General features: G+C 41.2%; 1 long non-coding RNA gene across 1 annotated transcript; it reads right to left on the bottom strand.

Moving 5' to 3' along the window:
• Nucleotides 1–1,450: 1,450 nt before the first annotated feature.
• Nucleotides 1,451–27,073, bottom strand: LOC120517277. Its single transcript, XR_005631012.1, has 5 exons — nucleotides 26,985–27,073; nucleotides 24,112–24,171; nucleotides 7,197–7,283; nucleotides 2,919–2,953; nucleotides 1,451–1,506 (listed from the first exon to the last, which is right to left on the bottom strand). It is a non-coding gene; the product is annotated as an uncharacterized LOC120517277 (long non-coding RNA).
• Between the last annotated feature and the right edge of the window lie 33,875 nt (nucleotides 27,074–60,948).

Genomic DNA, 60,948 nt, shown 5'->3' with positions numbered 1-60,948 from the left:
CCCTTCACTCCCTTGATGGAGTTGGTTTCTCACCTCGGCTCAGATTTAAAACACAGCAATAAATTCTACTTTGTTGCTTATTTCTTTATATATTTATTCGATTAAGTTTTCATTTTTTATTTCAGTGACACGCACACAACATTAAATAAATTGTGAAATAAGATCTGTCACTTTCACCTGTCAAAGTTGAGAGGGCATCCTCTAGCAAGTACCATGTTTTGATTAGTGAATCGTCAGTGTGGTAGGCCTTTGGCCATCATGGGCCACGTTTAGAGCAGAGGAGGATGAATTCAGATCCACTGCTTTACACAGGCCTATGGCCACCGGATTCTTAATCAAGAGAACACTCAAGTGGTCAAAGCTGACTGTGCCCGTCCATGGCAGACATGAGTGCAGCAAAAGGTTTCCCAGAATGACTGCGTGAAGCGAATTCTAGAAGCTCTAAATTCACCATCACAGGTCTGCAGGGTCAGAAGCTAACAGGTTCTTCCATGAAGACGTCAGAGCAGGCTGTCTGTGTGACTTTGTTCTCATCTGCTGGTCACCACTTTTACCACAATGGATACTTAGATCAAAATAGTCAGCCACTGATATGATTAACACTCTGGGAGGAAGGCCAAAACCTTTTCAAAGTGTTTGATATTTAAATGATTTAATTTAGAATTCCAAGCTGACAAAATTCAAATCTTCAGAGAAATGACAATTACAATTTAAGACATCATTTATTAAAGAAGCATCTCCTTTATCTGCCTGAAGACAAGAAGAGGACCAACGTGATGAAACCTGAGGTTTAACAAATCATAACACAACTTAATCCTAAACTGACAAACCAAATATCCAAAGCTAACAGTCAGAACTCAGACATAAATCAAAAATCAAAATGGTCAGAAGAGCACTTAACCTTAGAGGAAGGAAAGTATAAAGTGAAGCTGAAAGTCCTCACTGCGTATGAGCTGTGGCCTCATGGGAGTCTTTAAGAGACCTCTCAGGTAACTGCTGACTCAGTCAGGGCAACACATGAGAGCCTAAATGATCAAAATGGAGAAAGGACAAAGACAAAGAGACACGACTGACAAAATCGTAAGCTGAGAGCAGGTGAGGCAACTGAGATCAACGACTAAAACAAGAAAAGAGTAAAACACAATCCACACAGGGCTAAATAAAAAGAGCCAATCGACACGCTCACACTCTGCCCTCAGTACGGCGTATTCTTGTAGACATGTTGTTTAAGGTCTCTACACTTTATATTCCATTTTATTTCATATTAAATTTTAATATTACAGAGATAACAGAAATGAAAAAACTTTGACAAATTCCTCACAAACTCTGAACAAAATGCCAACGCTCGCCTGACCGTCTCTTCACACAGCTCTGGTGCCACGGTTGAACGATGTCCGCATATTCTGTTTCAAAGTTTGTTGCTGTCATTATTTTATTCTTTCTTTTTTTATTCCTTTGCTTTGTTTTAAAATCTAAAGCTGCATATTGTGTGTCATTCTCTTGAGTCTGAAAAAAAAGACATGAAATATTAAAATGTCTGCTGCTGCACAATCTTCGTTTCATTGTAAATCATTTATTATTACTCTTCTGTTACTCTAGACAGTCGTTGTAAATTACAGTGCGTTCCGTCAGTGTGAAGTGAGAAGTGTGGTAGCACAGGGTCCTGGTTTAACCCCAGTTACTGCCAGTGTGTCCTCCAGCATCATTAACTGGGGTCTCCAAATTGTGTCTCTTCATTCTGTGATGGAGTCGCTCTCCTTGAGGGTCTGCTAGGAAAGAATCGAGCAACTCTGTGACTGTAAAATGAATAAAGTGGTGCGAGAGGCATCACGCTGGCACTGGCACCCCAGCCAGAGTCATTACCCGGCAGAGACTCAAGTATAATGGAATGATGGGGGTGGGCAGTTTGTTCTGGACGTTGTCTTACCCAGCACAATAGATGGTAGCCACCCTGGGTTACGGCACCACTAGCGATTCCTGCCTGACACATTGGAAACTGTAATTCTATTGCACAGCCCTGTTGGGCTCAGTGGGTGCTGCCAGGGGGCACTGAGGGACTAGCAAGCCTTAGTCGGGCTCCAACTCCACTCAGAAATGCTTCCAAGACACCAGATGTGCTCCCAGGTATTTCATCAAATGAGCCTGCCCACCTCAACACAAGAAGCCAGAGCCAGGAGGAGGAACACGAAGCTTGCTGGAGGAGCAGAGGAGGTGACAAAGACACCAAGAGAGGAGAACCAGAGTGTGGTTGTGGTATGGGAAACACTTACTTGTAAAACGACTACACACGATTAAACCCAGTGTTCATAGTGAACTTGTGCCCGAGCCTTTGTGTTGGGAGTTTGGGCAGCTGCAGCACCCTCAGGGGAATCACAGCAGGCAGAAAAATGTAAAGCAGGGGTCAGAGCGGGTATTGTGGGTGCCTCCCGCTCTGAGAGTCAGGGGTTCAAATCTCAGTTCAGTCACCACGTGTCTCTGTTTTGTGTGTGGTGTGTAGTGGTCTTCCTCCAATAGACAGGCATTATGTTCAAGGTTGGTCCTGTCTGGTGCCCACTGACCCTGGCATATATGTGAGCTTACAATATGGATGGACATATGTATGAAATTTGAACAGAAAACAAAATGAAGGACAAGCTGATTAGTGGAAACAAGTAAACCACTTTAAAAATGGAGAGTCTTTAGAGGAGATTAGTTCAGTGTTCAGGTTGTCATGTCACGTTCAGGGTAAACTAGACAGGAGACCCTCAGCTCATTCACCACCATCAGTCACCATCTTTACAGTACATGAAACTGAGGCCACACGTTTAAAGGGGCCAAGTGTTACTTTTGACTGACTCCATCTTACATCAGGCTGGCATGCATGTGGGGAGACAAGTCACAGCTAAAGTAGGGAGGGAGACAATTTAAAGTCCATTTACCTGCTGGTCCTGTGGGACTGGGGAGAAAATGAGATCTGCAAAGAAATAATAAAAAATAAAGTTAAGGAATGACGAGAAGGACAAGTAGCTTTACTTCTGTTTCCTTTACCTTCTGCTTTGTTTGAACACGAATCACACCGTCTGTCTGTCTGTCTGTAACCTCTTGAAATGATGCATGAACAGCAGAAGACCTTCCCATGGTGGGTGACGGATGACAATATTGTACTAACTGGGATGCTGGCAGCCATGAAATGTCATTGAGTCATCAATCAAATTGGTGTACGTTCTGAGGTGTCCGCTTTTACTTGTTTCTTCTGAGGCCGGGGTCCCCACTCATTCATTCCTGTCTGCAGACTCCTCTGCCCACAGACCTCAAATCTCATTTCACCAACATGTCACCTGAACCCTTTTTTTTCTATAACCCCCCCAAAAATTTCTGTTCTACCCCCAAAATTTTTTTTTTGGAATAAAATTTAAAAATCAAAAAACCCGTTACGGTAAGTTTTTAAAGGGGGGCCCCAGAAAAGGGGGGGTCCCGGGGCCCCCTCCTTTTAAGGGCGGGGGTCTTTTGAAAAGTGCACTGATGAAATGGGATTTAAATTTTTTGGTGCCCCATCTTTTGGGGGGCCATTTTAAAAGCCTGCCGCCCCCTTTTTGGGGGGGGAGAGGGCCACTGCCTCAACCACCCAAACTTGGGGGGGGTGGGAAAGGGGGGCAACTTTTCCCAAAAGCCCCCTCTTAAAAGGGAATCCCAGGAAATTGTTTCACACCCTGTTCCACCCTTCAAAAAGGGCCCAAATTCCCAAGGTCGCGGGGAAAAGGGACCCCCCTCTTTCACTGGAAACAGAGTGTGATCAAGAGCAACAGCAGGGGGGGAGCTTAAACACCCCAAGAAGGTCCAAAAACACCCCAGGGAAAAACCCAAAAAAAAGGGGCAAAAAATCCAGGGGGAAAATCACACCCACCTTTTGAAATTGGCAGGATCCCTTTTGGGGAAACCCCCGGGAGCGATAAACTCATGACCGCCCGGGGGAAAAATTTTCCCTTTACTTTTTTATTCAATATAAATGTTTGGTCAAAAGGGATAAAAGTAAAAAAAGAACAACCGAAAAACATTTTTTCCTTTTACCTTTAAAAACAAGTTAAATTTTGTTTTAGGTAAATGTTGAAAAAAAAAAACCCCCCCAAAAAAATTTGTTTCCTTAAAACGAAAATAAAAAGGAATCATTTTAAAATTGTGTTTTTTGTGTTGGCCCCGGGTTTCCCCCTTTAAAAAAGGCGGGGTTTTAAATTTAAAACCAAAAGTGCTTAAAACAGACAAAGGATTCATTTTTTTGTTTTCCTGTTTTTTTTTGTTTAAAAAACCAAAACCCTTTTTTTCCCGGGGGTTTTTTTAAAACCTTTTTCAAATCATCCAAAAGGCTTTTCCCCCTTTCCCCTTTTTTGTTTAAAACCCCTTATTTTATTTAAATTTTCAAAACCCAACCGAAAATTAAAATTTTTAGAAATAAGTTTTAAAAAAAAAAATCTTTAAAAAAAACTTTTTAAAACCCCCAAATTTCAGGCCCCTTTTTTTTTGGGGTTTTTAAGGTTTCATTTTTAAACCCAAAGATTCTTATTTAGTTGGGCCAAATTCCCAAAGGGGGGCCCCCCCGGGAAAAACCCGCCAGAAAAACCCAGGGACCGGGGAAATGGGCCATTTCTATTTTAAAAATTTTAAAAACCATTACCCGAAACCCCCACCCCCAGGCCCGGGCAACCCGCCCAAAAGGGGAAGGGGAAAACCCCCCCCCCTCCACCCTCCCCAAACCCCCAAAAAATTTTAAACCCAATTTTATCAAAAGTTTTTTGGGGTTGGGGAAACCCCCAAAAAGGGGGCATGCCCCCGGGGGCCCGGGGGGAACCTTTTCAATACCAAAATAACAGCCCCCCCGGGGGCCCCCTAATAATGATAAACCCCTTTTTAAAGCTTTGGATATCGTTTTTTTCTAAAAAAAGCGGGCCCTGTTTTTTTTTAAATCTGGGCGAAAAAAAAAGGGTAAAAAAACGCGGTGGTCCCCTTTGGAGAAAAGATTTCTTTAAAATTCACAAGGTTTTTTAAAAAAAAAAAGGGGAATGGGTTTCTTTTTTTGGGCTAGGCCCGTTTTGGGGGGAATCAAAGCCCTCAAAAATTTTACCAATTTAAGGAAAATTCCCGGGTCAAAAAGGTATGAAACCCCCTTAAAGGGGGGGGGTTTTTTCCTTTTTTCCCGGGGAGTTTAAAACCCCGGGGAAAAAAAAGGACCGGGGGCATGAAAAACCGCGCCGCCAATTTTAATTAAGGGAACTTTCCCCCGGACCCTCCCCTTTGACCAAAACCTTTTTTTCCCCCCCAAGGTGAATTTTTTTTCCTTTTTTTTCCCACAGTGTTTTTTAAAAAATTAAAATTTTCAAACCCCCAAAAAAGACTTACCAAATTTTTTTTCCCCTTTTTTCTGCTAAAAAGAAAAGAAAAAATTTTAACCCAAACGTTGAAAAAAAATCTCGCATTAAAAGGGGGGGCGAAAGGAAATCCCCTCTTTGGGAAAAAAAAATTTTATGGATGGCGCACAAGAACCCTTCCAGAATGGTGGCCCCCCTGTTCTTATTTTTGTTGGGTTCTTTTTTTGGTTTTATTTTATGGGTTTTTCATTGGGAGGGGGGACCCGCCCCCTTTTGGGGGAAAGGGCCGCTCCCCAGGGGGATACCTTAAAACCCAAATTGACCCAAACGGGGGGTCCCAAAGTTCTCCCCTTATTTTCGGGGAAAAAACCCAACAGGGCAAAACCCAGGGGCAAGGGGGCCTATAAATGGGCGTCAACTGGGGGTTTCCTCCACTAGTTCACCCCCCCAGGCCATGCACTTTCCCAAAAAAAAGGATTGAAAAAGGACCCCTGGTTTTTCCCTAGCCCTTCCTTTATTTCTTTATTTGTTTCCGGGGAAAAATGTTTTGCAAATTTTTTAACCTTTTTTTCGGGGGGGAAAAGTTAAAAAAAAAATAAACAGTAGTGGGTTGACCCCAAAATTAACCCATAAAGGTGCAAAAACCCCCAAAACTTTTTCCCCCCAAACCAGAAGGAAAAAAAAAATTTTTCCGATTCCGCCCAGCCCCCCCTGTTTGCCCCAAAGGGGAATTTTCCCTTTTTACCCCCTTTTCCCATATTTTCCTTGGGTTTAATAAAAAAAAGAATTTTAAAAGGGTTAAAATCATCCCGGGGCCTTTGTTTTTCCCTTGTGCTTTTTTAATTTTCTTTTTAACATTTTAGAAGTAGTAGTTGGGAACAACAAAAAAATTTATTGCCAAATTTTATACAGTTCCCCAAAAAGTTTTAAAAAAAAAGGGAAAAAAAAGCAAAAAAATTTTTTTTTGACTCCATTAAAAAGAATAAAAGGGGGGAGGCCGGGGGGCAAAAAAAAAAACAAAAAAAGGGGGGGTGGAGGAAAAATAAAAGAGGGCAGGATTTAAAAAACCCCCCCGGGCCCCCCCCCGGGTGATGATAATGTCCCCAAAAAGGGGGGGTGGCTTGGCAGGTGGAAAATGAAATTTAATTAGGACAGGCGGTTATAAAAGGGGAAGTTAATTTGCCCCTTTTTTATCCCCGGGCCGGTTGTTTCTTTCCCTTAAAAGGGTTTTTTTTTTAAATCCCGGCCCCTTACCTTTTTTTGATGGTAAATTGTAAAATTTTGCCTTTTCAAACTCCCCCTTTTTTTTTTCCCCCGTTTTTAAAAAAAAAATCCGAGTTTTGCCTTTTTGGCCCACTTACCATTTTTAAAAAAAGAAAAAAGGAAAAATAAAATGAAGGGGATTTTTAAAAAAGTAATTGAAAAAAGAAAAGTTTAAAAAAATATGTAAAGGGGTTTAATGAAATAAAATTTAATAAATTTTAAAAAAAATATTAATACTTTTTGGGGGATTAAAAACACCATACAATTTTCAAAGATAAATGGAACCCAAGAAAAATTTGCCATTTTCCCCCTTTTTTAACTCCTTTTTTTAAAAAGTTTCAGGGTAGGACATGTTCTTTAACTCATCCAGCAGGAACTCAGTTAGTTTCTGTTCACATTAAAGGATTGTGTCCTGATGTTTTAAATCACTCAGGCCTACAGATCAGCTCTGTTAACATGGAGCTGGTAATTTGGTATATAAATTGATTGCCATTTGTGACATCAAGTCTCCTGCCTGATGATGTTTCTCTTACACAGTTTGAGAAAGTCCATCCAGCCTCAGCTCTTTTGCTGTTTTCTGACGGCTCCACTTACCTTTGATTTTTAACTACAAAGCAACCAGCACCACGAGGCCCAAAGTCCCAGCTAGTGCAATGGTGGAGTATTTATACAACGTCACATCTGAAAAAGAGGAGACACAGAGTTTAAAACATCATGTCAAGAGAGGATGACACTGACAATAAAAATGAACTTCACCTCACAGCTCTAAAGTGTGTATTGGGCAGATGACTTGTTTAGGGTGATGTGAAAAATCAGGTCAGGTCAGGTGACACACTCTTGGTCACAAGATAAGATGGACACGTCAACTGAAATGGTCATTTGGCCAGTTGGGCTCACAGGTATTTACAGGACTCCTTTATAATGGTGACTGATTTCATGGGTCCAGGCCCACCATCATCTCTGACTGTTATTCAGTTTCAGAGGCTTCTTTCTGCATTAAGTGGCATAGTCCTCCTCCACCAGCCCATCCTGCACTTCATGTTCTCACCCAGTTAGCAAAGACAAAGAATCTGGGAAAAGAAGTGGAGTGCAAGCCTCATGTGAAAGGCACTATATAACAGATAGATAGATAGATAGATAGATAGATAGATAGATAGATAGATAGATAGAGTGAAAGGCACTAGATAGATAGATAGATAGATAGATAGATAGATAGATAGATAGATAGATAGATAGATAGATAGATAGATAGATAGATAGATAGATAGATAGATAGATATTTTTAATTTTAAATAATCTTTATTGTGAAATAAGAACATCAACATAACAACTATAAAGTCAAATGAATAACAAATGTCAGAATAAACAAAGAGCCATACATCAGACCCCATAACTCCCCTTTACACTCCTCCTACCTCAAGCATTAAAGTATAAGCACGTGGTATTGATGCCCACCATTGCTTTCTCTTTTCTCTTGCCCACCACAGTGAAATCAGAAATTAAATTTCAGCTCCCTTCATCAACTGAGCACAGCCCCCTTTCACCCCCCCATTCTATTCATCTGTTTATAATATCATATTCCATTCTTATTCTTGAATAAACATTCAATTTAAAAATCAAACAAATATCCGTAGTTCAGATCCACGCTGCTTATTATTTCTACTTTTAAAATGGCCAGCTTTGCTTCACCTAACAGAAAGTTGAACAGTTGTATCCTGCATCGAGTTTTCTTATTATATTTACTTCCAAAATGAACAGGACTTCATTAAAAGTTCCAGTCAATTCTGTACAAAGCTTAAAAATCTGAAGAATCCAGTCGATAACAATACAAAACAAATGAAAACTGTTTCTTTCTGACCACCAAGAATCAGTTTCAGCTTCTTTAATAATTTTTAAAAAGGACTTGGTGGCAATGATCCCATGCCCGATTCTCCACTGTAAGTCTGCAGTTCTTTTGTTGCTCGGTGGCTTGTAGAACTCCCTCCACGCAGGCCCCCTGTGCCCCTCCACTGCCAGCTTCTCCCTCCATGGAGTGTCCAGCACAGACACCAATGCAGTGAAGTGAATCACCTTGAGGCAGTACTCATAGAGCTCTTCTTGGACAGAGAAGCAAAGCCCACCACTGTTCCTTTGGTGAAGTGAACAACTGAATGTTCTGGTAGTAATGAGAGGTCCACTGGGGGCAAACATCCAACTTATTAACAGTGGAGCCGATGGATCATTTAGCAAGTGGTAATCTTTAGCTATGGAGGACAGAAACTGCTGAATCATCCTGACTGACTTTACTTCTGAGAAGAGAAGCCAAGACATCAGCATCAATGAATGATTTGGTAGTGGCATCATAAATCTGTGCCAGTTTCAGTACTTGATGCTTAATAAGAATTGAAACAAAACTGTCACTGTGCAAGAGGGGGCATGAAAAGACAGAATTATAAATTAAAGGCTCATTTTGAAGCCACCCAGTTGTATTAAAGTTCCTCCTAAACACCACGTGCCATGTTAAAAGGACACCTCTGTAAAATTTTGGTAACACAGAAAGGTCCAGTTTTGTAGATTTATAACCAAAAGTGCTTCATCAAACCTAACCCGCCACACGATGAAGGAAACTCAGCGCTAACTCCCTCCAACTCAGGGAATATGAAACGCAGAAAAGCTTCTGTAAGACTTGGAGCCTGAGGGCACTTTTGAGGAGATATCTAGAAGTCCCTGACCGCCTTCTTCCAACGGTAAAACAGCAGACTCTGCTTTAGCCAATGCAAGCCATCCCAGAAGAAATCAAGCAATATTCTTTGGATCTTCTTTAAAAGCCCCAGAGGGGGGTCACCACACATGAGTTTGTGCCACAGCATTGAGGCCACTAAATTATTGATGACGATCACCCGCCTCTGTATGACAGTTTAAGTACAATCCACTTCCACCTGTTCAGACGAGAGGTCACTTTCTCAAGAGTCCCTCCCAATTACTCGCGTCCACCCCTCACTGCCCATGACCACTCCAAGATACCTGAAGCACTTCCTGTTCCACTTTAGGCCTCCAGGTAAGTCTGGTAGTGGACATCCAGACCAGGAGCCCAGTAAGAAGGCGTTACTCTTAGTCCAATTGATTTTTGCAGATGATATGTTCTCAAATAGTTGTTGACAATAAATTAAAACTTCAATGTCACCCTTCGATTTGACGAAGACAATAATATCATCAGCGTAGGCCAAGCATTTGAAATTAACATTTGGGCAGGATGGAAATGTCACCCCCTGTAGTCTCTGCCTCAGCTGAAAAGAAACGGCTGATGGCCAATGCGTAGAGCATGCCGGACAAGGCAGCCCTGCCAATTCCCTCCTGACTGGAAACGGGCGCTCAGAGTGCCATTAACTTTACAATCCCAAAACGTTGGTGTACAGCAGTGCAATCATATGAACAAAATTATCACCAAACCCAAAACATTTCAATGTTTTAAACAAAACCGGTGATCTACTCGATCAAAAGCTTTCTCCTGGTCAATGGATAATATTCCTAAATCCATCCCAGAAAGATTAGAGGCTGAAATGATATCCCAATGCAAAAATATTATCATAAATAGTCCTGTCAGGCACACAGTACGTCTGGCAGGGACTGACGAGCAGGTCCATCACAGTCCTCAGGCGGCTGGCCAGGGCCCTCGAGAAGATCTTATAGTCCGTGCACAGCAGGCTCACGGTGCCAGTTCTTTATTTGGCAAAGGTCTCCTTTCTTAGGCAGCAGAGTGACGACTGCTCTTCTGCAGCTCAATGGTAATTCTCCATCCTGTAAGCTTTGTAAGAACACCTCGACACCTCGGTACCCAGCAGGTACCAGAAATGTTTATAGAACTCAGCTGGGATGCCATCGAGTCCTGGTGCCTTTCCAGTATTCAAACCAGCCAGTGCATCTGATAGCTCCTGAAAGGTGATGTCTGCCTCCAGCTTCAGCTTGACCGTGTCTGTAAGTTTGGGTAATCCGTTCAAATAGTCCAACATGGCCGAATCATCAATTACACCATCCTTAAATAAATCAGAGTAAAAAGACACAGCAAAGTTCCTGATCTCCTCCGTGGTGTGCAGCTCATGACCTTCAGCGTCCTGCAGCATGTGGATCACCTTACTCTCGGCCTCTTTCTTTTCAGTAGGCGCGTCCAAGTGATTTAAGGTTTGAAAACCGAGCACTAAGGCACCTTGGGCACGAAGCTCCAGGAGTTCAGCAAGGGATTGTTTTTAGACTTTAAAACAGCAAGCGTATCTTCACTAAAGATGCTGTGCAGATTTGTGATGTCCTCCTCCAAGCTCTTCATTTCGTGAAGACACCGCCTGGTCACATGCTGAGTGTACTGCTGGCAAAAGACTTTAATCTGCACCTTCACATCCCACCATTGCCGAAGAGATGGGAATCTGGACTTGGTTTGAGTCCACTGCAGCCAGAAAAACTCAAAACACTTGAGGAAATGAGAATCCTCTAACAGGGAGACATTAAAGTGCCAAAGAGATTGAGAGGAAGGTTTTTTAGGGACAGAGACATTCATTCCCACCAGAGAGTGATCGAGAATCCGACTGGGCAGATATAAGCCTTAGTGACCGTATTCAGCAGGTGCCTCAGACAGTAGAAACGGTCCAAACGCCATCGAAATGCACCCACCGCCCCTTTACCCAGGTGTACTGTCTATCTGACGGAAATTTACTTCTCCAGACGTCCACCAGGTCGAGTGGTCTAATAAGGAGCGTAAAACACGGACAGACGCTGGGTGAGGCTCAGCACCATTACGGTCCAGTAAGTTATTCTCTGTACAATTAAAATCTCCTCCGACCAACAGGATCTCCCCATTAACAAAGGTCTCCAGCACCTTCCTCAGAGCTTTAAAGAAACAAAGTCTCTCACCTCCATTTGTTGGAGCGTAAGTGTTAATAAACACCAGATCTTGGCTCTTATCCTTCACCTGAACTACGAAGAGACGCCCAGCCACCACCTCACTAATGTTAGTGATTTGTAAATTTGACGTGTTAGAGATCAGTATGGCCACCCCAGCACTGACGTGTGAGCCATGACTCAGGACAGCCTGACCCCCTGACCCACTCACGTAACCAGTCTGGCTGATTTCTAACATCAGAGTGAGTTTTCTGTAAGAAAGTGACCTGAAGAGCCTTTTGGTTTAAAAAGTCGCCCTACAGCCATTCACATTTAAACTCCCAATGTGTAAAGACTGCATTGATGATTCACAAATGGGAGTGAACAGTACTGCACAAGTCAACCAAAAATAAAGAAGTTTCAAGAACATATCCATTATTTCTGAAAAATGGACTTTCGCACCCTGCTAATCACATTTTTAAGGCGGGTAGTTTCCTCAGTCAGGCGCCGTCAGCATACGCCGGTGTTTCTGCGATCACGTCTGTAGCCATAGCTTCATTCACAGCGGGGCTGACGGGCGCGACACTCTCTGTGTCGACCATCGCCGTCTTATCCCCACTGCTGCTGACCCCCACTGTCTCCAGCTTATCTTTACTCAGTTCTCCGTCCACAGACTCGTACTGGGCACTTTGAACTGACTCATTTACAACAGGATCACTGGGCTCAGCCAACGCATTCCCTTCGGTAGTCAGCAGGCTCGCCTCAGGAGCGACTGCTAACACTACAGTGGGGTGCAAATCACTCACAACCTGTGCTCCGGTTACGAGCTCAGCTACCTCTGCAGTCTCCTCATCCTCCATACTGTCCACCTCCTCACCACTTTCATACACTCCGCCTCATCACCACTGAATCAGGGGAGCGCGCCCACCGGTAAAACGGTCTCATTTTTACATTGAGAGGCCTTGTGTCCGGCCCTCCCACAGTTAAAACACTTCATCGAGTCCGAAGTAACAAAAACCACAGAATCACAGCCATCAACCTGGAATCTTAGAGCAACATTTATGTCCTCATTCATGTTGTTCAACACCATAAAAACCTGCCTCCTAAATGAAACAACGTGTTTCAATTCCTCTCATTTTACAGCCCAACAGAATCATCACTATATCTGATAAAACCTGGCCATAGCGGCGGAGTTCCTGCACCAAAACATCATTCTTCAAGTACGGTGGGACATTTGAAATAATAATCTTTATTGTAGGCGCTGACAGAAGTAAAACAGGAACCAAAGCGCCATTAATAATAATCCCTTCTTCTACAAGTTTATCAACCAGAGATTCCTCGTTAAGGAAAACCACTACGGCTTTATTCATTCTGGAGGCTGAACGGACATTCTTATAGCCAACAACTGGCCACAACACACTCTTCAGCTGAAATGTGCGGCTCGACCAGTACTTTAGCCCCATGTCGGCGGGAAAGATTTTCATAAAACTTAGGCATTAGACCAGGCGAAGACTTTGGACTGCCATGGCTACACGCCAAAGCCGCATCCTATTCGATAAAACCCCTGATATAGAAAAATAAGAAAAAGGAGTTAGAAATAAAGAAAAAACTTACAGAAGACAGAAAACACGTCCAACTTCCAACGCCACGACTCAGCCACGCCCACCCCAGACCACACTAATCGAAAGACACACCGACAGCAAGACAGTAGCGATAGATAGATAGATAGATAGATAGATAGATAGATAGATAGATAGATAGATAGATAGATAGATAGATAGATAGATAGATAAGGCACTATATGATAGATCAGGGGTCGGCAACCTATGGCACGCTGTACACACTTGGCACGCCAAGCAATTTCAAATGGCACGCAGACTCTTCACGTTTCCTGTATAAAGTTGATTATAAATTGATTAGCGGGGTTTCCTCGCTCATTTCGGCACTTGGGCGTAGCAGGGTACCAGCCACAGACTTGTTGTAACAGCAGTCTAAGTAGGTCAGGGAACAGTCTATTTGCGAAATCTCAGAAACTAACGACAGTAACGTCCACTAGCGAGATCAAAATTCTATTACATAAAAATTGTATGGCATTTGTTTTAAAACCTGTTGTGTGTATATCTGGATTTCGTTGTATACAAGCACATATATAATTTTTCAGGTGATATTTTAACGATACCCACTATAGAACAACGTTGGTTTTTGCATTTTATAAATGTTTTCTAATATGAACATTGGTTACGACTTTCCGTCATGTGCTGCAAATATGCAGATCTACAGTAGATCTACAAAGGCCGGATGCCGGTAGTTGAATAATATATATGGTTCATATTGATTAATCTAAATATATCCATTGTATAAAAAAACTGAGATGGTCATATTTTTATTAGTTCCTAGATCTACTTAGAAAAAACGTCAATATAATTAAGGCCCACGCTTCTAAACAAGCTGTGTACAGCGATCGGCATTGTAGTGTCATTATGACTAGTTATAGCTGACAGTTTACTGACGGTTTTCCTCTCATATGCACGTATGTAGATCTGTTGGACAAAAGAATATGGATTTGTTGGACAAAAAGATCGTGCTGTGTGTACTTTCTGTTGTGAAAGCGCTATGCGTCGCACATCTAGTGTACAAAGACACTTTCAAACAAAACACCAGTCTAAGTTTAAAACCTCAGAAGAGAAAAGTGAAGCTATCAAAAAAGCTATTTCTGGTTTCAAAACAAACTAGTATTTTGAGCAAAGCAGTTGGAATGAAGATTAAAGCTACTGAATGTAGTTATAAAATAGCTGAATGTTTTGCTTTGAAAGGGAAACTGTTTACAGACGGAGAATACATCAAAGAAACTTTTTTAAGCAGTGCTGAAATTTTATTCGGTGATTTACCAAATAAGGAGATTATATTTACTCGATTAGAGAAATACCAATTTCTGCAAGATCAGTTGAGAGGCGATAACTGATTTAGCTGAAAATGTAACAACTAAACAAATATCTGGATTAAAACAATCTCAAGTATTTAGTGTTGTGCTTGACGAAAGCACTGATTTAAACGATTTGTCTCGCTTAGCCTTGGTTGCAAGGTATCTTGAAAATAATCACATTTATGAAGAGTTGTGTTGCTTATTGCCACTTCATGACACAACAAAGCAGAAGACATTTTGACTGCATTTATTAGTTATTTTGCTAAACATGACATAGACTTAAACAAGTTATTCTGTGTGACAACCGATGGTGCTGCTGCAATGGTTGGCAAGAAGAAAGGATTTGCAAAACTTCTTGAAAATTATGTTGGCCGAACTTTTGAATTTTCATTGTATTATACACCAGGAGAGCCTATGTGCAAAGACCTCATCTCTGAATTTGGTCTCTGTGATGACAACTGTTGTTGAAATAGTCAACTTTATAATTTCTCATTCTTCACTGGTTCACAGGCAGTTCAAGTTTCTTTTACAAGAAATTGAGTGTGAATATGGAGATCTTCTGCTACACAGCAATGTTCGCTGGCTTAGTCGAGGCAAAGTTTTAAATAGATTTGTCAGTTGTCTTGAGCTATTAAGGTGTTTCTTAATGAAAAAGAAACATTTTCCTGAACTGAACGATGAAAACTGGGTGTTAAAGTTGATGTTTCTGACTGACATAAGTACACATTTAAATTAACTTAATCTGAAATTACAAGGACAGGGACAAACAGTACTTGATCTTTTCAGCTATTGGAAAGCATTTACAATGAAACTAGACATTTTTACCTGTGATATCAACATCAAAGCATTCAGGTACTTCCCTGAATGTGAAGAATCTCTCAAATCAATTTGAAGTAAATGTAGATGAGCTTCAAGAGTACATTGAAGCACTCAAAGCAGAATTTGATAAACGAAGTAAAGACTTCCACATTCATGGATCCTTATTTTCGTATCTCATTAAGCCTGATATAATTGATTTGGAAACTACCCAGTTGGAACTATTTAGTTGGATGGATATTGATGACTTTGAAATGCAACAGATTGACTTCAGATCTTCAGAATTATGGACATCAAAATTTGTTGAACTACGGAAGTCTCTGGAAAATGAAAATCTAGAAAAGTCTGCAGCTATTCTCAGCTGTTGGAGATCCCTTCCGAATTATTACATCTGTTTGAAGAAAATTGCTTTTGCTCTTCTTTCAGCTTTTGATCAACCTATTCCTGTGAGCAAATTTTCTCTCACATGAAAGCAGTGCTAAATCCACAGCGTAGTCGCCTAATGCCTGAACATTCAGAAAATTATGTCAAACTCAAAGTGACAAAGTATGTTGTCGATATTGAGCAACTGGCCAAGACCATGCAAGGGCAAGGCTCCCATTAATAATAAAAAAGTTTTTTTAAAAATCTTTCAAGAAACTCTATTTCTTTTAATGTTGTTTACAACTTTACATATTATTGAATATCACTATATATTAATTAATTAAAATATAAAAATAAAATATATGGTAAAATAAGAATATTGACCTCGACTTGTATAAAATGATATGTGATGTTGGCACTTTGAATAATTTGAAACCTTAAGTTGGCACACAGTTAGCAAAAGGTTGCCGACCCCTGTGATAGATAGATAGATAGATAGATAGATAGATAGATAGATAGATAGATAGATAGATGTGTAAGGCACTATATAATTAAAAGATAGATAGATAGAGATAGATATTTTTATTTTTAAAAACAACTTTATTAAATTCAGTATGAAATTCATTAAAAACACAAAATCCAACCACAGAAAAAAACAAAACATAATAAAATCACATTTTAAACTTCTAAATGCCCCCAGTCCATCCCTTATTCATTTCATAAATACCCACCCAAACTTTTGCCCCTTCATTCATCCCTTCCATCCCACAATTCCACTCATTTATTACAATACTCTATAGATTTATGCTCATACATATTCTATTAATAATAAAATTAGAATTAGAATGCAAAGTGAACTTCATCATTGTCATAATTACACAATACATTATTTACACACCACTTATCCTTAAACTGTGAAAGATTTCTAGTAGATTTATAAAAATTCAGATCTACTTCTATTCTACTTTTACAAGTCATTTTAAATAATACTGTGGGGTCTGTGCTGCCTGCTCCCTTAACCTTATTTTTCCGGGTTTTCCATATTCCCAGTTTCGCCTGTCCTAAAATAAAGTTAACCAGGTTAATATTTGTATTTGTTTTTTTTTGAGCTCTTTACCCCAAACACAAACACCATCCTATTATAACAGACCCCCAGACCCTCAATCAGCTGCTTTATCATTTTAAAAAATCCCCCAATCTCTCACAAAACATAAAACAGTGACATACAGTCTCCCTCAACCCACAGAAAGGGCAGGTATCTGAAACCCCCGGACAAATAACTGATAGAAAGGAGTTCACAGCTACTATACCATGCAATATCCTCCACTGTAAATCCCCTACCCTACTGGTCAATGGTGGTCTATATAGCGCTCTCCAGGCTGGCAGGGTTCCTTCAGGAATGACAATCTTCTTCCTCCAGGGTGTGTCGGCCTTCAGTGCTTTCAGTTGATCCTGGTTCTTTACTTTTACGCAGATCCTGTAGGGCTGTTTTCCTTTGATGGTGTTTAAGGGCAAGTCTCTCAGATCTTTTGTCACAAGTAGTCTGTTGGTGTCATTATTGTCCCAATCTCCTACTGGAGACACCACAAGTGTAGTGAAAGTGGATCTTGGGTGGCTTCAGCTGGTCTTTAAAGGTGTCCTGCAGGAGTGTCCTTACTTCACTTCCTAGAGATGCTTTCACTTGCATTAAGAAATTCCCCACAAGCCGCACTGAGTGCACTTCTGTCTCTGCTGCTACGGTTTCTGGACTTTTCCAATTAAAATCCTCTCAGTTGATTAAATGTTTCAATTGTGTAATGTTATTCCTACAGAGACTATGAATAAAACTTGCAGACTGTCCTATTGTGGTGCAGATATTTGGATTAAACACAATGGGTTCTTCTAGAATCCAAAACAATGAAAGGTCATCACAGTCTCTTTGAATTGATAAAATTGCCAAGCTTTACAAAGACTCCTGTAAAAGTCTGGTACTTGTAAGGTCTCAGGTTTCTCAAGACGACACCATATTAAGCTTTTGCCCAATCCCATTTGTCCCACTTGGTTAAAAAAGAGCAGTGCTAGATTCATCCAGGGCTCGGGCGTTGTGGAGTATAACAGTTTTTGCACGGTCTGAAGGCGGAAGGCAATAATTCTGCTTTCAATGTCCATAATGCCTTGCCCACCTTCATCAAGTGGCAAGTATAATACGCCCTCCTCAACCAGTGAAGACCATCCCAAAAAAAGTTAACAACATTCTCTTGAATCTTCTGAATTACATGTGGTGGAGGCTCCAGACAGATACACCGATGCCACAGACTCAGAGTCACCATATTGTTAATTACTAACATCCGACCTCTGTACACATTTGGGAAAGTATCCATTTCCATCTGGCCAACCGAGCTACCACTTCCAAGAGTCCATCCCAGTTCTTCTGCACATAGTGATCATCTCCTAGATGTACTCCCAGGTAGAGAATCCCTTCAGTGCTCCATTGCAGCTCTCCTTGTAAACTCGGTGTCTTATATCCAGCCCAGTCTCCAACTAACAATGCACTGCTTTTACTCCAGTTTATTTTAGCATTGGAAATCAGTTCATATTTCCTTTGACAGTTCGTGACATTATCAAAGTCTTCTTGATTTGTGATAAAACAACAATGTCGCTCTGTAGGCCGTGACCTTTATAGGATTCCCAGTACAGTGAGGAATGGAAGACCAGTCAGCACTTTTCTCAGGTTGACTAAGAATGGCTCTAAGGCGAGGGCGTACAGCATCCCTGATAGCGAACAGCCTTGTCGGACTCCTCTTTGGACGCTGAAAGGCGCACATAAACCACCATTGACCTTAACTATACCAGAAATGTCACAATACAACAGCCGAATGTACTTTATAAATTGTTCCCCAAATCCAAAGGCCTTGAGAGTGTTCCATAGATATGAGTGTCCGACTCTGTCAAAGGCTTTTTCTTGGTCAATTGAAATAAATCCTGTTCTAAAATTGAACAGTTTTGCTGCAGCAATAATATCTCTGACTAAAAAATGTTATTAAAAATGGATCTCTCAGGGATACAATAGCTCTGGTCTGGATGCACCAGTTTCACTAACACTGTGCGCATTCTGTTAGCCAAGGCTTTTGACAGGATTTTATAATCTGCGCAAAGTAAAGACACAGGCCTCCAGTTCTTAATATGGCACAAGTCACCTTTTTTAGGTAGGAGTGTGATCACGGCCCTTCTGCAGCTCTGAGGTAGCACACCCGATTTAACACTGTGTTTGAACACTTCTAACAAATCCTGACCGATAACATCCCAAAATCCTTTATAAAATTCAGTTGGAATGCCATCTATCCCAGGGACTTTTCCATTATGAAGTTCAATCACTGCTGCTGAAATTTCTGCCATAGTGAGCTCTTTATTCAGCTCGGTGGCATCTGTTACAGGAAGCTGTGGTAAGTCCTCAATAAAGGACTGTAAGTTTTTGTCACTACTACATCCTTCAGCAGAAAACAGCTTTTCATAAAACACTCGGACCTCTGTGTCTTTTCACCATTAGCTTTAGTCACACAGTGTAGAATTTTACTTTGAGAATTCTTTTTTTCCAGACCAAAAAATATTGTGTTGGTGCATCCATTTGTGTTAACTGCTGGAAGCGAGCCCTCACTAGAGCCCCCTGAGCTTTTGTGTCTAGTAAATGTGAGAGCCCCCTCTTTGTTGCTTTGAGACTCTCTTTAAGTGTTTCATCGAGCCATTCCCTAATAGCTGTTCAATCTGAGATATTCTGCCCTCCAGTTGTGTCATTTCTGACTGTAACGATCGTGTGACATTTCTGGTATATTGCTGACACAAGGATGAATGTGGTTCTTCCCATTTCCCACCATGCTGTAAGCTGGTGAACTCCTTCCTCGAACCCCTCCAACCTCTCCAGAAATAATTGAAAATGTCTTTAAATCGCTGATCCTGTAGTAGGAGTACATTAAAATGCCAGTATGCCATGGGCCTGTAAGTGCTCGATAGAACTGTACAAACCACTAGGCTGTGGTCTGAGAAACCAGTGGGGACAATGGAGCAGTCCTTAACCCCTTAACGCACCCGCATGGTCCCGGGACATAACAGCATTTTAAAAACGTTACAGTAATGTGTGCATGCCCATCTGCCATGCATCTCGACATACTACCCATCAAATGAAACTTCAAAGTCTCATCTTTCCGATGATATAAAACCATTTTGACACACAACAACCACAGCACTGACACTAAAGCCTTTTTACAGAGAAGTACATACTTTTAAGAGTTGATCTGCCTACCTTTGAAGACCCCCTGCAAGTCAAACATCAATATTTCCGAGCAGTATTGATCCCATTCTGTCCGTAAGGCTCCAGCGAATATAATCCAGTAAAACGATTAGGTCCAAAACACACGATATATCCTCAAAGGACAAAACTCCAGAAAACGCTTCTTTATAACTTGAGACCACCTACGTAATTTTTTTTCATTTATATTGATCATATCAGACATAATTTGTTTCTGTCGGCGATAATCATGCTACCGCATGAAACACGGAAGTGTTAGCTTCAGATCGACACCTAACTTGGCCAATTACGACGGGTCTGGGGTTGACTGGCACCTCGTATAGCCAACGAGCGTCACAGATAGCTGAATGATGACGTACGACTCTAAACCCTGGTAGAATCTACCAGTTTGATTGGACACTGTGACTGACACTCAAAACTTACAACCAATGAGCAGCCGAGCATTTTGATATGTAACTTGCCATGCTAACTTGTAAACAAAACGATCGGAGCTGCGCGAAGGTGGCATTTGTACCAGTCTGCAGAGTTGGTGCGTGGTTGTTTATTGTGATTTCGCCAAGTTTTTTCGCATTTTAAATATGAATAAACCTACCGAAAAACGTAAATAAACGCTCGATTAAATAATAGATGCATGTACGCGGCGTGAAAGTATTCAATCGGCCCTATAGACGTCTAATGGCAGAGAGTGACATGTGCCACGCCCTTGTGCTTTCTGCCATCAAGTGGCACATGGAAAAACGCTGAGCTGTGTTGTAACAGTTTGTAAAAGAAATGTATATAGTTTGTGTGCATTTTATAAAAAAGTAAAAATAAAAAATATAAATATATTTTTGGCCCATAAGACTTGTATTGACTATTTTTACATAGAAATGTGTATTTTTTATTATTTTTATAACTAATAGAGTGACACTGTGTGTAGATATAGATTCCTTTAGGTGTAAGCTTTTAGTAGAGCCCTCATTGATATCTGTGGGTTGAAGCATTCAAAAGTTATTACACTTTTAACATACGGTCCAAAATGTGGATAATGGTCCTCTAAAACCCCCTGACATGCCCACATAAAAACTGGTGTAAAAAATGTCATTTGTACAGGTATTCTTTTCAAATTTGAAATGTGAGCAGTCAACAAGTGATTCTGTTGGTACATCGTGTGTTTCTGTCCTCACCGACCTACTGCAGCTTTATTTTCCTTTATTTTCACAAAAAAACTTAGGCGAGAACAAAACAATTCGTTTTTTCTGTGAGTTCTAATGTGCATAACTTTTGATCAGTCACACCTACAGTGATTCTGACTACTAAGGGTGAAACTAGAGAATGTGACCTTTACAAAGAGACCAAACATGTGTTTATACTCCAGATAGTTCAATAACAGCAATGATTCTAATTTGAGAGGTCGAATTACAAGCGATTTAGCAAAAATGACCCCGCTTGATACAGACCCAATAGGTGCTTAAAGGTGTAAAATCTATCGAGCCTCGCCATTGAAAGGGTCTCACTAGTTATCTTTCCCCATGTGTACTGTCTGCTGCTGTCTCCATGTTTACTCCTCCACACATCCAGCAGCCCCATCTCCTCCACTATCCTTCCCCATTCCTGTGGCTCCAGGCTGTTATTTCTGTCCCTCTGAGGGTCAAGGGTACAATTAAAATCTCCACCCAATATCACCACTTCCTCAGGATCACACTGACTTAAAACGTCTGCCAATACTTTATAAAAATCAAGTTTCTCATTCCCATTATTTGGTGCATATATATTAATAAAAGTAAACCAACAGCCATTTACTTTTGTTTTTACTTTCAGTAGCCTCCCTTTCACCACCTCATGCACGTTATGATCCTCCATTTGAAAACCACTGCAGAACAAGACCGCCACCCCTGCACTGACATGTGTCCCATTGCTGAAGAAGCAGCCCCTTCCAGTCCCTGCTCCACTCCCACTGGTTTGTCTCATCTATGTGGGTTTCCTGTAGAAAGGCGACTGTCAGATTTTTTGGGTTAGGAACTCAAAGAGCGTCAGTCTCTACTTGGATTCCTCCCGCCGTTAATATTTAAACTACCCAATTTCAAGTTCGCCATACTGATTAAATGTAAACAGCAGCTTAGCACCAAACCAATTGACCACCACAGGTACAATGGCGGAAAATTCCTAAAAATGTTATCCATACACTTTTCATTTTTTAATCTGTTTCCTCAACCTATTTGTGATATTCTTTAATCTCACGAGCTCCTTGATGTTAAATATTGCGGTCATGGTTTTGTCTTTTCTCAAACTACCCACTGACGATATAAACAGATTCACATCGGGAAAAAATCCGCCACATTCACCCTCTCCTGCCCTCCGTCGCCTGTAAAAATTGTTTAACGCTCCGTGCGCTGTAACCACCTCTGCCACTTAAATCCTGGGAGTCCGAGATGGTTGAACAGTCTGACATTTCTCCATCACCCTCCTCCCCAGCGCTCACCACAGCAGAACCGTCATCAACTGTGTCTGCGAGAACTGCAAAAGCCCCCTTAGCATTAAACAGAGGATCAGCGGCATCTCCACCCTCTGCGCCCGATCCCCGTACTCGTGTTCATCCGCTTTTTTGTTGTACCATCGTCTTCTATCCCATGCCTCTTCCGCCCTGGGCGTCCTAAACTCGCCGTCTTTCTCAATATCTATTTTCTGTTCCTCCTCTTCCACATCCACATCTCCCCATGATCTGCCCTGTACTGTTAAAGAAGTCTCCGTATTTAAACCACTTTCATTCTCATCTGGATTACCTTTTTCCTCATCCCCCTGAGGCACTGCCTCCCCCTCGTCTACGATCTCTCGGCTCCCAGCTGCTACAGGACGGCTTTGAACTTCACCTTCCAACTTTTCTGAACTTCAGGTTCATTGCCTTGTTTTTCTTTTTCTTTCTCGGGACAATGTTTAATTAGATATTGTTCACTCCCGCACCGTAAACATTTCATTTCATCCGAAGACACAAATATTACATAATCAAATCTATCAACTTTAAACTTCATTGCAATATTTAGATTTTCATTCATTTTGTTCAAAACCATGAAAACTTGTCTTCGGAAAGACAGAACATGTTTTAACGCTGGGGATTTACACCCCAATGGAATAAAACGAATTTTAGAAAGAAGTCTGCCATGGCGCTCCAGCTCTTTTTCAATAGTTCCATTCTTTATAAACGGCAGTACATTGAAATAATTACTTTGCGCGCTGGGGTGCCCAGCGGAGTTACCTGTACGAAAGATCCGTCAATAACTACACCTCTTTCCACCACTATTGAGACCAGATCTACTGAACTTAAGAATAAAACAATACAGCCGTTCATTCTGGAAGCCGATTTAATATTCTCACAACCGACCACCTGACCGACTGCTAAGACCGCCGTCTCCAACGGGACAAACTCCTCTAACAGAAGTTTTATCCCATGGTGGCGGCTCAAGGTCTAAATTCGCAGCCATACCGGCTGCAGTGGCCAAAACGCCACTCAGTAAAAAAAAAACAACGCTCAAAAACTTTCAATAATAACTCAAGAGCATGACAGAATAATGAAAAAATAGATAAAGATTAGGAAAACAACACTCACCGCACTCAGAGTCCAACACAGCCACTCACACCAGAGCAAACACCCAGCATGCACAGCGAAAACAGGAAGGAAGTAGATAGATAGATAGATAGATAGATAGATAGATAGATAGATAGATAGATAGATAGATAGATAGATAGAGTGAAAGAGCTGGTTTCACTACCGTCCTGTAGTCCTTCCATATTATATGGGCTGTGAGATGGTGATTGTTTTATCTATCTTTTATATCACATATCTTATGTAAATATTTTTTAAATTGTGCCTTTGTGAGAAATGTCAGCAATTGTAGCTCAGCCATGTAATATTCCAGCTCAGTGTGTCTACGTGTGTCTGCTATACAAATCCACATTGATGAAGTTTTCTCTCTTAAATATTCCAGAGACCCCCTTTTGTGTTGTTTAATGCAGTGAGTACCCCAGCATGGACAGCACCAGGTAACCCTGCTAGTTTGTCATATAACTAACGCCATTCCTCTCTACCTGTGTCTCCTTTTCAGTCCTCACACGTCTAATTTAACTCACATTGAAACAAACTGAATAAAGAAACTGGCTGCCAAAAATAAAACTGTAAGGTTAAATTAAAATGGAGGCATTCATAGAAATACTGGACTGACTGTACAATAAGGAATAATTGTGTGTCTCTTAAAATGCCCCACGTGACAAGGTGACAAGTTTATGTGGCTCCAGTGACTTACCTTGGTGCCAGCTGGCACAGGTGACATTCTCAGAGGAAGAGGAATTTGAAGTTTGATTTTCTGTTGAAGAAAGCAGAGAATTTCATTTAGAAAGACAGAGGAAAGACAAAGAAAAGTCTTACAAGAATTTATTTTTAATTTTCAATGTGTACATAAATTCAAATTAAGGCAAGGAATTAAATATGGCAGAGAAATTAATCAACTTCAGACTTTTCTAGAATTGACAAGTCGTGTGTTTAGTGTAAGAACTGAACGGGTCAAAATGACATTTGGAATACTTTTATCTGACAAAACTTTACCAGCTGTTTGCAAAGAAATACTATATATATATCTATATATCTATATATACTCCTAGGTCTGGAATGCAATCTGATTCTGATAATCAGATTGTGATTCAGACCTGTGGATATAAAACTTTATTCTACACTTTGTCAAGTAAGCAAAGCAGCCATTGTGGCTCAGCATCAGAGGATTCACCTCAGATGCTGCTGTTCGAGGTTTCGATCCCCACAAGAGAAAGCAAAGGTGCGCACATCTGATGAGCCCTGATAAGAGCAAAACACGTGTCGTGTACTCTTTGATTTACTTGACAGATACCGTATTACAGGGGTCTCAAACTCCAGTCCTGGAGGGCTGCAGTAGCTGCAGGTTTTCATTCTAACCATTTTCTTAATTAGAGACCTGTTTTTGCTGCTAATTAACTTCTTTTGAATTAATTTTATTTGACTTTCTCTTGAAGGCTTAGAGCCCTTAATTGTTTCTTTGTCCTTAATTAGCAGCCAAACAATAAAAAGATAAAAAAAATGAGACAAAACAGGACCACCAAACTGTGACCATCATACAAAATATCTGAAAATAAAGAAAGATGAAGGTCTCAGGAATGCTGATCTGCTCAGGCCCTCAAAACATTTGAACAGAAAAAAGAAATCAACAATTTCAGAAATGTCTGCTACTGCACAATGAAAAAACAGCAACAAGCCATGCAGTTAAAGAACGAGTTTAAATAACGACAAGAATTGGCTCCTAATTAAGAAACTGGTTGGAATGAAATTGGTGTGAGTTTGAGGCCCTGACTTAGTTGGTCTTTTGTTGGCTCACTCACTTCACATTTCATTTCTGTTTGAGGAAAGAAATAAAGCAATTCAGAGGAACGAAGATGGAATTCAGGGGAACCAATCTTAAAAAACAATTAAAATGAAAGGAAAAGGAGTTAATGAGCAGCAAAAACTGATCACCAATTAAGAAAAGGGTTAAAATGAAAACCTGCAGTCACTTGGGCCCTCTGGGATTGGAGACCACTGTTGTATAACACACACACACACACGCACACACACACACACACACACACACACATACACACACATACGACACACACACACATATATATATATATATATCAATCCATCCATTTATTATCCAACCCAATATATCCTAACTACAGGGTAACGGGGTCTGCTGTTGCCAAACCAGCTAACACAGGGCGCAAGGCAGGAAACAAACTCGGCAGGGCCAGCCCACCGCAGACATATATATAGCTATAGATATAGATATAGAAATATATATGTATATACAGCATATATATATATATTTATATATATAGATATAGATATATATATATATATATATAGATATAGAGATATATCAGTATGTCTCTAAATAATCTATCGATCCTTCCCAGTTAACTGTTAGTGGGACCCTTGTGTCGGCACTGGCAGCATTGGGTGTAAACTCAAACCAACCCCATTAGGATGCCAGCCGTTCACAAATTTCACTTTTTATGACAAATGAAAATGGACATCGTTTGTGTCTCACGAGTACGGAGGCAGTTTGAGTGCACACTTTGTATGAGTTGATAAATTTAAATAAACCTTCTGTAATTTTAAACACGTGCCAAGTGTATGAGCTAAGGCGCCTGTCCTGTGAAGAGCTGAGACACGAGACCCCCTCATTACTAGGACAGGACATTTTACTGTAAGCCATTGTCTCTGACTTGAATACCATTACTTTAAACACATGTCTATAGTACAAAGAACATATTCCACAAATAAAAATAAAATAATACTCAGAGACATGGTGGGTGCCTACGTTAAAGACTAAGAACCACAAGACGTCATTCTGCTGTTAAAATGCTGGACGGCGCTGTGTGTGAAATGGAAGGCCTGCAGCTCTGTGGCTCGGCGGCCGTCACTCCTTCCTCTTCTTCCTTTCAGCACTCAGCGAATGCTCTTATGTGTGTTTAGCTGATCTTACTGATGGATTAAAAACTCTTAACAGACTTAACAAAAGGCTAAATGTCTCCCCTCTTTTAAACTTTGTATTTATTTATTTTAACTTATCGCCTGGACTGTGTAAATGATAAAGCACTTTACTAATTCTGAGTAGATGAAGATAACACCGAGTGAACGTCCTCATTAGACGCGAGTGTTAGAATTCATAAATAAGAAGAATTGTGGCAACTTTTACTTTTATCGCAATGATTTCATTCATTAAAATAACTTAGCAAATTCACTGAACTCCTTTATTTGTGTTGTACTCTCACACTTTTCACACTTTCTCTAATATTTTATTCAGACAGTTTCCATATTTGACAGTGGAGTAAAGCTGCTGCCTTGCTGTATAAGAATGTCATTTTAATGTCATTTTAAATGACGATGTGCTGTTGTATCTGTCATAACACATTTCAGCACATCAATAACTCTATAAATATAACCCTATCAATGGCGCCTGTTCATTTAATGGAGTTACCCAGAGGACTAATCCTAATTGACGTCTTTGTGTTTCGATGCCCCCTGCCATCATTCAAGACCCCGCTCTCGTAATCCCACCTCATGTTAACAAGTATCAGAGACGGCGTGTCATGAAGCAGCACTTACTGTACGTCTCCTCATAAGTCAGCGTGACTCCATTCCCAAACACGGACCTCTGACTCTCCTTCTTCACACAATAGTAAGTTGCAGCGTCACTTTGGTGACATTTTAAATGTTAAAGTCACAGTCTCATTGGAATAAGAAAAAACTCCATTAAAATAGTCAGTGAACATTGTTTGTGGAAGACCTGAGTTGTTGTCATAGACCCCTAAAGCCACCGGGGGCTGCCCAGGGTACTGCCGGTACCAGATGACCAGAGTGACGTTTCTCAGGTCACATTCAATCACTTCTGGGGACCCTGGAGAGATGAGCCTGGGGACAACACCTGTGGAAAGGAAAATGTGGCATTTAAGGACAAATTCATCATTGTGGTGAGCTGACAAAGAGAAGGGACTCCTAAATTAAATGTAGGATCTCCATAAATAAATACTTACATGTTATAAAGATGGTGAGAATCACAACAAGCCAGATGTCCATTGTGACCGAGAGATGAGTCTTATGAGTTAGAAATGGCTGATGTGCTGGAGATGTGATGAATGAGCAGGAAGTGGACAGCAAGTGGACGTGAAAACATCTAGAAATATCTACAGAGTGGAAGAACAGAATGGAGCGAGCAGGTGGGCATGAAAGACGCAGAATACAAGACCTCCCAGAGTGAAGCTTTACACCAAAAAGCCGATTGATGACTTCTCACTTAATACAAAACATCTTAGATTTAAATGAATGAACAAACAACATGAGCCGATTCAGTCTTGATGTAAAACAGAAGATGTGACCTTCCTGTAGACTGTCATTGTGGTGAATGCCATCTTAGAGGTGGATGAGACTTTAAATAAAGAACTGAAGTCGTCACTTGTCACCAGTAAGGTCATGTGGCTCTGACGAGCTGCCCTCCTGTGTCCTGATGCTCATATCATCATTGAAGTATTAAATTTGCAGACAAATATTAGTGCAGAAACACACACGTATCTTCTAATTCTGTTGTATTTAGCGATATCATTTATCTATAACAGCTGAGCAAAATAAGGCACTACATATAAAAGTCCACAGTTATTATAATATTTCTACTAAGCTATCATTTGAAAGTCACCTCATCTACTACTAATACTGTCATTCATTGTCAGGCTGGAGTTGTCAAAGTGCCACACTGTCTCGCTTCTGCTCTGAAGGTCACCAATGATAAAACTGAAGCTCTGGATCTCCAAGCAGCACATGAAGGTGAAGTCCATGGACGGTGTCTGAGGTGTTGGATGTTGGGCTTCACTTCATGATATTCCACAATTCGCTGCTCACAGGCTCCTCAAGTGCAACTCCACAGTCACAAACAAAAGGCAGGGAGACCTCAGAGAAGCCAACCATTTTAGGACCTCAGCTCTTCAAAGATCTGTGTGAAAATGTCATAGCACAGCAGCAGACGTGTATGCATGTGGGTGACAACTGCCATTGACAGCACACCTAAAGTCACTTCATGTGGCACTGAAGCTACCAGTTACTCTGCATCAGTCCAGCATTTGACTTTTGGTAGCTGAAAATTATTTGGTTTAAGGAACGAACTGGGTCTGCGCTGTCTTTCTTTCTTTCTTTCTTTCTTTCTTTCTTTCAGTCAGTCCCATTCCTGCCTTAGTATCAGTATCATGCACTTCAATACCCTCTTATATACATTCAACTCTTTTTGTCCCACAGTTTTACTATTTTTGACTAATTAAATGTCCTTTACTTGTCCCTGTTCATGACATTAATCAGCAGACCAGCTGACCCTGACAGGATGTTCTAACGGAGGCCATCACTGGTCTGCTGCCAACTGCCATAAACACCTCACTCAGTCCGCCAGCTGATGATCAGGGTATATATTGTGGCAGATGACCGGGGACATTCCCCAACCAGGAGGATGCCTGGAGAAGGGATGGACTGGGAGAGGGGCAATATCTTCCCCGGGATGCAAAAGGGTAGCCCCCCTCAATTGCATCGGGGCCACAGACCTGGAGCTTGGAATCTCAACCATGTTGGAGATCATGGCCATCACCAGGGGTGCCTGGACAATCCTGGAGTCTTGAAACCATCAGGGTGCACTTGGAGCACAAAAGGGGCTGCCCACTCCATTTGGGGAGCAGGAGTCGGGGGGAGAGGACAGAGCATGTGAGGGTGGAGGAGTGAGGGCAGCAGAAGAGAAGAAGTAAAGTAAAAAGGAACTGAGTTATTGATTTGTTTGTGATTGTGCACTGTGTGTTGTAAAGGAAAAGAAGAGCAAAATGAAAGTGTGTGCTTTAAGGACTTGGGCCTTGTGTCTGTCTGTGTCGAGGCTGATTGTCCACAATATATATATACTGTATATATAACCTCTGCGTGGCTGGTGCCCTTAACGGCGCTTGTTTCCTGCCTTGCTCTGTGTTGGCTGGATTGGCTCCGCGACCTCGTGACCCTGTAGGATATAGCGGAATGGATAATGGATGGATGGGTGTATATATAGAGCTTCACAAAGTCTTCAGACCCTGCACTTTTAGTTTCTTATATAGCAGCCTTGTGATAAAATCATTTCAATTCATTTTTCCCTCATTAATCAACACTCAAAGCCTCAGAATGATAAAACAAAAACAGGATTTGCAAATGTATTAAAATAAAAAGCTGATTGCCACCAGTATTCAGACCCTTTGTTTGCTATGACACTTGAGATTTGTTCCAGGCTCATCCCATCCTATTGGTCCTCACTGAGATGTTTCTACCTCGTGTGGAGTCCACTTGTGGTCATTTCAGTTGACTGGCCTGATTCAGGAAAGGCACACAGGATTGTGTTGAGGCTCAGATCTGGGATCTGAGTTCCGCCTTCCTCGACACTGATTGGTGGTGTCATGCAGTGCTGGCTGGGGATTGGCTAGCTCCATTTTTGACATTGTGCAGCTGGTACATCTTTTTGTTTCTGATCTACCTGTGCACGGCCAGATTAAGAAGCCACAGGCTGCTGGGTAACTTAGCTCCTTACCTGAGCGCCGATCATAATTTTAACAATGCAGCACACGGACACTGAGACCTTTAATGAAACACAGCCTTTCTCGCTCTTGATTTTTAGTAAGACTCAATATAAATAAATGAATAAATGTTTATTTTATATATATATATATATATATATTTATATATATTGTATATTATATTTATTATTTATTTATATTGTACGTTTTTTTCTTAAATTAGGACCGCTTACACTAACTTCTTTTGAATTAATTTTATTTGACTTTCTCTCTTGAAGGCTTAGAGCCCTTAATTGTTTCTTTGTCCTTAATTAGCAGCCAAACAATAAAAAGATAAAAAAATGAGACAAAACAGGGAAAGCAAACTGTGACCATCATACAAAATATCTGAAAATAAAGAAAGATGAAGGTCTCAGGAATGCTGATCTTCTGAGGCCCTCAAAACATTTGAACAGAAAAAGAAATCAACAATTTCAGAAATGTCTGCTACTGCACAATGAAAACAACAACAAGCCATGCAGTTAAAGAACGAGTTTAAATAACGACAAAGAATTGGCTCCTAATTAAGAAACTGGTTGGAATGAAATTGGTGTGAGTTTGAGGCCCTGACTTAGTTGGTCTTTTGTTGGCTCACTCACTTCACATTTCATTTCTGTTGAGGAAAGAAATAAAGCAATTCAGAGGAACGAAGATGGAATTCAGGGGAACCAATCTTAAAAAACAATTAAAATGAAAGGAAAAGGAGTTAATGAGCAGCAAAAACTGATCACCAATTAAGAAAAGGGTTAAAATGAAAACCTGCAGTCACTTGGGCCCTCTGGGATTGGAGACCACTGTTTATAACACACACACACACACGCACACACACACACACACACACACACATACGCACACATACGCACACACACACATATATATATATATATATCAATCCATCCATTTATTATCCAACCCAATATATCCTAACTACAGGGTAACGGGGTCTGCTGTTGCCAAACCAGCTAACACAGGCAAGGCAGGAAACAAACCCGGGCAGGGCGCCAGCCACCGCGAACATATATAGCTATAGATATAGATATAGAAATATATATGTATATACAGCATATATATATATATTTATATATATAGATATAGATATATATATATATATATAGATATAGAGATATATCAGTATGTCTCTAAATAATCTGTCGATCCTTCCCAGTTAACTGTTAGTGGGACTCTTGTGTTGGCACTGGCAGCATTGTGTGTAAACTCAAACCAACCCCATTAGGATGCCAGCGTTCACAAATTTCACTTTTTTATGACAAATGAAAATGGACATCGTTTGTGTCTCACGTGATGCAGGCAGTTTGAGTGCACACTTTGTATGAGTTGATAAATTTAAATAAACCTTCTGTAATTTTAAACACGTGCCAAGTGTACGAGCTGCGTCTGTCCTGTGAAGAGCTGAGACACGAGACCCCCTCATTACTAGGACAGGACATTTTACTGTAAGCCATTGTCTCTGACTTGAATACCATTACTTTAAACACATGTCTATAGTACAAAGAACATATTCCACAAATAAAATAAAATAATACTCAGAGACATGGTGGGTGCCTACGTTAAAGACTAAGAACCACAAGACGTCATTCTGCTGTTAAAATGCTGGACGGCGCTGTGTGTGAAAATGGAAGGCCTGCAGCTCTGTGGCTGCTCGGCCGTCGCTCCTTCCTCTTCTTCCTTTCAGCACTCAGCGAATGCTCTTATGTGTGTTTAGCTGATCTTACTGATGGATTAAAAACTCTTAACAGACTTAACAAAAGGCTAAATGTCTCCCCTCTTTTTAAACTTTGTATTTATTTATTTTTAACTTATCGCCTGGACTGTGTAAATGATAAAGCACTTTGCTAATTCTGAGTAGATGAAGATAACACCGAGTGAACGTCCTCATTAGACGCGAGTGTTAGAATTCATAAATAAAAAGAATTGTGGCAACTTTACTTTTATATAATGATTTCATTCATTAAAATAACTTAGCAAATTCACTGAACTCCTTTATTTGTGTTGCACTCTCACACTTTTCACACTTTCTCTAATATTTTATTCAGACAGTTTCCATATTTGACAGTGGAGTAAAGCTGCTGCCTTGCTGTATAAGAATGTCATTTTAATGTCATTTTAAATGACGATGTGCTGTTGTATCTGTCATAACACATTTCAGCACATCAATAACTCTATAAATATAACCCTATCAATGGCGCCTGTTCATTTAATGGAGTTACCCAGAGGACTAATCCTAATTGACGTCTTTGTGTTTCGATGCCCCCCTGCCATCATTCAAGACCCCGGCTCTCGTAATCCCACCTCATGTTAACAAGTATCAGAGACGGCGTGTCATGAAGCAGCACTTACTGTACGTCTCCTCATAAGTCAGCGTGACTCCATTCCCAAACACGGACCTCTGACTCTCCTTCTTCACACAATAGTAAGTTGCAGCGTCACTTTTGGTGACATTTTTAAATGTTAAAGTCACAGTCTCATTGGAATAAGAAAAAACTCCATTAAAATAGTCAGTGAACATTGTTTGTGGAAGACCTGAGTTGTTGTCATAGACCCCTAAAGCCACCGGGGGCTGCCCAGGTACTGCCGGTACCAGATGACCAGAGTGACGTTCCTCAGGTCACATTCAATCACTTCTGGGGACCCTGGAGAGATGAGCCTGGGGACAACACCTGTGGAAAAAGGACAAATGTGGCATTTAAGGACAAATTCATCATTGTGGTGAGCTGACAGAGAGAAGGAGACTCCTAAATTAAATGTCGGATCTCCATAAATAAATACTTACATGTTATAAAGATGGTGAGAATCACAACAAGCCAGATGTCCATTGTGACCGAGAGATGAGTCTTTATGAGTTAGAAATGGCTGATGTGCTGGAGATGTGATGAATGAGCAGGAAGTGGACAGCAAGTGGACGTGAAAACATCTAGAAATATCTACAGAGTGGAAGAGCAGAGTGGAGCGAGCAGGTGGGCATGAAAGACGTCAGAATACAAGACCTCCCAGAGTGAAGCTTTACACCAAAAGCCGATTGATGTCTTCTCACTTAATACAAAAACATCTTAGATTTAAATGAATGAACAAACAACATGAGCCGATTCAGTCTTGATGTAAAACAGAAGATGTGACCTTCCTGTAGACTGTCATTGTGGTGAATGCCATCTTAGAGGTGGATGAGACTTTAAATAAAGAACTGAAGTCGTCACTTGTCACCAGTAAGGTCATGTGGCTCTGACGAGCTGCCCTCCTGTGTCCTGATGCTCATATCATCACTGAAGTATTAAATTTGCAGACAAATATTAGTGCAGAAACACACACGTATCTTCTAATTCTGTTGTATTTCGCGCATATCATTTATCTATAACAGCTGAGCAAAATAAGGCACTACATATAAAAGTCCACAGTTATTATAATATTTCTACTAAGCGATCATTTGAAAGTCACCTCATCTACTACTAATACTGTCATTCATTGTCAGGCTGGAGTTGTCAAAGTGCCACACTGTCTCGCCTGCTCTGAAGGTCACCAATGATAAAACTGAAGCTCTGGATCTCCAAGCAGCACATGAAGGTGAAGTCCATGGACGTGTCTGAGGTGTTGGATGTTGGGCTTCACTTCATGATATTCCACAATTCGCTGCTCACAGGCTCCTCAAGTGCAACTCCACAGTCACAAACAAAAGGCAGGGAGACCTCAGAGAAGCCAACCATTTTAGGACCTCAGCTCTTCAAAGATCTGTGTGAAAATGTCATAGCACAGCAGCAGACGTGTATGCATGTGGGTGACAACTGCGTCATTGACAGCACACCTAAAGTCACTTCATGTGGCACTTCTGAAGCTACCAGTTACTCTGCATCAGTCCAGCATTTGACTTTTGGTAGCTGAAAATTATTTGGTTTAAGGAACGAACTGGGTCTGCCGTCTTTCTTTCTTTCTTTCTTTCTTTCTTTCTTTCAGTCAGTCCCATTCCTGCCTTAGTATCAGTATCATGCACTTCAATACCCTCTTATATACATTCAACTCTTTTTGTCCCACAGTTTTACTATTTTTGACTAATTAAATGTCCTTTACTTGTCCCTGTTCATGACATTAATCAGCAGACCAGCTGACCCTGACAGGATGTTCTAACGGAGGCCATCACTGGTCTGCTGCCAACTGCCATAAACACCTCACTCAGTCCGCCAGCTGATGATCAGGGTATATATTGTGGCAGATGACCGGGGACATTCCCCAACCAGGAGGATGCCTGGAGAAGGGATGGACTGGGAGAGGGGCAATATCTTCCCCGGGATGCAAAAGGGTAGCCCCCCTCAATTGCATCGGGGCCACAGACCTGGAGCTTGGAATCTCAACCATGTTGGAGATCATGGCCATCACCAGGGGGTGCCTGGACAATCCTGGAGTCTTGGAAAACCATCAGGGTGCACTTGGAGCACAAAAGGGGCTGCCCACTCCATTTGGGGAGCAGGAGTCGGGGGGAGAGGACAGAGCATGTGAGGGTGGAGGAGTGAGGGCAGCAGAAGAGAAGAAGTAAAGTAAAAAGGAACTGAGTTATTGATTTGTTTGTGATTGTGCACTGTGTGTTGTAAAGGAAAAGAAGAGCAAAATGAAAGTGTGTGCTTTAAGGACTTGGGCGTCTTGTGTCTGTCTGTGTCGAGGCTGATTGTCCACAATATATATATACTGTATATATAACCCTGCGGTGGGCTGGTGCCCTTAACGGCGTTTGTTTCCTGCCTTGCGCCCTGTGTTGGCTGGGATTGGCTCCGGCGGACCCCCGTGACCCTGTAGGATATAGCGGAATGGATAATGGATGGATGGGTGTATATATAGAGCGCCTTCACAAAGTCTTCAGACCCTGCACTTTTAGTTTCTTATATAGCAGCCTTGTGATAAAATCATTTCAATTCATTTTTTCCCTCATTAATCAACACTCAAAGCCTCAGAATGATAAAACAAAAACAGGATTTGCAAATGTATTAAAATAAAAAGCTGATTGCCACCAGTATTCAGACCCTTTGTTTGCTATGACACTTGAGATTTGTTCCAGGCTCATCCCATCCTATTGGTCCTCACTGAGATGTTTCTACTCCTCGTGTGGAGTCCACTTGTGGTCATTTCAGTTGACTGGCCTGATCAGGAAAGGCACACAGGATTGTGTTGAGGCTCAGATCTGGGATCTGAGTTCCGGTCTTCCGGACACTGATTGGTGGTGTCATGCAGTGCTGGCTGGGGATTGGCTAGCTCCATTTTTTGACATTGTGCAGCTGGCACATCTTTTTTGTTTCTGATCTACCTGTGCCACGGCCAGATTAAGAAGCCACAGGCTGCTGGGTAACTTAGCTCCTTACCTGAGCGTCGATCATAATTTTAACAATGCAGCACACGGACACTGAGACCTTTAATGAAACACAGCCTTTCTCGCTCTTGATTTTTAAGTGCAAGACTCAATATAAATAAATGAATAAATGTTTATTTTATATATATATATATATATATATTTATATATATTGTATATTATATTTATTATTTATTTATATTGTGGCAAGTGGCTGGGTGGTACCCAGCCGGGCACCCAAAAGGACAGGAGGATGGCTTACACCTCCTCCAGACCACGAGGGAGCGACCACCCTGGTGGCTTTGGGGACCACGGGAACAGAGCTTAGAAGCTCAACCCTATACGGGCCTGTGGTCACCACCAGGGGGCACCCCAATGCCTATGGATCCCTGGCCCTCAGCACTTCGCCACACCCAGAAGTGGTGGGGAGAAGAAGACCAGGGACACCCGACCGGCACTTCTGCCACACTGGGGAGGGCCGGCGGAAGGTTATCGGGAAGCACCTGGAGCACATCCGGGTGAGCATAAAAGGGGCAGCCTCCCTCCAGTCGAGGTTGAGAGTCGGGTGGAAGAGGATGGAGGTCGGAGGAGAGGAGTGGAGGTGGTGAAGAGAGGCATTGAAGAAAGGGCCTGGACTGAGGGTGATTGGTGCTGCAACACTGGGGTGAGAGTTTCACTGTGTAAATATTATCACTAATAAACGTGTGTGGGTTGAAACCAATGATGTCTACTTGTCTGTGTCTGGGCTGTTCCCCACAATATATTATTTATATAATGTATATTTATTTAAATTATAATGTAAACATAATTATTTGTATTATGAATCACAGATACTCAATTGTTTCATTGAGCCGGGGAATTGCTGAACAGACTGCTTGGTGTCATGGGCCCCTTGAGCGCACACTCAGAACGCCCTGATGGTGGATCTGTGCAGATGCTTTGCACTTTTTTCTGTCATCAAGAAGACACAAACACCTTGTGATCAGTAGTACTTTTTAAAATATTATTATTACTTCTCAGGGTCTTTTGTTTTCTTTTTAGGTTGGTTTTGACTCAGGAGGCACCACATGGCTAACTGGCCAGGCAGCATGGTGCCGACTGAGTCTGTGTTACGTACTACTGATCCTTGTGCGCTCACAGAGTTCCAGTCTTTAGGCCATCAGCTGTCACTCCTCAGCACTTCATAGCAAGCGCCATAACACACTCAATCCAGCTCAGTGTATGATGAATGCCCACAGAACAACAAAGCACTCTGGTAATATTCTCATTAAAGTTAGCTAATGGACCCCTAAAGTGAAAATGCAGCAAGTGGAGTGCCAATTCAGCTGCAGTACCAATCGGGTAGTGATGTGACACTTGTGAAGCAGATCAGGCAGCACAGTAAAGTGGGCACACTTACAGTACACATGTGTGAAAGTTCTGTGCATGCGTCACAAGCTGCTCATGCAAAGCTTCAAGGGAGCGCAAAATTGTCCACATGGTACATTTTCAAGAAAATATTCAGCAAATGAGGCCACCAGCAAAGTCAGTACATTCACTGGGAAAAACACTTTGGTGAATTTTACCAATAAACACGAGCTGATGAGGGAAAAAACGAAATGATTTTAGCACAAGACCACAACATAACAAAATGTGAAGATGTTAGAGGGTCTGAAGACTTTCTGAATGTGCTGTGTATATTCAAAGTGAAAGAGAAGCACAGAAGAAATAGAAAGAGCTGAGACAGCAGAGGTGGACCCCTTTAAATTGGCAGGACTTTCACAAATGAAAAAGAAACGAAAGAAGGTGTTGACACAGAGAGATGGGGACAATTCAGACGTTACTCTAAATCTGAGTATTCAAGTGCTTGAACAAGTTAGCGAGTACATAAAGTATAGAAACCCTTCAGACATACTTAAGACTTTATATAAGAAGGGTGACTGGGCAGATCTAAGCAACTATAGGCCAGTATGTTTAATGTGTATCACAAGAAAATTAATGGAAGGAATTATTAAAGATAAGACTGAGCAACACCTGGCAAGGACAGGAGTTATTAGGAACAGTCAGCATGGGCTCAGAAGAGGAAGGTCGTGTTTTACTAACAGGCTGGAATTCTATGAGGAGGCAACAAAAGGATACGATCAAAGTGGAGCTTATGAGATTATTTATCTGGACTTTCAGAAAGCATTTGATAAGGTGTTAGGGGGCAGTGCTTGGCGCTGATAATTTTAATATATATATATATATATATATATATATATATATATATATATATATATATATATATATATATATATATATATATATATATATATATATATATATATATATATATATATATATATATATATATGATTTAGACAGGAGTATAAGTAACAAGCTGGTTAAGTTTGCAGATGATACCAAGATAGGTGGATTAGCAGATAATTTGGAATCACAGAGGGACTTGGATAGAAGACAGGCTTGGGCAGATTTGTGGCAGATGAAATTTAATGTCAGTAAATGTAAAGAATAACACAAAGGAAGTAATAATGTTAGGTTTGAATACAAAAAGGAGGTCTGAAAATCGAGAGTACACCTTATGAGAAGGATTTAGTAGTCATAGTGGACTCTAAGCTATCGACTTCCCAACAGTGTTCAGAAGCCATTAAAAAGGCTAACAGAATGTCAGGTTATATAGCACCTTGATGTGTGGAGTACAAGTCACAGGAGGTTCTGCTCAACCTTTATAACACACTGGTGAGGCCTCATCTGGAGTCCTGTGTGCAGGTTTGGTCTCCAGGCTACAAAAAGGACATAGCAGCACAAGAGAAGGTCCAGAGAAGAATGACTAGGCTGATTCCAGGTCTACAGGGGTTGAATTATGAGGAAAGATTAAAAGAGCTGAGCCTTTACAGTTTAAATAAAAGAAGATTAAGAGGTGACATGATTGAAGTGTTTAAAATTATGAAGGGAATTAGTCCAGTGGATCGAGACTGTGACTTTAAAATGAACACGGGGGACGCCGTTTGAAGTTAGGAGGTTTTTTCTTCACACAGAGAACTATAGACACCAGGACTTAGTTACCAAGTAGTGTGGCGTTTCATCATAAAGAAGAAAATACGTAAGCAGTGCTTCAGAAACACAGCAGCAAACAACTGTCATGAGTGATCGGCAAACTACCAAAGAACATCAGGGATTAAATCACCAGGGAGAGAGCGGGTGAGATGTGATGTCATCAACGGAGAAGATAGCGTCAGGTGAAGAGCTGGGCAGTGAGCTCCACAGGAATGGCTTCTTCTCTGTGTCCTCCCTGTACTGCTCTTCCTTTTGCAGACATTACAAGCCTATTAATAAAGATGTGCTCAGCGAAATGACAGCCCCAGATGGAGGTAATAATAATAATAATAATAATAATAATAATACATTTTATTTATACAGCATAGCGCTTATGTAGAAATGATGATATGCAGTGTTTGAGCAGAAATAAGTCATAAGGTAGAGTGGAGTCTCAGAATGTTTTATTTTACTACTTTAATCAACATGGAGGACACCATCACACTACGTAGCAGTTAAGGCCAATGACGGGCACATCTGTTAAACAATGACAAACTGCCCACCATTCCTTGTGACACTTAACACATCTAGCTGTACTTTCTCTCAGTTACAGGCCATGAGAAACGCCTTATAAAATAAGAAGCATGCACTTGACACACATGGCTTCCCTCATTCCGTTCCTCCATCGCCTACCACAGCCAGGATGGCCGATTGTCTTCCCCAGCGTTGCTCTCTCTGTCATGAGGCCCAGTCTGCTGCATGCTCTGCTATTCAGTCTCTCTTTACATTCATGAATCATGGTGGCCTTGTGTAATGTCACGTGAACTCTGTGTGCCAGTGTGACACGTTGCTGTCATTCAGACATCCAGCTCCGCCCACCTTCAGTTCAGAATGCTGGCTGCCATCTTATCTTAATGCCACTGCAGTTTTCCCTCAAGTGCAACAAACTGCCCACATGCACCTCGGGTTTAATGACACTTGGTAGCCTATAATCTCTTTAGTGTATCTGAATAGTCTGAACTTCAGCAGAGAGGGAGGCCAGTTTGAAATAAATGCTCTGGTGACTTCAGGGACACTTCAGATGACACTGTGATAAAGTTACAAAGCAAACTCTGACTAGGGGAGCCATACCAACAGAAAAGCTGCCCTGATCTGCTCCTTATCTGAGGCCTCAGGTGGTGAGTTTGGGTGGACGCTCGTCTCAGTCACCCGCTGTGTGGTGAATGTTGGTTTCCTTTTCATTTTCCTCTGATGGTCTGAAGTGAGGAGCTGTAGAGGAGCAGGGCTCAAGTTCAGCTCTTTACTGACCACATCTTTCCTGTTTGCCTCTCTTTTTGTGTGTCATTGTGTTTGCCGTTAGTAATCTCTTAGTACAGGACATTGCAGTACCTACTGTCATCTACTAGAGCTGGAGAAAAGACAAATGAAGGACCACCAGTTATTCTCCTTCCCTTTTCTTCAGTTCAAACAGAGAGGTAAAGTGTGGGGGTTTTATTAGCACAGGAGAGAAGAATGTTGTGCCAACTGGTCTCCTGCTCCTCACCCAACATCACATTATGGTGGAGGTGACCTACACGTCACGGTTCAGTGGTTGAGACCACCGGCCATCTGGGCACTAAGTCACCAAGACCAGCACGGTGCAAAGTTATGAGATTTGTAAGAGATATTGTGACTAACTGACATTAAGAAAACCTCACAAAATGACATAATCAGTATCTGTACAATGTGATACACATGGGCGCCGACTTTGGAGAGAATAAGGAGAGTTTTTTGAGTGTTAATTTTTATAATCGAGGAGGAGTTTTGGATTAACAAGAAAAACTAAAAGAACTTGACCTGGAGGGGTCCATCCAGCACTTCCATGTAAATAAGACTTTAGAGATAGCACAGGAATTCACTCAATGAAAGATTTTACAATACAATAGAACCAATTGGGCTGTAGAATAACTTCCAATCAAGTACAATAACTTATGTAATATTATTATGTGCACAGATACAGGTCGAGTAAAACAAACAAGGAACTGAATCAAGTGAACAACTTCAATAATATTTCATTTGTAACTAAACACATTGGGCCATATGACCTGTAAAAGCTGCACAGACAGACGGACTGGTCCAGTGGTACCTTAACGCCTGTGTGCACGTCGGCCTGCACAGGTCTATTGTGGTGGGTTTGTATGTTTGTTTCTTTCTTTTTATCATCCAGCACATGTTCTTGTAGGGCAGGCAAACTGTCAGCTAACTTTACTCATAAATTTCTTTTGATTGTGTGTGTGTGTGTGTGTGTGTGTGTGTGTAATTTCATGTATTCACACCTGTATATTTTGCATTGATTTTGAGGAAAACAAACCTCTGTTTGAACCCAGACAGTGGAGCAAATGAGCAGAGAGACATAGTGTAGGTCCAGTAGTATCTAAAGATGTAAAAAGAGAGTCTTGTCAGAGTGAATAGGAGGAGTGATAGGGAGAGGAGTGTCAAGCTGGGCCTCAGTGAGACTGAAGTTCATATCATTTGTGCATGAAGTCCTCAAGTGGGCTCTGAGGAACATGAGAGGGATGTGATGAAGAGTTTAGGGTGGTACAAGAGGGAGAAAAGGTGATTGTTAGAGGGATCTAAATGGGGCTGTGGGAAAGATTAGAGAGATGATACGGGGGACATGGAGCGAGGGGAGTAGGGGAGAGAAATGAGGAAGGGGAGAGGAGAGAGGAGAGTTTACTATGGCATCTGAGTTGGTGATAGTTAACACATTTTTTGAAAAGAAAGCAAATCACCTTGTGACTTACAGTAGTGGAGGAAGGGAAATCCAAATGGACTTTTTAATGTGTATAAGATCTCATCTGAAAGAGTTAAAGAACTGTGAGGTCATAAATGGAGAAAGTGTGACAGTGCAGCTTAAAGTGGTGGTGGTGGACTGGGAGATCAGAATCAGCAGGAGAATCAAACCAGAGCCAGCAACACCAAAGGTAAAGTGGTGGAGATTAAAAGAGGAAGAGCCTTTAGGTTTAGGGAGAACGTCTGAATGAAGTGCACTCATTTGACAGTGTGGAGGTGTGGTGGGAGAAGAATACCAAAGTTGTATTAAGAAAGGTTATATAGAGAAGGCTTAGGATAGAGACCACCACAGGGGAAGTGCAGTTTAGTATAATGCCAGGGATAGGAACACCTGATGCAGTCTTTGCAGTGAAACAGCTTATGGAGAAGCATTGAGAAAAAACAGAAAGGTTTGCATATGGCATTTATTAATTTACAGAAGGCTATGATGGAGATGCCACATCAAGAGGTGTGGAGGTGTATGAGAGAGCGAGAGGAGGACCAGAGAAGTGTGTGAGGAATGTCCAGGATATGTATGAGGGAGTTAAAAACAGAGTTGGGGTAACAGACAAGACTCCAGTTAAAGGTGGTCTGCACCAGGGATCTTCTTTAAGTCATTACCTCTTTGATTCAGCTATGGATTGGGGTAGGCTTAGGGTTAGGGCTAAAATAGATAAAAAACCAGTCCCCATGGTGCAGGCTTTGTGGTGATAACATTGTGTTGTGAAGCACCAGAAAGGAGGAAGTGCAGATAAACTGAAAGAGTGGAGAAGAGCTTTGGAAGACAGAGGGTTGAAGATAAACAGAAAGAAGAAGAAGAAGAAGACAGAATATCTGAGGTTAAATGATGATCTGGATTCAGAGTTTATCCTGCAAGGAGGTCCTATGGAACAAGTGGATAAATTTAAATATTTAGGATCAGTGGTAGTCCAAGATGGAGAATTAGATCTAAAGATATCCCTCAAAGATATTCAGTCTGGATGGAACAATTAGAAGAAGATATTGGGAGTATTGTGTGAAGGTGAACATTAAAGATCACGTTTTAAGATGGTGGCAAGACCAGCAATAATATATGGAGCTGAGACATGGCTAGTAAAGAGAGCACCGGAGAAGAAGTTGGATGCAGCAGAAATGAGAATGTGGAGATGGACGTATGGAGTTACAAAAAAGGACAGAATAAGAAATGAGACCATCAGAAGTACTACAAAAGTGGGAGAAAAATCTAAGAAAGTACAGGAAAACAGACTAAAGTGGTATGGACACATGATGAGTAGAGATAAAAATATGTGGGCAAAAGAGGATGGGAATGGAAGAGCAAGTGAGGAAGTTCAAAGTTGAGGTGAATGGATAAAGTGAAAGAAGATCTGAAGGAAAAGGTCTGACCGGAGAGGAAGTGCAGGACCATGCTGTTTGGAGAAGGTTGATCAAGCAAATGGACCAGAAGAAGAAGAAGAAGAAGAAGAATCTCACTTTATTTGCCAAATATACATAATGAATCACCTCAGGATCCCAAATTAGGACCCGAGTGCAGCTGTGAAATGGGTGACACCTCAGCACCACACTAGTTCAGATGGAGTGGAACAGTGTGAGTTTTTTTTTACAGTGGTTGAAGTAGCACTAGACATATAATGAAATGTTGGTCGGATCATAATAGTTTTTTTAATTACAAAATTTCTTCTTCCATCGGCTGCTCCCGTTAGGAGTCACCACAATGGATCATCTTCTTCCATATCTTCCTGTCCTCTGCATCTAGTTCTGTCACACCATCACCTGCATGTCCTCTCTCACCACATCCATAAACCTTCTCTTAAGCCTTCCTCTTCCCTGGCAGCTCTATCCTTAGTACCTTTCTCCCATTATACCCAGCATCTCTCCTCTTCATGTCCAAACCAACACAATCTTGCCTCTCTGACTTTGTCTCTCAACTGTCCAACTTGAGCTGACCCTCTAATGTCCTCATTTATAATCCTGTCCATCCTCGTCACACCCAATGCACATCTTAGCATCTTTAACTATGCCACCTTCAGCTCTGTCTCCTGCTTTCTGATCAGTGTCACCGTCTCTACCCATATAACATATCTGGTCTCACTACCGTCTGTGGAAAGTGGTCCCAGCCTACACTCTGGACATCTCGAACAGGATCAGTGGAGAGATGAGACACAGACCAAAATTGATGAGCGAATGGTGCAAGTTTATTTACAAGAGTGCTGTACAACAAAGATGCAATAGTGTCAGGTGGGCTTTGAGACACAGTCCTTCAACACTGACACTTCTTCAGAAATAAATAAAAACAAACAAAAGGAAAAATATGGCGTATTTACAAAAACAGTGCACTCCTACAAAAACTACACACACACTCCAATTATGAAGGTTGTCTTCTTTTATCCGTGGCTCAAGACGCTCCTCCAGCAGGAAAGAAAAATGCACAAAAACAAGTGTGTGTATACATGAAAACAAGTGCACCAAAATCGAACTATCCCAGCACCAAATAAGTATATATACCTCCACCAAAAATGATCACTAGGAGATATATCACTCTGTATACAAAAGAATAAATGCAAAAGCCGCCAAAATCACAAATGCTCCTCCAAATAGCTCAGCAGTGCTTACTCATACCTCGCTTTTAGGTCAACTGACGACCCCTGTTGGCCGGTGACTCCTTAAATATAACCAGCAAGATTGTCCAACATGTCTACCTCACGCACCTATCCAGGTAGACGCTAGCGCGTTCACGACCCATTCATTATACAGCTGGGTTAAGCCTCAATATTTACGTCAACAGAAGGCGCTATTGTAAAAAATTACTAAGATCAGCCATATGCAAGATGATAAGTATTGAATACAGGACGTCAGATTGGATAATATGTATGACCTTAATCATGACATTAAAAACTTATAAAGTCATGAATCCAGTTCTGTTTTATTTTAAAGATCAAGACAATGTCGAGTCAGTAGTAATATGGGTATAGATCATGCAATGTGCAACCCTGATTGCTGGATAATGGAACCAGATAATCACAAATTCCATACGCATTATCTCGACGAAACTGGACAAAGGTTCTTAAGCAATAAGGGCCAGAATTGTTTCGAACACATGCTAGACCTAAGATATTTACTTTCTCCAATGTAACAAGTTCGTTACGTTCGAAGCAGCATTGAGATCTGGAGCCATACAGGCATTGCACTATCAGATGTTTAAAGGACATGACAGCAATATTGACTTCTTATTGCTCACCACACCAACCACATGACGAAACAGCTCAGGATCAAAGTGGGCAACCCCCCATGCAGACATGCGGTCCAGTGCCACCCTCTATCACCATCTATCTGTCGTGGCCAGGTGTTACATGGGCGACCCCTTGGCCTGGTCCAGTCACTCGGGTTCTCAGCAATGAGGGTCCTGTGAACCGGATATGTCTCTGGGAATCACATCACATGACTGTAGTGCCATATCTGACGCTCCCTCACAATGTAGGTCATGTGCCTCATTTGGGACTCCTTGAGCAACACAAAGTCAGACCAGCGGTACCCAAGGATTCTCCGCAGAGACACAATACCAAAGGAGTCCAGTCTTCATCTCAAGTCACCGGATAACGTCCATGTCTCGCAAACAGGAAGCACCAGGACTCTAAAGACTTGGACCTTCGTCCTATTGCACATATCGGGAGCACCACACACCCCTTTAAAGTGACCTCATGATCCCAATGCTGTCCCAGTCTGTCTACTGACTTCACAGTAAGAGTCACCAGAGCCATGAATGTCACTGCCAAGGTAAGTAAACCTCTCAATGACGAGGTCGACACTCTCTGCAGATGTGACACACTGTTGACATCTGTGCCTAAGAGGTCATTATTATTAATTCAATTATTATTATTATTATTATTATTACAATTATTAATTAAAATACACAAATTAGGTTTGAGTTTGATCAGTGATTTTTAATCTGAAAGGAGCCTTAAAGTAAGCGTAGATAATGAAATATCAACAAATGAAATAATAAATGACATTCAAAAATATCACAGATCAAGCTTGCATTATATTAATATTATATTAAAGATAAACAAAGTATTCAGTATAGTGTCCGAGGCAGATGGTGGGCCTATTTGGAGCCCCCCTTGGCTCAGCCATCTCAAATGTTGAAGTCTGCATGTGGCAGCTGTCAGCATTTTAAATTGTCGACATCAAACACGGTGGCCATTTTCTGTTCATTAAGACTCAAAAGCAAAAAATGCAAGTCCTTGTTTTAGTATAATTTTCTGAGAAGATGTCTGAGAAAACTTCTGAGAGATGTGTGTAGACTAATCGAAGAGAACTATTTCAGATATCGACTGCTCTGATTAGACCTGCCATGGATTATGGATGTCGAGCATTTGTCTCAGCACAACTTGATAAAACTGCGTACTCGGCAATCAGTAGATACTTTGGTGCGTTTCCATCAACTCCTGCCAAAGCAATGCTAGTAGGAGGAGGAGAAATTCCATGTTGTTTTAGAAGAAGGTTGATTTCAACTACTGGGCGTATTTAAAACAAGACGATGACACACAAGTCCTATGGGCAAAGAGTGATAACACAATGGTATCAGAGGTGGGATCAAATGAATTACATGACACGCTAGAACTAAATACAGCATGGAAAGAGTAGAAATGATTAAGAAAACAATGGGAAATACAAAAGGTCATGCAGCGAGAGAAATGTTAGCAGTTATAAACGGATCAAATCAGCAGCACGATGCGTTAATTACATTAACAGTCCAAACTGATCGCTGAACCGGCCAGCGCCATTTCACACGGCAGGACAGCAGGTGGCGCTGATGCACCGTCAGAGTGAGAGGCAAACCACCAGAAACGCAAAGAGGAAGAGTGCGGAGCGGTTTGCGGAGTCCAGAACAGGAAGCTTTCAGGTTTGTGAAATCTTTCAAGATTTGCCCTTAAATGTGCTGAGCTGCGAGGGTCTTAATGGCTGATAATAACTTTGTGTGTTTATTGTTTGAGCCCCGGGGACCCCGAGATAGGCGAAGCGGAATTCGGTGTGTCGTAAACTGTCGCTGTACTGTATATGAAGTCAGCGATGGTTTTATTTGTTTAATGTGAAGAATATATGGCGTATAGAGAGCAATTCGCTGATGCTGCGTATTCTTAAATACACAATAATGACATGTATTTAGACAGATGCGCTTTATTCTTTACTAGCAGAATACCTGCGCTTCGCAGCGGAGAAGTAGTGTGTTAAAGAAGTTATGAAAAAGAAAAGCAAACATTTTAAAAATAACATAAGATGATTGTTAATGTAATTGTTTTGTCATTGATATGAGTGTTGTATTTCATATTTATCTATTTATATATATATATATATATATATATATATATATATATATATATATATATATATATATATATATATAGCAAAATACCTAAGATTGGCAGCAGAGAAGTAAAAAGAAAAGGAAACATTTTAATAATAACGTAACATGATTGACAATGTAATTGTTTTGTCATTGTCATGAGTGTTGCTGGCATATATATATATATATATATATATATATATATATATATATATATATATATATACACACAGACACATATATAAACATATATATACATATAAACATATATATATAAATATATATATATATATACACATCTATACATATATATATACAGTTATATATATATACATATACATACATATATATATATATATACACATATATATACAAATCTACATATATATATCTACATATATATATATTAGGTGGGACTCGATTAAAAAATTAATCCAATTAATTAGAGGCTGTGTAAGAATTAATCTTGATTAATCGTATGTAATCGCACACGAATTTGCCCCAAATCGCAAATGTTTTTTTTTTTTAATTTAAAACGGTTTTAGTGGGCTTACAGAATCAAATAATAGACATGGACATGAATATTGTAAACTGAAGCTGTTTTAATTTCTGAAAAAAGCTTTTAAACTGCATTTGAATTCAAAACAGAAACAAAAATATCATCCCTGGTTAAAATTGGGCAGACTTAAAAATAAAGTGGTAGTTTAAGTACTTTAAGTACATTTTCAGAATAGTATTGTCTTTAAATAATAATAACCAAAATTTCAACATAAAGTGCAGTTTTTCTTCTTAAAAAATAAGTCAGAAACATAAAAGGTAATTTGACCAGCTTACTCTTTAAACTCTGAGTAACATTAGCCAAAATTATTTTGTACATTAGGCTAAAACAGTGTGATCATTGAACATTTTGTAATTAGATGTATTTAGAATTACTAACGGTCACGGAAGTCCAATGATCCCCAGTAAGAGCCACAAAGTCCGCTTTCTGTAATGCATCTAATTTTGCTTGCTTTTCAGTGTGCACAAAACCATGCTTTTATCAAGGCTTCGCTCGGTAGTCGAAATGATCAGTCGTAGGAACGCGCTTTATTCCGACTCTAACATTTTTGTAGCTGTGATGTGTGCATCAGTGTAATGGATGTACCAGGAAATCATGCATTGACAAAAGTTCCCGCTTGCTTGGAATTGAAAGTGTGATTAAATGCGTTATTTTTAACGCTGCTATGGAGTACATGCATGAAGCTTCTCAGCTGTGCTTGTGCTAAGAAAGGGAAAATTTTAAAAATAACGTAACATGATTCTGCTAACCTAATATTTTTCATACGTCCCAAACCAAGGAGATGCGAAGGTAAAATGAATCGGTAGCGCATACATAGTCAGTACACCCCTCTCGAATCAACCTCGAATGTCGGCGCGTAGAGGCTTAAGACTCTACAATTAGCCACAGCGTGTGGCTTGTCTATGCTAAAGTATGTATTGTAGATCGGGTATATATATACATTTATATATATATACCCGTGTACGCAGTGGAGAAGTAGAAGTTATGAAAAGAAAAGGGAACATTTTAAAAATAACGTAACATGATTGTCAATATACAGTAATTGTTTTGTGAGTGTTATTGAATGTTGCTGTCATCAAGGATTTGATTATCATTATTTCTTTCAATCAGGCTCGTATTTGTAGGATGTGTTCAAGTTACATTCCGTGTTTGTCAATCGTTGTAAAGATAAGAGGTTTCATTCATCGATTCGTTTCTTACTGCATCAATAAACAGCTCGCCTTCCTTTTATCTGTGATGTGACAAACTGCATGCACTTTTTTTTACTGTCTTCCTTTAGCAGGACATTCACTTTTTCCACCGTGTGCTTTGTTTCCGCAGTAGCTGCACTTATGAATATGATTGTATGTATAAGACGCTTCATATTTTTTGCTGCCTTCTCAATTGTGTAATTCGGTTTTGTTCAGCACTCTTTGGAACTGTTGCTTTTGTCTGCACTGCGCCAGTTCACGTGAGCCGCTTGGTGTTCTTGCATCGAAGGTTCCCAGCTGTACTGGTGCCATCTCGTAATGTCAGCTAAGACCCGCACTTAAAAGTTTCTCTCGCAGTTTCAATGAGTTTGTGCCAAACACCACCCTGACCATCTCATCTTCCTCTGCATAAGCACAGTCCTTCACCCGTGAACATTTACCGGCAGTGTTTGTATTGGATTGCCGCTGATGGACGGCCTTATATGGGCAGGCACTAAATTACAAACGCTAGTGGCAGCCTGTCTATGAACTTAATTTAATATAAACTTACGGTTCACGCCGTGCTTTGTTTCCGCAGTAGCTGTACTTATGAATATGCTTGTATGCATCATTTGCTTCATAATGTTTTTCTGCCTTCTCAATTGTGAAATGGCGTTTTGTGCTCATCGCTGTTTGGAGTTCTTCCTTGTTCTCTACGCATTTACGTAGGAGGCGTGATGATGTCACACGAAACTCCGCCCCCCACGGCCATCTCCAACTCAAGACTCCATTACGTTATATGGGGAAAAATAGCTTCCAGTTATGACCCTTATGCGTAGAATTTCGAAATGAAACCTGCCCAACTTTTGTAAGTAAGCTGTAAGGAATGGGCCTGCCAAATTTCAGCCTTCTACCTACACGGCAAGTTGGAGAATTAGTGATGAGTCAGTGAGTGAGTGAGTGAGTGAGTGAGTGAGTGAGGGCTTTGCCTTTTATTAGTATAGATAATCGAATCTAACCGGGTGTGTGCCGATACCTCCGTTTGTCCGGCCTGGAGGAGGCCCATTGGACGCGAGTTCTGCTCCATTACGGTGGGCCGGCGTGTCCCCTCAACGTGACGTGTTGGAGGTTTGGGTGTTGGCGGTTTAACTTTCAGTTTCACTTTGAGACACCTCGGTATTTAATATGGCGCAGGAGTGGAGTCCACCGCTTAACGCTACACGGGCCGATCACACGCACGTAACACACCCGCACAGCCCGTTTAGACGTCGTGCTTTGTAATTTGTGATCTAACACTTCGAAAGAAACACAACGCCCTCCGGCCCGGCCTGTGCTGACAGCGGTGTGGGGACCGAGAAGACGCCATGTGTGACGCAGTGGTTACGACACTCGACTGGCAAGCGGAGGGCTGATGGTTCTAATGCTGTGCCTATCGGGTAGGGTTGCCACCCGTCCTTTAAAATACGGAATCGTCCCGTATTTGTGGTCTTGGCCCCCAAGGGATGTGGCCCCCGCTGCAGTATGTCCCTTATTTTTTTGTATTAAAAGTGGTAATCCTACTATCGGGGGGCCTCGTTTAGAAAACTAACGCGTGGATTCGAAAAATCGATTTCCAAAAGTGGTCGTACGGATGGGCGGAGTCCGATTTCTGAAATCGATGCTGATAAAAGTATCTAAAGGTGTCCGTAGTTCCAATACTGAGTATTAAGGGCTTAGGACTTTGTTTTCAAATGACGGTAGTGTTTTAGAGTGGCTAATATTAATGGGTCAGTTTGTATTTAAATAATAACTAATACAGTATCACGACACAGCATCAAGGTCACCATAACAGATTTATTACAAAATGTATAAATTAATAGAAGGAACATGCCGTGTCGTTTTGCAACCCTCTTAATCCAGACCTGTGCAGTGCCTGTGCCAGAGCCTATCCGACCTAAAGATGGGCACAAGGCAGGAGGAAACCCTGGACTTGTACCCATCCACAGCAGGGTGAACACACCACTGGCACACTCCAGCCGACTGGCAGGCCACCTAACCAGCATATCTTTGGACTGTCAGAGGAAACACGGCGAGAACGTGCAGACTCCACCAGGGAGGACCGGGGTCACAAACCTCGGACTCCTTACGGCGATGCAGCAGCACTACCACTGCTCCACCATGCTGACGAGGATGAACATACAAACATAATAAAGATAACATGAACTTTTATATTTTCATAAAGATTTGGTTCTTCATTTAACATACTGTATGTAAAACAGGCAAACACTTCATGAAAGTACTTAAAGGGATCCCCTTAGAACTTAGGGGTGTAACGGTACAGAAAGGTCACGATTCGGTTCACACTACGGTTTGGTACGAGTTCAGTGCAATGAGGTTTAAGCAACAACAATTCAAAAGCTTAAGGCTAAGTTTGTTTTAATTTATTTTTGAACAGACTGCAGTAAAAGTTCTGCACCAACCTCGTCTAGTTGATCGGCTACAGCCTGCAGTTTATTAAGCAGTAAACGTATAACACACAATTTCATTTTATGTATGACTGATTAAAAACAAAAGGTAGTAAGTCACAAAGTGTTATTAAAAGAAAAGCCCCTTACCATCAGAGAGTGATTGAGATAGCTGGTACACTCGGGCCAACTGGCAACTTTAGTTGCTTCTTTATAAAAACAAGGAACTAAAACGTTGTCATGTGTTACAAAGTGTAAACTGCAATCAAACTCACACTGAACCTACACATACAGGGAAAAGCATTTCTTAGCTATGAAAATATTACAAAATAAATAGCAATACAGAGCTGAATAACAGAATTAGAGCAATGGATCACGTTGGTGATTTACTGTGTGACTGATTGCTGAAGCAAATGAAATCCGTTGTGCACCTCGTGAGCGCTGGTCAAGTGCAGAGACCACTCACTGGCTTATGTGCACACAGGATGGAGTGTTGTAACGAGACTCGAGCACTTTAATGAATACTCCATAGCTGATGATATGTATCGCATTGGAATTGGCATTTACACGTTATCTTTGTATAGCCCATAATCACACAACCTCTTCTGTAATTTTTTGGCTCTGTCTGTTGTCTCATCTAGAGGCTCCTTAAAAGCAGTGGGGGTCAGCAGTTGGACTCTTAGCTTTAGTGATCGGAGCCCCTGGGTGATGCTGTCTGTCGAATATGCGTTAGCACAATGCTGAACAACACCGCCATACTGTCCTCATGTGATCTTCTGCTCGCTCTCCATTTCTATCGTAATTCACTGGGAGCCCAAAATGTTCTCACGCAGCTGATTTAAAAGAAGCAGACGGGTCCTCCAGCTCATCTGTGGTGTTTACACTCGCCATAGTGCGAGCGATTTCGTGAAAAGCTAATCAGCTTGTGGCTCAACTTGCTGAAGGCTTGTAGTTTAAGGTTTCCATGTGGAACTCACACTTGTAAATTTGGTTCTGCATTACGTTAATCAGTCTTCACGCATTCATCACATATTCTCTGTACGGCTGCATGTACTGAACTGTAACGCCTCTATGATGGTGGTTCAGTATGAATACACGATCCATTACAGCCGTACTTATAATACTAATGTTTGAAAAAAAATTAATATTCCCATATTTGCATTTTCAATTCTATTCTGTTATTTCTATTCTATTCTCCCCTTCTGTTTTATCAAGAAAGATTTTGTCATAGGGCGACACGGTGGCGCAGTAGGTAGCGCTGCTGCCTCGCAGTTAGGAGACCCATCTGGGTTCAATTCCTGGATCCTCCCTCACTGCGTGGAGTTTGCATGTTCTTCCCGTGTCTGCGTGGGTTTCCTCCGGGACTCCAGTTTTCTCCCACAGTCCGAAGACATGCAGGGTTAGGTGCATTTGCGATCCTAAATTGTCCCTCTTAGTGTGTGTGTGTGTGTGTGCACTGCGGTGGGCTGGCACCCTGCCTGGGGTTTGTTTCCTGCCTTGCGCCCTGTGTTGGTTGGGATTGGCTCCAGCAGACCCCCCATGACCCTGTAGTTAGGATATAGCGGGTTGGATAATGGAGGGATGGATTTTGTCATATTAGATTTACATTTATGGAACTTTGCTACTGTATCTGCTACTGACGTTCATTGGCTGGTAGAGCAGCCTTCTTCTTGACTTGTTGAGGCCTTCAGGCCTGCATTCAGGAGTATCAGGCAGCGCTTGATCATTCACAGCATTATATAGCGCCTCTCTTCAGTGTCCTGGGGGACTGGGATAGGCATAAGGTGCCAGTGTATGAGTGGGTAGCTGCTATTACCTGGCACATGAAGTGACACGATTGGTAATACAACAAATGGTAGAGAACATACGAGAAACTGATGACTTCTGAAGGTAGTGGGCCTCAAAATACACAAATCACGAGTTGACCGAGGCCACCAAGACAGACATGAAGTTTATCAGCCTCATCTTGTCATCACATGTGACATTATATTAACACACAAGTAACAGCTTACAGTTAGCAAAGGTAGATTCATTCTCAGTAGGTGTCCTTATTGCGATATGAGTGCAGTAAAGTGCGCCAGTTACGTTAGGAGAACTGAATCCTGCTGAAAATGACCTTTTTATATTGGCCAAAACGTGTTCTGTTTTATGTAAGAACATCCGCACCATACGAAAAGTAGATGCAGTGCCAGCTAATCAGTGAGCATGACGGAGAGAAGCTTGGGGGAGATACTCCTGACCTGTCGGCCTGTTCACTGAGAAGTGACGCAGAGCTTCAGCCAGAGTTAAACAAGACACCAAAAACCCAGAAAATCTCTTCAGTGACCGTGCACAGCATAAGACCTCTTTAGGGAAAGGGAACAGAAATACAGTCTGTACGTCATACTCCACACTTTGGTTTAATATGTTTTTCATGTTAACATACATTATTATAATTCATAACACAGAGCCATTATTATACTATGACACTTTAAGAATGTATTCAGTTCTTAATTTATCTGAGTTGCCTACGTCGTCTCGACTTTATCAAGGTTGATTTCATTTCTCAGTTTCTCTGAAATGTTGCACATTCATGGATCAGAGCTGCCGTAAATATATGACTTTGTGTGGAAAGTCGCATTTGCACACTTCAGGCATCTTTTTGTGCACATGAAAGCTTTAAGTGCGGCCCCTGCTCGGACTATTTAGAGCTCACTTGTGACAGTAAATTCATGGGGGTTTCTGGTCGGACTATTCGAAGATTCACAAAGTCGTTGTTGAGTGTCACTAGGTCTGCATACAAAAAGCAATTAAGGATACTTGCCATTGTTGGTGGAGATAAAGAGCTAAATAAATGTATTAGACACGTATCGTTTTGCTCCAAATTCAATTTGACCAAATAGCATTTCTGGCTGGCCATGGTGTATTTCTTATTTTATACAGTTGAGTAAGGTGAAAGGTCAGCGTTAAGTCACAACTCGGACCACTCGGGTGGCTTTGTTTTGTCTGTATTGTTGAGCAGGTCTGTTCTGCAAGAAGTGGAATGGGGCAGAGATGGGTGTGGGCGGGGTTAGGGTATCAGATCCCACCTATGTAATGTTCTCCTCATTCGCCTATTTAGATGTGGGCGGGTTGGAGCTCAAAGACACGGGCCTGACTCCGCCCCATCCTGCTGCCTAATGAGCAGCTTTATGAAATCTGCCATTAACCAAAATAACTGGTTCATAAAGTGCTGTATAAGTACCAAAATAGACATATGAATAAAGTAGTTGCCAATGCGTAAATGAAAGTTGTTACAGAATTTACTGAGTCAACCTTACTGTAGTAATAAAATACTGTCTTCGATTGAAATGTGCTGTTAACAGTTCATTAGTTCATCATTGTCCTCCTAAATTCTGACTAATATTTGTTTATTTCACACAAGTTAAGGCTCTTTGATGCCCACTTTTTAGTAGGTGAAGGTTTGGATTGTGATTTGTTGACTTAGGTATCCGCTAAGAGAAGACATTTCGATATATCAATATTTAGGGGTAAATCCATATAAAACTAAATACTTCAAGTCATGAGAAGGGTCCGTGGTGTTAGCTATTTTAAAAATCAACCAATAACTAAAGGTGTGAGAGGGGTGTGTGTGTGCGTGTGCAGGTGCGCATGGTAGTGTAGTAGAGCTTCTCTGATGAGGGAGTTGACTGATCGTGAATTCATGTGGAGACACGTGTGCATTTTCGGCCAATCAGGACAACACCCAACCTCTCGCTGCATCCAAACAGTGCCATCATTCACCTTTACGCCTGGTGCAGCTGCGTTGTTCTTATATTTAAGTGGATGTCTCTTGCGGGGAGGGCTTCTGTTCTCTTTCTCCGATGTGACTTCACCTCTCTTATAGCTCATCTTTATTTGAAAACTTAACAGTGTCGGATTGGGGCGAGTGTGAACACAACTGAGAGAATAACACTGAATTAAAAAAAAAAAAACGCTAACCTTTACAAGCACCACACATTTATGCCAGCTGTTAGAGACTCAAATCAAATGTATGTTTTTATTGTACATGTATAATAGCAACACTATGAGCAGCTCACTACTCAAAACTCTTATTTTGAGATGCGGGGAGGCTCAAACCAGCGACCCTTTGAGTAGGAGGCAGCTGTTCTTACCGCTGTACTACCAAAGAAATCACTACAGCGAACCACACTAACCCAATTTCTTTTTCTTCAGTTATAGTCTTGCATAAAAGCACACTTGTTCTGTTATACAGTGGAACCTCGGTTCACGACCATAATTCGTTCCAAAACTCTGGTCGTGAACCGAAGCAATTTCCCCCATAGGATTGTATGTAAATGCAATTAATCCGTTGCAGACTGTACGAACTGTATGTAAATATATGTTTTTTTAAGATTAAGCACAAATATCATCGGCATGCACAAACCAAAAGGGAAACTGGCTTGTTCGTATACCGAGTGTGTGGTCGTGAACCGAGTCAAAGTTTGGTGAACTTTTTGGTCGTGAACCGAGTTGTACGTGTACCGTGACGTTCGTGAACCGAGGTTCCACTGTACTTTATTTTTTGTGAAATTGCTTATTTGACATTTGGACTTCAGTCTTCACACATTATACACTTCAAGTCAAAATTTTGTCGTTAGTACTAAAACATGGAAAAAAGTGTGTCTTTCAGGTACGTGTTCAACATTTCTATCATGCTACACTTACATAGACAGTAGATCTTCTGTCTTCTTCTGTTATTACTGGCTCATGCCCAGGGTGAGTACTGAATTTGACTTTATCAGGACGTATCTGGTGGCGGGGGTAAGTGTATTGAAGCACATAAGAAGCCCCCTTTTGTTTCTTACTCAGTGCAAACATTGCAGGAGTCTCACCAGTAGCCTCGCACAGCAGAGTGTTAATGAAGAACTACAATGGAGGAAGCTGTGATTAAATTTGCACGTCGGGTGTGAACATTATCTTCCGGTTTTGATTTTTTCTCACGCTGAGATTTGTCTCTCCTTTTATGGAGGGATTAACATTTTCTTTTTGGTTTATCAGTTGCCAATACTTTGAATGCTGATCCAAGTTTGAAAGAAATGTGACACAATGGACATGATCTACACTCACCTAAAGGATTATTAGGACCACCATACTAATACGGTGTTTGACCCCCTTTCGCCTTCACAACTGCCTTAATTCTACGTGGCATTGATTCAACAAGGTGCTGAAAGCATTCTTTAGAAATGTTGGCCCATATTCATAGGATAGCATCTTGCAGTTGATGGGGATTTGTGGGATGCACATCCAGGGCACGAAGCTCCCGTTCCACCACATCCCAATGATGCTCTATTGGGTTGAGATCTGGTGACTGTGGGGCCATTTTAGTACAGTGAACTCATTGTCATGTTCAAGAAACCAATTTGAAATGATTCGAGCTTTGTGACATGGTGCATTATCCTGTTGGAAGTAGCCATCAGAGGATGGGTACATGGTGGTCATGAAGGGATGGACATGGTCAGAAACAATGCTCAGGTAGCCCGTGGCATTTAAACGATGCCCAATTGGCACTAAGGGGCCGAAAGTGTGCCAAGAAACATGCCCCACCACCATTACACCACCACCACCAGCCTACACAGTGGTAACAAGGCATGATGGATCCATGTTCTCATTCTGTTTACGCCAAATTCTGACTCTACCATTTGAATGTCTCAACAGAAATCGAGACTCATCAGACCAGGCGACATTTTTCCAGTCTTCAACTGTCCAATTTTGGTGAGCTCGTGCAAATTGTAGCCTCTTTTTCCTATTTGTAGTGGAGATGAGTGGTACCGGTGGGGTCTTCTGCTGTTGTAGCCCATCCGCCTCAAGGTTGTGCGTGTTGTGGCTTCACAAATGCTTTGCTGCATACCTCGGTTGTAACGAGTGGTAATTTCAGTCAAAGTTGCTCTTCTATCAGCTTGAATCAGTCGGCCCATTCATTCTCCTCTGACCTCTAGCATCAACAAGGCATTTTCGCCCACAGGACTGCCGCATACTGGATGTTTTTCCCTTTTCACACCATTCTTTGTAAACCCTAGAAATGGTTGTGCGTGAAAATCCCAGTAACTGAGCAGATTGTGAAATACTCAGACCGGCCCGTCTGGCACCAACAACCATGCCACGCTCAAAATTGCTTAAATCACCTTTCTTTGCCATTCTGACATTCAGTTTGGAGTTCAGGAGATTGTCTTGACCAGGACCACAGCCCTAAATGCATTGAAGCAACTGCCATGTGATTGGTTGATTAGATAATTGCATTAATGAGAAATTGAACAGGTGTTCCTAATAATCCTTTAAGCGAGTGTAGATTCATGTTGTGTGCCAAGGAGCAGGCATGTGTATCAGAATGATTTATAAAATTGAAGTCTCAGTTTAAACCTGCACATTTAGGAATGAACACAGCTGGAAACAACCATAGCAAGAGTCAAAACCAGCCAGGAAGTTCTGGACTCTTACTTCATGTAAACTAAAATGATGCTCTGCCATTGAGAAATAGCAAATCTGTATAAAGCTCTGAGTTCATGAAAAATAAGTAACACTGCAAAGAGAGATGAGCTTGGAGCAAATAAGATAAAGAAATATATGCAGAAGTCTAAAAATGATTATTTGTCTGTTACATTTAAGAAAAATGCAAACCTTGTGGGTCAGTGTCAGCGTACCTGTGATTGTCCCGTCCTAGCAGCAGATCAAGACCAGACTATGTAGTCCTGTTCTAACAGGAGATGATACTTGGGTTGAAGTACTGTCTCAGTTTGATTAATACACAGCCCTTCTTCTTGTTGTTTCATGCGTCTCCTTGCTTTGCTTAGCTGGTTGTCTGATGGACTCTTAATGGTGGCACACTGGCAATTAATCTTTTGCCTTTCTCAGTTAACAATATGCCACTACATAGGCATCTTGATTTAAAGGAACAGAGCAAAGGGAAAAAGTACATCCTCATGTAAACGTTTTAAAAAAATAATTGCAGTCGTTAAGCTACATAAGATCGGCTATCACTACTATAAACGTTATTTGCTTGTAATGTATGAAAAGATCCAGAAATCCCCATACTGAAAGTAATGACGACGAGAGGTACATGTTAATGGAATTGTATCTGAAGCACAATTGTCTCTCTGTAATTCATGGGCTGATTTAGTGTGTGTTGGGTGCAAGGTTATTATAGTTAACAAAATCACAAAGTCTCTTCTTGCAGGACATGAAAGTATCTTTCTGAAAAACTCACATCTTGCCCCAGGCTAAAAAGTCTCGTCTCATCCCAGGATTTTTTATTACAATAGAGAGATATAGATATATACTGTGTGTGTGTGTGTATATGTATGTATATTCAGTATGTCTGTATACAGTCATATGAAAAAGTTTGGGAACCCTTCTTAATTCTTTGGATTTTTGTTTCTCATTGGCTGAGCTTTCAAAGTAGCAACTTCCTTTTAACAGATGACATGCCTTATGGGAACAGTAGGATTTCAGCAGTGACATTAAGTTTATTGGATTAACAGAAAATATGAAATATGCATCATAACTAAATTAGACAGTTGCATAAATGTGGGCATATGACATCAATACTTAGTTGAGCCTCCTTTTGCTCCTCTGATCCTCTAGACGCTGTCCTCCTATAGCCTCTGATGAGTGTCTGGATTCTGCATGGAGGTATTTCTGGTTCAGTTCAATTTGATGGACAGCCTGCTTCAAATCATCCCATAGATTTTCGATGATATTCAAGTCAGGGTACTGTGACGGCCATTCCAGAACTTTGTACTTCTCCCTCTGCATGAATGCCTTTGTAGATTTCCAACTGTGTTTTGGGTCATTGTCTTGTTGGAATATCCAACCCCTGCGTAACATCAACTTTGTGACTGATGCTTGAACATTATCCTGAAGAATTTGTTGATATTGGATTGAATTCATCCAACCCTCGACTTTAACAAGGGCCCCAGTCCCTGAACCAGCCACACAGCCCACCCCACAGCATGATGGAACCCCCACCACATTTGAAAGTAGTTAGCAGGTGTTTTTCTTGGAATGCAGTGTTCTTCCTTTGCCATACAAAGCGCTTTTTGTTCTGACCAAATAACTCCATGTTTGTCTCTTCAGTGCAAAGCACTCACAATGAGCATTGGCATACAACAAGCGACTCTGTTTGTGGCATTTGTGCAGAAAAGGGCTTCTTTTTCATCACCCTGCCATACAGATGTTCTTTGTGCAAATTACGCTGAATTGTAGAATGATGTACAGATACACCATCTGCAGCGAGATGTTCTTGCAGGTCTTTGGAGGTGATCTGTGTGTTGTCTGTAACCATTCTAACAATCCTGCCCATATGCCGCTCCTGTATTTTTCTTGCCCTGCCAGACCTGCTGGCTTGGTTTAACAGCAACTGTGCCTGTGGCCTTCCTTTTCCTGATTCCATTCCTTACAGTTGAAACTGACAGTTTCCCATGCTCTCTGTCACTCTTCAGAGGAGAGTCAAAGGGAAGGAAGCACAACTTGCAGTTGACCACCTTAAATACCTTTTACCACTCATGATTGGACATACCTGTCTATGAAGTTCAAGGCTTAACGAGCTCATCCAACCAATTTGGTGTTGCAAGTAATCAGCATTGAGCAGTGACAGGCATTCAAATCAGCAAAATTACAAGGGGACACAAATTTTTGCACAGCCAGTTTTTCACATTTGATTTAATTTCATACAACTAAATACTGCTTCACTAAAAATCTTTGTTCGGAAAAGACCCCAGTACTCCGTTGTTCCTAGGAAATGAAAGACATACCACTGTTATCTTTTTTTGCTGAAAGTAGAGTCAATTATTATGCAGGCTAAGAGGGGTTCCCAAACTTTTTCATATGACTGTACATGTGTATGCATGCATATACAAAATACAATACAATTTCTTTTTGTATAGCCCAAAATCACACAAGAAGTTCTGCAATTGGCTTTAACAGGCCCTGCCTCTTGACAGCCCCCCAGCCTTGACTCTCTAAGTAGACAAGAAAAAACTCCCAAAAAAAAACCTTGTAAGGAAAAAATGGAAGAAACCTCAGGAAAGACAATTCAGAGAGAGACCCCTTTACAGGTAGGTTGGGCATGCAGTGGGTGTCAAAATAAGGAGGTCAATACAATACAATATAATACAATACACAAAACAAAACAAACCCTCAATACAGTATAAAAATAAAAATGTAGATGATATCCCATAATATGATTTGGATTTGTTCAGAGTCCTGGAGAACTCAGACTTCAAGCTGTCTCCCCCATTTGGCCATTCCACAGCTGAAACAGCGCTGGGCCAGCCAATCCGATGAAAGGACCCCTCTACTCCACGATTCCTGCAATCCTCCATCAGGGATGATTTTATCCTAAGAAGGCAAAACAACTTGACAGTTGGGCTGTGGCACCAAGTGGCACATTTGAGTACCGAGAAGAGAAACAGAATAGGTGAGGGTTAGTATCAAATTATAACTATCATGTTTCTTATGTTTGAGTGCTAATGACTAACAACAGAGATGCAGTCTGTACAGTTAATCAGCAGCTCTAGTCAGGGTGTGCTAAACTGAAGTAGTGAGTCTTCAGTCAGGATCTGAAAGCAGAGACTGAAGCATGTGTGTGTGTATATTGTTCGTGTTAATAAACCATGTTCAACATAACGATTTGAAGTTCAGATTATGACTCCTAGCTTCCTCCCTGTCACCTGCACGTCTCCATCATCTTCGCTTCCCTTTCTGTCTTTCTCAGTGGGGCTGTGAGCTTCACGGTTGTTCCAAGTAAAGCTTTGTGCTGCCAGGCACCGCATGTAGGAAGTTCCTCTGCCTCTTTGTGAACTCGGAGTAAACTCCGCTAATGAAAAGAAGTTGACATACAATTTGATGGCTAACATTTGACTTATGAACACAAATTTGTACCTTTGGTTCACCTCATTAGCAGGCGCACACGTATACAAGCTTGTGTCTTATATTAATGCACGGCTTGTAAGAATCTTACATAAAGATGTACTCTAAGATAGTGTTTCTCAACCCCTGGGTCTTTGTGGGTTGCCACTGGTGGGTTGTGTGGGGCTGTCCCTGGGTTTCAAACACTCCTGGAAGGAAGTCGGGTCCTGCTGCTTCAGGTACTAAATTGCTGTGACACACCACGAGTCTTCCAAAGCGATCAACAGCAGTGCACAGTTTTTTTCCCCATTTCAAACTGTGCATGTTTCATCAAGGAGATCTTCTTCCTTTCCCTCACTTTTCTAATTGTGCTTGATTTATGAAGATTGAATCCTACCTGCTCTTTAAATGCTTTCTGTGG

The sequence above is a fragment of the Polypterus senegalus genome, chromosome 1, assembly GCF_016835505.1.
Source record: "Polypterus senegalus isolate Bchr_013 chromosome 1, ASM1683550v1, whole genome shotgun sequence".
NCBI lineage: Eukaryota > Metazoa > Chordata > Cladistia > Polypteriformes > Polypteridae > Polypterus > Polypterus senegalus.
This window is presented reverse-complemented; position numbering and strand designations above follow the sequence as displayed.